Source organism: Macrotis lagotis, chromosome 6, assembly GCF_037893015.1.
Source record: "Macrotis lagotis isolate mMagLag1 chromosome 6, bilby.v1.9.chrom.fasta, whole genome shotgun sequence".
NCBI classification, from domain to species: domain Eukaryota; kingdom Metazoa; phylum Chordata; class Mammalia; order Peramelemorphia; family Peramelidae; genus Macrotis; species Macrotis lagotis.
Genome location: NC_133663.1, coordinates 27358362 through 27430450, shown reverse-complemented (window position 1 = coordinate 27430450; position 72089 = coordinate 27358362). Strand labels below are relative to the sequence as shown.

The 72089-nt window shown below is 36.5% G+C and overlaps 2 protein-coding genes across 2 annotated transcripts in view; both read left to right on the top strand.

Moving 5' to 3' along the window:
• WDR49 (WD repeat domain 49) overlaps positions 1-5626 on the top strand; it is a 231006-nt gene extending 225380 nt beyond the window's left edge. The window contains exon 17 of the mRNA XM_074192518.1: positions 5470-5626. Within this exon, the coding sequence (XP_074048619.1) occupies positions 5470-5615 (146 nt within the window). The 3' untranslated portion in view covers positions 5616-5626. The remainder of the gene's footprint in view (positions 1-5469) is intronic.
• Positions 5627-12044: 6418 nt separating this feature from the next.
• On the top strand, positions 12045-70429 carry SERPINI2 (serpin family I member 2). The gene is made up of 13 exons (XM_074192723.1): positions 12045-12099; positions 12718-12771; positions 13677-13825; positions 16761-16835; positions 21911-21987; positions 24254-24447; positions 29844-30074; positions 33013-33207; positions 33499-33691; positions 45655-45752; positions 60482-60568; positions 65131-65220; positions 70353-70429. The coding sequence occupies exons 1-13, from the start codon at positions 12045-12047 to the stop codon at positions 70427-70429; spliced, it is 1575 nt and encodes a 524-aa protein (XP_074048824.1).
• The last annotated feature ends 1660 nt before the right edge of the window (positions 70430-72089 follow it).

The following is a 72089-nucleotide window of genomic DNA, read 5'->3' as shown; positions in this document are numbered from 1 at the left end:
TTTGGATATTCTATCATCCCCCATCTCCCATCTCTCCCCCCCCCCCCATCCCTAACCACCTTGGGTGAGCTCTTTGGGAGTAGGGATGATTTTCTTCATCTTTGATTTTCTTTCCTTCCTCAGGGCCTCACATAGCATCTGGTAAATAGCAGTCCCTAACAATTGTTTATTGTATAGCATTGGCTTGTGACATCTCCCCGGCTCTTACCCATGCCTTTCTTGGTTCCTGTTTTTTTTTTTTTTTTTCTGGCATTTTCACTCAAATTGCTCTTTTCTTCCCAAGGAGTAATCCCCTGGATTAAAAATTCATTGCTAGAAAAGAAGATTAAAAATTACAATTATTCATCCACTCTCAGTACTCACTATCATTCTAGCCTACAGTTAATCCTTTACCTCCGATTGAACATTAACTCTTGCAATCTGAATGATTTTGGCAAGAGATTATTTGGCAGTTGTGCAGTCCAGAAGGGAGGGGCTTTGTCTGATTATTATTCAGTCTTTGAAACCATAACTTTTGGAACCTGAAACAACATTAAGATGCTTTAGGATCCCTCTGTGACTTTTTAGGTTTTTTCCCCAATTAGCTTTGAATGTCCTTTCTCTACTCCATTTCCTTCTTTTGATATTAAAAGGATCCTTCATACACTGACTATGGTTTCCCAGCTGTCCTTATTGGGTGCTTAAACAGTTTGAAGTTTCATGTGTTTTGTTCCCAAATCGTAAGACTACTGAAACCTAGCTGTTGGTCATGCTTTGTCACTAGATTTCTCAGAAACTTTTAAAAGTTTTTAGGAGACAGAAAATATTGTGTTTGAGGATATCTTAGAGGAATGCAGTTTTGTGACTGTAATACATTTGTCTTAAGTGATGTGATTTTCTTACATCAGCTAGGCAGTTTGAAGGGGTTGGTCTGCATCGGAGGTTCTAAGCATGATTGTATTTCTGGATATCTTTGATATTGGATGAGTTAAAAATATCTTTTATTTCAATATAATTCTATGCTTTTTATTGTATACCTTTAAAAACATTTTGTGAAGGGATTCATAAGATTCGTTGAATTGTCAATTCGTTGGTGTCAAAGGATTCCAAGACATAAAAATATTTTAGAAGTCCTAGACTAGATGGTCCCATCTGACTTTCAGTTCTGTAATTATGATGCTGTGTGATCTGAATGAGTAGCAGGGGCAAAGTAATTAGAGCTGACATTTATAGACCCCTTTATAAATATCAACTCATGTGATTCACAGAATGGTCCTGTGGGCACTAAAGTTGCTATACATTTTTTTTCAGATGAGGAAATAGAGGTGCTAACTACTTTAGCTCATGGGCACACAACTCCTAAATGTCAAGGATGGAATTTCAATCAAAATTTCATTTCATTTAATGCTCAATGCTTTTCTTACTTTTCTTTACAACTTCTCATACTGGTAATATTAGGGAAAGCACAAGAGGAGTCTGGAATCCTTAAAAGAACTGGTTTTATGTTTAGGCTTAAGCTGTTTATTCAGGGAAATTGTCATTCCTTTGGTGCTTACTATTCACTAGCCAATCAAGTTGCAAATAGGAAAGTCTAGAATAGTTGAGCAATGGACACATTTTTGTTGTCGTTTAGTGTATATATATCTATTATTTTGTGCTAGATACTATAATGGGTGCTAGAGAGGGGTGGCTAGGTGGCACAGTGGATAGGGCACTGGCCCTGGAGTCAGGAGTACCTGGGTTCAAATCTGGCCTCAGATACTTAAGAATGTGTGGCCTTGGGCAAACCACTTAGCCCCATTGCCTTGCAAAAACTAAAAAAAAAGTGCTAGAGAAACAAAGAAAAAAATATAATACTTGCCTTCAAAGAGATTACATGACATGTTATATGTATAATAAATATATAGAATAAATAGAAAGGTCTTTTCTCAGATTGATTTATTTTTGACTAGATAAAAGAAGTCATTCTTTGACTCATTTCTTACTTAACATTAATCACTGAATGGATTTTGCCTCAGTCAAATTTTAGAGGAAGACCTTTCCATAAAAAGGCCAGTCTCCCATTACATCCTGGGTCATTTCCAGTCATTCTAATCTACACCCAGAGGGCTTCAGAGGAGAGAGTGAGGCAGTTGATTTTGCACATTCCTCACTTAAATCCAATTCACTTGCAAATCACGACATCACCCTCCTTTCATGGTCATAGTCCTCTTCAGTTGGGGGAGGTCTTCTTGGAGGAAGTGAGGGCTTCTATAAGGCAGAGATAAGTAAGGTGTATTCTAGGCACAGCAAAGGACTAGTGAAAATATATAGAGAAAGAAAATTGAGCTTCCTTTAGTAACAACAAAGAGAAGGCCATTTTTACTGGAATATGGAGTGAAAGGAGAATAACTTATAAATTGTATAATGTTTTCATCTAAACCATTCCTTTTACCCAACAGTGTTGGGATGCTGAACTCATAAGAAGTCTTTATAAAAATATTGTGAGATGCTGTGTAATACATAAGAAAGAAAATTGCTTTAGAGTTAGAGGACATGGTTTTTGATCATGTCTCTGCTATTTTTCTTCAAATAATCTTGGGTAAACCAATTTACTTCTCTGGTCTCTGTTTCCCCACCTGTAAAATGAAATGGTTAAAGTAGATGACTTCTAGGTCCCTAATTCAAAACCAAATAAACAATCCTTTTATTCATCCCCTAGGAGCAAATGTTCTCTATATTTTTATTGATGTAATGCACCATAGGTAAGGCATTAATTTTACCATACAAAATTGCTTGGGGTTTTACTGTGCATCTAATAGCTGCTAATGTTGCAGAGAATGAGGAGAAATTTTAATTTATCATTCGGGATCATTTTGTGGGTCTTTGGTTATGATTGGCATTGGATGAGAAAGTAGTTGGGGATATGATCACTCCTGTCTTTTTGTATGTTAACTTTGGGAAATGTGAGTCTCTGGTAAGACAATATCTCTCATTTGTTCATTTGACTACCCATCCCTCACCAACTGTATTCTATTTTGGGTGAGGCCTTTCTTGCTAACTCAACCATCTAGCAGATGAGTGGCTAGGCCATATATTGTCTATGTGTTTTTAACCAAATCACCACCTCTTTAGGCATCTGTTTTCTAATCTGAAGTGGTTGGATTCTGAAGTCCCTTTTATTTCTTTATCTATGATATGATTCCTTTGAAATTCACATTTATTTGAGACCCAAAGGTGACAAGAACATTTATGAAAAAATTTCAGATACTATTCCATAGTTTGTGTCTTTGGACTACCCTTCTGGACTGAGAATTCCCTGTGATTTTACAGAGAACATTTTTAGTTTCGTAGGGGATGAATCCAAATCTTTACTAATTGAAGTCGTATCCCTTTAGTGATGTCTTTAGGCAAAGGGAAGCATGGTGATTATCTCTCTGAGTGATTCTATTTCATCTAGTAATGGTTCAAGGGTTTTATAGTGTGATATTTCATCTTACCATCTATCCTGCCCCTCTAAACTCTTTAGACTCCCCAATAATGTTATCTGACTTCTGATGTAACCTAAGGGTCTCTGCATCTCTGCTGATCCCTTAGGATTTCTAATATTTTCCATTTACCCTGTAACTGAACTTTCTTTTATGTGCTGTATCCAAATTAGAGTCTTAACTCATAGAGGCAGAGTGCCACTTAGGTCCCCAACTAGCCTTGGAGTCAGAGGATGGGAGTTTGAATCTCACCTTAGACACTTGACACTAGCTGTATAACCTTGTGCAAGACATTTAACTCTGATTGTCTCGCATCCAGGGCCATCTCCAATCATCCTGATGGACTCAGATGGCTCTGGAAGAGAAAGAGAGGCTGGTGGCTTACCATAACATGCCCTGACTCATATTCAATTCATGTACATGTCATGGCCTCACCTCTCCTCTTGTCATGGTCTTAGAGAATGAAGGAAAAAAACAGACACTGTTCTGTTAGTCAAGAGAACTTGTTCTTTTAATATTCCTAAGTGCTTGCTCATTTCCCCCCACCCTCCTTATATTTATTTAGATGGAACCCTCTCATGAAGTTTCATTTCAATCCTCATGAGGTGCTCTTGGATTTTTCCAAAGCTATGGCAATAAGAGGGTTAACACAGCAGTACAACTGATAGGGGGCAGGGCCTGAATAAGGAGGACCTGATTTCAGATATGACCTAAGCCTAGGTAGGTCACTTAACCTAATTTGTCTCAGTTTCCTCATCTATAAAATGAGCTGGAGAAGGAAAGACAAATCCCTAGTATCTTTGCCAAGAAAACCCCAAATAGGATCATGAAGAGTTGTCCATGACTGATAACATTGGGCATGCTAAAAGATTGCAGATTTGGGAATTAGAATAACTCCTGGTGGAAAGGCAGGGTGATAGAATAGAAGGCGTCCTAGGTCTGAAGTCAAAGGACCTGAATTCAAGTTATAGCTCTATCATGTACTGTGGTCTTTGCAACCTTGGTTTGGTGGTTTCTCCTTTTTAGTACTCACTTTCCTTATCTATAAAAGGAGAGTTGTTGATTCATAGTAGAGGACATTGGATGAAACATGTTGCCCATCTTGAGACAGAGAGGTGAGGGATTCAGGCTTCTAATTGAGACATGTTTGGACATAGCCAATGAGGAAATCTGAATTGCTTAGTTACATATATTTATCATAAGGTCTCCCTCTTTCCCTCTCCCTCTTCTTCTCTCACTTTCTTTTTTCCCTTTCTGTCTCCCCTTTTTTTTGGCAAGGCATTTCATAGAACCAATGGGGTAAATCTTGTGATTTATGTCAATAGTAGGAATTCTCACACTGAAGAAATCATGGATTTTTTTTTTTTTGCTATCAAAGAAGCTAATCAAAATAATCCACTCAACTGAGGTAAAGTGCATTAACTCATCTAATTATGAAGCAGAAGTAGAAATAGAATGAATGTATGCACATTTTCTACATCCTTCCAAGGCAACCCTGGTATACATCCCTGGGGATAATCTCAACATTTTATAAGAGAACACATATCCTTACAGATCAGAGTCTTTTCAATGACATGATTGCATTAGTTGCTCATTTGGCCGTGCAAACGTTCAAATCGTAGTTTGATTACTTTAATTGTTTTACTTCTATAAAGGATAATTTGGTTTTCGTTTTTTATGAGTCCTTGATAGCAGCAAGTAGATTAAAATGAATAAAGTTGGAATGGACTAACTCTTTTATTCCCCTACTCTTTAATAGCATTTCTTTGTATTATGATGAAGACAAATTCAAAATAAATAAAATAAAAATTAGTTGTGTGGAATTTAGAATGCAAATGAAAATTAAAGTACGAGCAGAAGTTTTGAGATAATATCCTTAAGGTCAGGCTTTCCCCTCAAATTATGTAAAAGCCAAAAGTTCTTTGTTTCAAATATGATTTGACGTTTTTGTTATCTCTGCTTAATTTTTCCCGTCTGTACCAGACTGTAATTTTCATGTGGATTTTTCTCCTTTCTTTTGTAGCACTGAGAGCAGCATTTGATGAAAAAAGTCTGTTCCCCAAAGAAATTCTGGATCGGGAACGAAAAGCCAAGCAATTATGCCAGCAAACATGCAGTAGAGGAAAGATAAAAAGAAATCAGAAGCAAATATCACTGAAAGAAAACTAAATCTTCTTTTGTTACAGAGGGTAAGAAGCTTATTTCACACATGTATAAGCATGCAAACATACACACAAAGAAAAAGAATCCAGAAGGTCAATGTGCTTTATTACCCGGATATTGGTAAAAGGTCTTTTCTTTTTTGTTCACTTCATTATTTTTGGTGGTGCTTTTCACCCCTCATCCTTTGTTCCTTCTAGATGCTCACTAAGAAATTTAATGATGGAAGAAGGAGGGAGTGGGGGATATTTCATTTGGGATATTCTAGCCTTAAGCATCAAGATATAAGCAAATACAAGGCTTCCCACTATAAATATCTATTTACCTTTTAACACATGTGGTACTCATTGCTTCTGTGACTTGAACATGCCACCAGAGTTAATTTTCATTATGAAAAAAGGATATAGTTCACAAAAAGCATAACTATTTTCATAGAATATGAAAGTTCACCAAACACTCAATATATATAGGGCATCCCAAAAGTTAATACAATTTTATGTTTTAATAGCTATTATAGTTTTAGTTATTATATGTTAATATATTATTTAAGTAGCATAATCTCATTTTATTATTTAATGATTATAAGCTTATTCTAGCATATCTATGCTGCAGTAACTTACAATTTAACTACATCTTCTGGGCCACCCAAAATTCTTTACTTGATCTTATAAATAACTATATGAGATAAGGAGGTTATGTATTTAGTATAATCAACTTGGAATGTGCATAGCTAGAGACTACCAGTAAACAATAGGGGTGTGAAGGTCTCTTGACTCCAAGTTCAGCATTCAAGTCACATGATCGGTTCCCTTCTACTGACTCAGCTTCCTACTTATTTTATTAACTCTGATCATAACATTTCTCTATTTTCTAGGAGCATACTTTTTTTTTATTAGTCCTTGAATCACTCTTAAGTCAACTTAAGATCCATATAATCCGCATAATGAAGATCCATAAATCCATATATTTAGAACTGGAAACAATCTTAGAACAAATGGATTCTTTTGATGAGATTATTGAGGCACAGAGACACTAAGGGACTTGTCTGGGGTCATCCATAACAATTATTTGGAGACAGACTTTTCACTTAGTTCCTCCTGACTGCATGTCTATGGCCCCATGCACTAAGCCATCTGTTTCTCAAATAAGCACTTAAAAGGGAGCTAGTAAACTCAGGACTACTTTTGGACTTCCCCATGCAACAACATGGAGCACCATGATAAAAATCTACTGTGAGGTTTCAGAGATCTCATCTCTCCTTGAACATGAATCTCACCCATACAAAAAATATCTCTGTGATCAAACTAGCAATGATCTTACTATGAGGTCTGTGACATAGATGACATTGGTTGTGTGCTTTATGAGTACCAAGCAAGAGAATATCCATCAATCAAAAATCTTTTATTATGAACTCATGACGTTCAATGCTAGGATCATAAAGAAAAAACAAAAACAGTCTCAAAGAGCTTATATTCTAATAGGGAAGACAAAACTGACACATATTTGTTTATGCAAGCTACATTTCAGAATTCAACCTCCAAATTTCTTTCTTAGGAATTCAAAAAGATTTTCATGCTATAAAGTATCATTGAATTTCCAAAGAAATTGGATTTAAAAGGTTTTCTAATGGGATTTTGAAAGATTTTGTTGGAACACATGTTCCTCTCACCAGAAGAAATTTTACTGTTTATTATTTAAAGTGAAAGGCAGCAAGGTCCAGTGGGATCTATGAGTTTTTAAAGTTTTTAAACTTTTGATAATTTCACTTTATTCTTGTTGGATTCTTAGGTATGCATGTATTTTATTTTATATATTTTAACACATCCTAAGAAGGGTCCATAGATTTCACCAGACTATGAAAGGGGCCCATGGCATCTAAAAAGTTTAAGAAACCTTGGTGTAGTATACAATTTTCTATGGAGTAAAGAAATCCTAGGTTCAGCTGAAATCCTAGGTACCTCTCAATTTATCTTTCATTGCCTATAGACAACTTTGGTTTTAGGTTTTTGCAAGGCAAATGGGGTTATAAGTGGCTTGCCCAAGGCCACACAGCTAGGTCATTATTAAGTGTCTGAGACCAGATTTGAACCCAGGTACTCCTGACTCCAGGGCCGGTGCTTTATCCACCATGCCACCTAGCCACCCCTCCTATAGACAACTCTTAAAGAAAGCAAGTAGGTGAAAATATAGCAACATGCCAATAAAGGTGACTTTCTCTATGAAAGTTATTTATGCCAATGAAATCCAAGATCTGGTCCCAAATCTAAATCCAATATTAATTACAGCATCTGTAAAAATAATGCTTATCTCTACAAGTCCAGGAAAATGATGAAAGAATCTTTCTTTCATAATCTATTCACTTAATAATTATTTATTAGGGCATAAATAAAAGAAGATCAGCCTCAGATTTTCATCTGATGCTCTTTTGTAGAATGAGGTAGATATTTACCTCCTTAATATATCGATATGAGTGATTTTAAAAGGCTAAGTTTCCCTCAGGAGATGATGTTTGTATTTGTACTTGGAAAACAAACCCCCCCCAAAAAAACCAAAGCACCCCAGGATGGGGAAAAATAACAGGTGACAGTGTTATGATCATTTGAGATTTTCCAAAGCATTTAAACACAATGTGTCAATGGAAGAACCATAGCACATGATGAGTGGAACAGGGGTTAGATCCAGGGAAAGTGAAATCCTGGGCCCTAATCCCGCCTCTTCCACTAAACAGGTGAATGACCATGGACACATTACCCAATCTCACTGCGCCCCAGGCTATTCATTTGTAAAAGATAGATAAGACAATACCTCATAGAGTTATTAGGAGATTCATCAATACAATGTATATAAATCACCTTACCAATTGTAAAGAACTATATGTCAAATATGATTCTATAAAATAATGGTAACTCCTGCTTGAATACCCCTTTAAATTCTACAAGACACTCCCCCCCCTTCACAATTTTATGATGTAGGGATGATGATTTCTAGCTTTATAGAGGAGGAAACAGTATTAAAAAAGATTGTGACCTTTCCATAGTGATATAGCTAGGAAGTAGAGGTCGAAGGGGGTTTATCCCTAGTCTCTTCAAATAGAGTAGCCACCCTCATCCATGATCATCCAATTTGTAAGTACCAAAGCTATTACCTGAAGCCTAGTTTTCTGATTCTAAACCTAGGGTTTTTGTCATCACCCCAATCAATGTTTTGAAGACTATCAGGAAGCACTTAGGAGTTCATAAGACTTACTAATTGAAAGAACCTTAGGAACAGATGAGGAGAATGACTTGCCCAATATCACACAGTTGACCCAAGAGAACCACAGATTGAACCTATGGTGTCAGGCTCTATACCCAGCTGTTTCTACTACTCTAATGAGACACCTCATATGTAAAGCATTGTGCAAATCAGAAAGCACTCTTCTTCCTCCTCCTCCTCCTCATCTTTTCTTCTTCTTCTTCTTCTTTTTCTTCTATTTATTCTTCCTTATGCGTTTCTTCCTCCTCCTCACCTTTCTTTTCCTTCTCCTCCTTGGTCTTCTTCTTTTATTTTCCTTTTCTTATTTTTCTTCTTCTTCCTCATCTTTCCCCTTCTTACAAGGACTAGATTTGTTGATTAAGGGGATTATAAAAACTCATCTCATTTGATGGGATGTTTATGTGTTTTATTTTTAGTATATACCAATAATTTGATCATAAGAAAATTTTATATTTAGAGTGGTAGAGGTCTAGGACATAGTCTTTTCCTCCTTTTCATTTTGCAAAAGAGGAAATCAACATCTAAGAAGGATAAATGTACTCCACAGGATCATATGGATAATTTAATGGCATAGCCAGAGTCAAAATATCACAATAGAAATCATTAAATTAAGTGTCCCTTTTATTTAACAAATGAGGTAACTGAGGCCTAGAGATCTTTTAATGACTTCAGATAACTTAAAAAGTGGTAGGATTGAGTCTTTGAATCTAGGTCCTCTGAATCCAAATCCAGGGATATTTCCACCATAGGGCTCCATATAGAATGATAGAAAATCATATATATTTATTTCTAGATTTATATCTATGTACACGCTACACTGTAATTTTAAAATAGTCCACGTAATTTTACACTATAATTACACATATAATTTACATTATATAGTTTCTTAAGGTACCTTTATTTTCTTTTCACAGTGAATTATTCATCCTTTGGGACAGACAAAACAAGTTTAAAGAGAACTGCTTAAAACCTATGTGACCTTAACCTGAAGAATAAATTTGAGCAACAAATACTTCATTGACAAGAATATTTGCTTTGCTTGTACTTTTTTTTAAGTTTGGAAGTAAACACAGTTTTTGGTCCTTTTTCAAGGAAGAAAACAACAACTTAGTTTAAAATGCTGACACTGGCCATCTGGACATAACACGAATTCACTGGGATTTCTTCAGTGCGTACCCAGGTTCCAATGAAACTAAATATCGAGATCAAGATGCCACAAAGCTTACATAGAACTAATGAATGATTTTCCTATTTATGATAGATGGGCTTGCTTCTTTCATTGCATCTTTATATACAGAGCTTTTCAGCAGCCATTTTATATGATAAAATTTGCATCAGATTTATTCAAAGTGAATTCAACTAACATGTATTAAAACCCTACTGTGTGCATCATTCTGGGCTGAGCAGAATGAAAATGGAGACAAAATTATAGTCCCTCCCTTTAAAGAACTTAGAGTCTCTTATGGACAGACAGGGGAGGAGACTGTGTATGAAACCATGTACCTAGAGGGATGATTACTAGATATCTGAGGTGAGAGAAGCACTCAAGGATAAACTGAGTCTTGAAGGAGATGATTATGGGACATAAAGTTAAAAATATATCAAAGGCCTACTATGTGTAAAGTAATAGGATTATAAGCCTAGAGAGAAGGTTTCCCTAAAGGTCATCTAATCCAAATTCTTCATTTTATAGATGAGAAAATTAAGGATCAATGAGGTGACAATCAAAATCACATAAGTCATAAGTGGATGAAGAATTAGTGCTAAGTCAACAATGTTCAGTGTTGGCAATGTATGGATAAATCTTGGCAATGCATATACTTAATTCATTAGAATGACGGCCTCTGTTTAGAGTATTTTTAAGAGTTGCATTTGTATTTTCTTATCTTCTTCTTATAACTTCCTGGTGCCATAAATGTAATTCCTATCATATACATTTTAGAGTTGAGGCAATTGAGTTTTAAAGTATTAAGGAATTTGTTCCTGGTTACAAACCAAGGATTCAACTATTAAACTCTATCCACTATACTAAGCAGATTATAAATTGGGGGCGGTGGAGATACCAGTCTGGATGGAAAAAATCATATGGTATGTATGATGGATGTTGATTGATCCACCAAGTGAGAATGAGGCATATTGATTAAATGATCACCTTCCAGATTCACCTTAATTATTTATGAATCAAATATGAGGGATTGTGGAGAGAAAAGTACTAGAAATAAGACTAGTAAAGAAAATGCAAGCCAGATTTTGCAAGTCCTGGAATGGGAGTCTGAGGAATTTGTATTGTATCTGGGATGGCATAGAGAAACAGGAAGATTGTTGAGATATGAAGTGATATCTAGCCCTATACTTAAGAATACTATTTTGTCTGACTGACCAAGTGGTTGGAGAAGGGAAACAATGGAAACAAGAAGACCAATTAAATGGCAATTAGTGATAAGGCAGGAAAGTGATGATGAAGACCTGCACTATAAAGGCTTTTTGAGTTAGCTCACTGGTGAAGTGGCGAGAGTGTTGGGCTTGTGGTCAGAAAGCTCTGACTTCCAATCCAGTCTTAGGCATTTACTAACTGTCCATGTCACTTAACATCTCTCCTAAACCTTAGGTTCCTGAACTATGAAATGAGAGTTAAATAGTGCCTATGTCACTGAGTTGTTATGAGAAACAGATAAGATAACCTATGTAAAATCATTTACAAAACTTAAAGTGCCATATAAAGGGTAGTGGTTATTATTGGGCAAGAACAATTGCCAAGCTTCAATGAATGATTGGATATAGACATGTGGGATGGCAAGGGATAGGGATGAGTCCAGGAGAATTTTGAAGTGCAGAGTTTGGGTGACCAGGAGCCTGGTAGCAACATGATAGAAAAAAGAGTGCAATGGAAAGTGTCCTGAATTTGAACTGAGAATAGAGACTCAGATCCTAACGCTGCCTTATTTGAAGTATTTATAATTAGCAGGGAAGAAAAAGTCATGGATGCTAAAAGGCTTCTTAAACAGTCCAGAAAAAAAGCATATTCTGCAGAAAGCTGTCCTATCCCACAGGTATTCGAAGATGCACTTCATCAAACAAATTTAAAAGGAAAGTGTAGCTTTTGTTTCACACTGAAAGGGGGAAAAGGCCATTTCCTGAATAAATCATCCTGTGACTTCACTAATGCATAGACATGATCTCATAATGGGGGCATGCATTGATGAATGTTGGCTGATGCCACCAAGCAAGAATGAGGCATGTTGGCTGAATGATCATCTTTCAGATTCAGATTAACTATTTATGATTCAAATATAGAAAAAATAGAGATCCTATTTTGAGTGCCACAAATTCTCTGTGTGTTACTGTGTACACTCACAGGCATGCACATATAATGATATGATATAAACACATAACATTATTTACATAATATATGCATATATGATATATAAAATAAATACAGAGAGAGAGGAGAAAGGGGAGGGATCAATGCAGGTCTCACTCTTTTTTGAAATCATATAAATTTATTCCATGCCAGGGTTGAAGAAAATTTAAAAATGTACTTAGAAGAAATGAGTAAATTAGTAAGGAAGAATTTTGTTCTGTGAAGGAAGATAAAAGTAGCATCCACAAATCCCTTCCTCTGCAAACATATTCAAGCTGTTTCTAAGAGCTTTGGATATTGCTATTTCTCAAGTTCCTCATTCTGACCCTAATTCAAAGGACTGCCTTTCATGTAATCTATGGTTTATTCCAACCAAAGTCCTAATGGAGGATTCTCCAAACTCCACATTCCATCTTCTGCTCTTGTGCTAAGTCTCTTCCATGTTTCCTTTCTAATGCAATAGTACACCTAACAGCCTCATTTTGGCTCCTATAGCATCAGTAACAGTTCAGGACCAAGGTCAGCAGATGAATTATTCCTCTGGCATTGGTAAGTGTGAAAAGGGTCTGTGAAAAGTTTTGCAGATAAATAAATGATTTTAAACATTATATAAAATGCTTTGCTCCACCATGGCTATTAATTAAACTGATGCTTTTTGTAGATGGGAAATGTTGCTTTTTTCCATCAGGTCTTGATTTCTATAAGCAAAGGGAACAAGACCTTCTGTCTGTCTTTGCTGGCTCTTTAACACTGGGCATACCAGCTTCCTGGGTCTTGTTTTGTACCATAAGTGGGGCCAAGAGATGTTTACTGCCTGCCTCCCACTCCAAATGGGCTTTGCCGGAGGACCTTCTCAATTTCCAGGTTGTCCCCTCTCAGGATCTTTTCTGAAGAAAGTATAACACTTTGACTTTCTGCGCAGGCTCTGACACATCTTCCTACTTCTGATAACTATGCAACTGACCTCTTTGGCTCTCAGACCACATCTCCATCTTTAAGAAGATCAAATGTTGAAGGAGGACCCACTTAACATTATGCCTTTTCCAGCAGCCTTATCTCCAGCCATTAATAACATCTGGACTGTTCAATGCTTAGCTCACTCCATGTAATCCTGAACCTAATCTCTTGTTGTTAATATATAAATCCCATTTCCAATACTCATATCCTTGCACCCTCCATCACACAGCAAACATATACCAGGGATATGACTTGAACACATGTTCAGGCCTTCTAAACATGATTATGCCTAGTATTCAGTATAATCTGTTTCTAGGGCAATTATTATCATTTTCAATGACAGTGATATTCTCTTTATTAGTTCATTTTTGAACTTCCTAACTTGCTCAGGTTGGAAATTCAGTGGTCACTGAGAGGCAAAATCTCACTGGTGATCGGCATAGAGTCTCTGACTTCCTTCTTTCATGATTTGAACTAGTTTAGTCCCCATTTTGCAGACTGGTGGCCCTATAATCCTGGGAGTTCACCATATTGGTACCCGATTGAGTGTGGACACCTGTTCAGAACTCCCAGACTCAAGCAATGCATCAACCTCATCCTCTCCAGAAGCAGATTCCAGGTGTATGCAACCATGCCTGGTTACACCGTGATATACCTATTGTATGGAAATTTGTCAGTTTGAAATTAGACCAAAATTTCTAATTATCTGTCTTCATTTTATTGATATGTAATCAATTGAGACTAATTGGTGTGTGTCATTTTGGTAAATACATTGAAGAAGGAGATAGAGATAAAAATTTTGATGCCATTAATTATATTTCTTTCTTAAGAAATTGTTTTGGGGAGAAAATGTTTGTTTTTAAATTCATTAAATTCTGTATCAAGCAGCAGAATGCAACAAAAGCATAGAGAAGATAAAAAAGTTTAATCAAGAACCTATTCTTACTCTCATGGAATTTACATTCTAACAAGTGATGGATTTTAAACTCCAGTAGTGATATATCACAATATATTTTAAGTGCGTTATTGCTGCTTAGTCAGGATCTATTATTTCATTGGAGGGGGCCTTCTTGGTGTAGAATTCCATCCATCTATGCATTCTGGCAGCTCTGTAAACTAAACTCTTATAAGACAGAAATAGAGTTGAAAATTTTGTGGAAGATAACTGGGGAATTCCTATCAATTGATCTTACATTCTCTGTGAAAAGGGAGACAAACTCACTGTAGAACTTGGGGGCAGGGATATGGTGAATTAAAAGGGGAGGGAAGATCAGGTTTGGAGCAGCTCCACTTTTGAATGAGATTGAGTCAATAAAGACACAGTAGGCAGGAGCAGTGTTCCAGTTGAAATTCTTCCTTTCAAAATTAGTGGGTGAAATTATTCCTATTTCCTCTCATCAACCAATAATTTTCATGAACCTGGGAGTGGGAGCATGGAAATTAAATGGTAGGACACTCAAGAATTAGAATTCAAAGTTTGAGAATGGTAGAAGGTCATGAATATTCTCTGGGATGAAAAAGTGAAAGACTAATGCAATAAGCACCAACCACCAAGGCTGGATTGGAAAGGCTGCTTTCCAGAGTGGAGGAGATGACTTTGGGGAATAGATATTAGTCATGATCTCAGTGAGGAGTAGACTTACCATATATGAGGAGGAGACAGTGGCAAAATGATTGTGATTGAAGAGTAGAATTCCAGAGCAGCAGATCTTGGAGATAGTATAATCTGAAAGAACAAGGCTAAGGCATTCCATTTCAGAACGGGGTAGACAGAGAAATTGCATGGCAAGATTATAAGAGTTATAAGTTTAAGAGCTGGAGCTTCCAGAGATTATGGTAAATATTAAGGGTGGTCAGGAAAACCCTGAGGGGAGTGTTAAAGTTATTGAAAAAATACAGTTAATGATGTGGGGGTCAGATGATAACACAAACAAGAATGGAGAAGGGGTAATTCAAGTGGTTCGAATGGATATTGAAAGAGGAAACATCTTTTAAGGACCTGGGTCGAGGAATAGTCTGTAAGTCACAATAAAAGTGAGAAGTATCTCAACTCTCCTTTTGAACAGATGATTCAAGGAGAGTTAGATAAATTATGATCATCTTAACCCTACATTTATTTTTATGGCTCTTCCACCTGCTAAAGAGGACTGATTGTAAAAAATACCTTCCATCAGAGCATGTCTTTAAGCTGGTATACAAAGCTTTGATTATGTTTTTTTTTTTTATGAAGAAGATGATAGTCAACTGCATGGCGTAATGGTTACTGAGTTCTAATGTGCAGTTAGGAAGACCTGGATTCACATCTTCCCTCTTATTCTTACTAACTGTATGAATCTCAGGAAGTGATATTCTGAGTCTATTTCCTTGTCTGTACAATGATGGCTATGACACAATTTGTAGCATGTATCTCACAAAGCTATTAAGAGGATCACATTAGGTAATGTCTCTAGAAAGGACTCTGCAAAAATGAGAGAACTATGTCAATTATTTTTATGATTACAATTATTTTCCTATCTGCACACTTCCTTTAGGATTTACTATGTAGGCTGATAAAAGACTTAAAGCTGCAAGGAAGTTTAAAGGTAATCTAATTCACATTCTTTTTTTTTTATAGATAAGAGAAATTAAGGTCCACAGAGTTTAAATGATTTGCTTCAGGTCAGCGAGGTAGAAAGAGGTAGAGAGTAGACATGTAGCCAGGTTAATCGTATAGAGGCATCTCATTTGCAGCACTCTTTCCTACCTTGAAATTGGATCCTCAGTGTTATGGGAGAGTCTCAATAGTTTCTCATACCCACATTTGTCACCCTGTTTGGGGAAAGAACATCACTTTGGTCTCTCAAAAAGAACAGTTGTAGGTGTTATAGTGCTAACGTGTCAAAATCAGTCTGTGACAGTGCTAAAGAAGGTATATTCTAGAAAACAAAGATGTTTGTTCACCTGTTTTGGCACTGGGACTGGTGCCCTATATCTTTCCATGTATTCTCTTTCATTGCCTTAATTGCAAGCTCACTGACACTGCCTCGTCACAGGATTAGAGTTCCATACAGAGAATAAGTATGTGGCAAGTCTATTATGGCTAAATATGAGAACCTTTCTTTGGATTGTTGACCCACAATTACATGAGTTGAAACTTCCCTTGCTTATATAATGGCATCCATCATCTTCTCAGTCTCGAGCTTGCTCTCTCAGTTTTCCAAATGGTCAGTTTACCTGAGTAGCTTACAAAGTCATCTAGAGAAGAATGTGCTCACAACTAATCTAGAATGCCTCATTTAATGTCACCTTAATAGCACTATTTGAGGAATTGACTCAGAACTGCGTTTTCTTGTTTGGTCAAGGCATTCTCTTTATTCCCATTACTCTATTCCAGGAATCACTGGGTTGGGTTTGAAGCAGATCATGCTGGTAAGGCTCTCCTTGTTTGACCCCTTTGCTTTGGTGCATGAGAGCTTCATGTGCTGTCCAGGCAGACTTAGGGGGGTAATAGGAGGGGCAGGAGAGAGAGAGAAAGGGGCTCCAAGATGTAACTGCTATGCACCACAATAAAGACTGCTTGCATACACTCTCCTTGTCTCCAGTGTTCTTTGACTCTTCACTCAAAACTGTTACTGGTCAACAGACCCAGGGACGCCCAGAAGGCAGATAAGTCACAGGTAAGCTCCTCCTTAGAGATCTGGGGTTGCAGGAACTCCAACAGAAACAGACTAAATAGTGTCACTGCCAATCCAATGATAAACCCTTCAACAAGGTGTCCAACTTGAACATTTTTAGTTTTTTGAATTAAACGGCAAAGATAAAAATGATGAGTGATATTAGTTCATAATTGAAAGACTTGTATCTCTTTACTTCAAAATCATCCTTCCCTAATTGGTTTTTTAAATTTCATTTCAGTTATGTCTAATCTTTGTGACTCCATTTGAAGTTTCTTTTCTTTTTCTTTTTTCTTTTGTTTTTTTGCAAGGCAATGGAGTCTAATGACTTGACCAAGAGCAACATAGCTAAGCAAGTATTAAGTATCTGAGACCAAATTTGAACTCAGGTTCTCCTGACTCCAAGGCTGGTCCTCTGTCCATTTCACCACATAGTTGTCCCTGGAGCTTCTTGACAATGGTACAAGGGTGATATGCCATTTCCTTCTCCAGCTCCTTCAACAGATGAGGAAACTGAGGCAAACACAGTTAAGTGAATTTCCTAGAATCACAAAACTAGTGAGTGTCTATGGTCAAATTTGAATTCAGATCTTCCTTGTCTTTAGGATCAAAGTTTTATCTACTTCACCATTTAGCTGCCCCATCTTTCTCTTAGCAGCAAAAGTGAAGGTCGGACCATTTACTCAGTAAATTACAGGACTCCCTCTAATCATCAAGATCAATATACAATCCTCTATCTGACATTTAAAGAACTTAATAATCTGGCCCCTTTTTAACTTTCCAGTTTTACAGCTTATTCCACTCTTCACACTTTGTGATCCAGCTACATTGATTATTACTTGCTCTTTTACATCTATTCTCCATCCCTCAACTCTGTGCCTATTAATTATTATTTAACCCCTGCCTCAAATGTTCTCTCATCTCTCTCTGATCTCCTCTTATCAGTGCCTTTATTTCAGATGTCAACCAAGTTACTTGTTTTTCTTCCCCATTAAAATGTGATCATCTTGAGAGAAAAGGCCATCCTTTTGTCTTTCGTTATATATTTCAGTGCCTTATATGGTAAGCACATAGTAAATTCTTGATGATTGACTGAGGGAGGAGGGTAAGTGGCATAGTAAGTAGAATTCCAGGTATGAAGTCAAAAAAGTATAAGTTCCTGAGCTCAAATAGGACCTCAGACACTTACTAGCTGGATGACCCTGGACAAGTCACTTGACCATGTTTGCCTCAGTTTTATCATCTGTAAAATAAGTTGGAGAAGGAAATGCCAAACTACTCCATTATCTTTGCCAAGAAAACTCCAAACAGGGCCAGGAAGAGTTGGATATGACTGAAATGACTGAACAACAAATACAAGACTGACTTTTTAACAAGCACCACATTAACAACGTATAATCACAGCAAACTGAACAGGCATAAAATTTCCCATGGGAGATAAAATTTCTCATGGTACTTCAGTTTCGCAATATTTACATTGCTCATAAACCTTTACAGCAATGTCAAGTTTCTAGAAACACCAAAATGAGAGAACAAGTCTAGAATCACTATTTTTTTTTGTAGAATCACTATTAATGCTACCTTGTCCCATACCCCCAAATGGTGTTTGAATGATGCACTCTTTGTCTTGATTAATGATAGTTTCCCAGTAATGTTAACTCTAAATCTCCAGGAACCTTATTAAATGAATTATTTGGTAGTAGGCTGAAGCTCTCCAATTAGTCAAGAATAGAGGTTGTCTTAAATGACTCTATAACAAGGGTTTGTGGTTTATTTTTGTCGTTCGGTTGTTTTTTCAATAGTGTCTAACTTTTCATGACCACATTGGGTTTTTTTTTTTTGGGGGGTCACATAGATACTAGAGTGATATGCCATTTCCTTCTGTAGTTCATTTTACAGATGATGAAACTGAGGCAAACAAGGTTAAGTGACTTGTCCAGAATTACAAAGCTAGCTAGTGTCTGACCAGATTTAAACTCAGAATGATGAGTCTTCCTAATTCCTGGCCTAGCACTCTATTTGCTGTATCATCTAGATACTTTGAGTGTTTGTGATAGGTTTTATGAAATATCATACTGACTTAGGAAGGTCAACGTGTGCTCTCCCTACCTCATAACAGGAGCAGAGAGACTATGGCAAGTATAACAATTCCCAGGGTTATCACAATTAGGGATACTAATTGAACTGCTATGGCTTTCTATGTGCTATCACTATGTTACAAGCAAGAAGCATCTATCATTGTTCACCTAAACCATACCATATCATACCATACCATAGGATATACCTTCCATCAAATTTTCTAATGTTACTTAAGGGTTAAGGAAAGAGCAGGAAGATTTATTAATACAGATCTTAGTTCCAGGTTTCCAAGAATGACTTAGAAGCTACTACCAAGTCCATAAATGTCATTGAAATTGCGACTGTGTCACCATCAACCTATCATTGTGCCAAAGACCTTGATCATCTATGAATGACTCAATAGACTCCCTTGGGATCAATAGAATGTGAGTTTTGGAGAACTGAGGCTATTTTGTTTTTGTCTTTGTGTCCCCCCTACTGATGCCTAACAGTATCTAACAGCACACAGAAAATACTAAACAAATGCTTTGTTCATGAATAAATCACACATGGTTCAAGTAAACAAAGAAATACAGATACTAAAAAGAGCAAGGAGAAATTGGATAGAGGAATAAAAAATACATAGGAAAGAAGGGTAGCTAAGTGATAAGGTGATTAGAGGTCCCGACTTGAAGTTAAGGAGATCTGAGTTTAAATCCATTCTTAGAGTTTACATTTACTAACTCATTGATCCTGGGCAAGTCACTTAATCCTATTTGTCACAGTTTCCTACTCAGGAAAATGAGCTGAGAAGGAAATGGTCACAGTTTCCTCAGTTAAATGAGCCTGAGCAGGAAATGGTATCTTTGTCACGAAAACCTCAAACAGAGTCACACACAACTGAAATGACTGAACAACAAAAAGGGAAATAGTAAGAGAATACATAGGGGTTCTTGTTTCTCACTTAAACTACATCCCAGCTTGAACGCATCCCTGACTCTCCAAATCCTAAGCTTCTTTCAAAGTCAGCTCGGTTACCCTCTTCTAAGTTAAACCTTTTCTCATCTGCCCCAACTCATTTCTCTTCAAATTATCCTGTGGTAACTCAATCTGTGGTGTCGCATGCTCCTACTATAGTTGGTCAGCTAGCTGACACTGGATAGAGCACTAGGTCTGGAGTCAGGGAAGTTCATCTTCCTGAGTTCAAATCTGCCTCTGTGACCTTGGGTAAGTCGCTTAAACCTGTTTGCCTCAGTTTCCTCATATGGAAAGTCAACCGGAGAAGGAAATGATAAACTATTCTGGAATTTTTGCTAAGAAACCCCCCAAATGGTGTCATGAAGACTTGAACATGACTGAAAAATGACAAAACAAGAATAATATAAACTCCCTGAGGGGAAGCAATGTTTCATTTTTGTTTTCATGTCCTCAGTGTCTAACATGGTCCTTTGCACATAGTAGAAAATTCATCAGTTGAACGTCCTTGACATGTGTCTTTGACTCTGTGCTCATTAATGACTTTGACTGGAAGCAGTCTATTCTTATTTTTCAAATAAGGAAATCAAAGCTCAGAGCTTAAGTGATTTTTCTGAAGATACATAAACGGTAAACAGCAGACAAAGGATCTGAACTCGGGTCCTCTGTCTCCAGGGCCACTGTTCTTTTCATCCTCCCACACTATTTCCTCAATATCCTCATCAATGATTTGGACAATGCATGGGTAACATGCTGATAAAATTGGAAGATGATAAGTCAGTCAATAAACATTTATTAAACCCACATGCTCTAAGAATTGTATGAAGGGCTAGAGATGCACAGAAAGGAAAAAAACCCCCACATCCTTGCCCTCAAGGAGCTCACAGTCTAATGGGGAGACCATATGAATAACTGTACTAGAGATTCAATGCTAGAGATTCAAATTTCAAATAGAAGGTAATCTGAGAGGGAAAAGAAGGAGGTTTGGAAAAAGCATCCTGTAGGAGATGGGATTTGAAGTGGACTTAAAAGAAGCCAGGGAAGTCAAGAGGTATAAATGGTGGAGGAGAAAATTATAGACATGGGAACAGTCAGTGAAGAGATAAGGAACCATGATATAAGGTGATGTATGAGATGAATAGCAAGAAGAAGACAGGTACTATTAGATCATTGAGAATGTGCAGAAGAAGCAAGCGTAAGGAGACAGTTAAGAGATATAGATAATATGTCAGATGGCAGATTTAAGTTCTCAAAAACTCAGGAGAGAAAAGATAACATGATATTAATAAATTGGGCATACAACTATATATCTCAATTAAAATGAATAAGTACACTATATTGGAGTGATGGCTATATAATAATTTATCTGAAAAATAGATGTGTTAATGAATAAATGAATGGATTAAAAAATAGATGACTACCATGTGCAAAAATATAGTGACTAGCAAGTTTGACATGAATCAATAATATAATAGGATCATTAGAAAGATAAGGTGGCAAAATTCTCAGGGTCATTGTTCACACTCTCTTTACCTGTAGTCCAACTATAGTTGGACTTTCAATTAATGGTAGAATTTCTTTTCTTTTAAACACAGTCATACTGTATCCCCTGTTAGACTCAGTTCTACCCTATTAATTTCCTCATGGGTGTTGTTAAATATTGATGATGGCATCCATGTGGAATGTGTTAAATTCCTATATGGAACCACAAGAATAAGCTACTCATTTGATTCAGAACTAACTGCATAGTCTTCCAAATTCAATTTCCAATCATGCTATAATTTAAACAGAATGAAGAATAATGGTATCATTTGTTCAATGGATTCTGAGTCTTGAGGGTTTTTTTTTCCTTTTTTTAATACTATTCCTTTTATTGCCTAATGAAATGATTTTCTCTATCAGTTCTTCCACCTCTTAAGGGTAATCAGTTAATGTTATCATTTACTGCTCTCATAACAGAATTCTTGAACACCTGCTGTGAGTTTGGGAAAAAAATTAATCAAGTAACCTTCGAGATAAATGTATTTGCTCTTGCCCTTTTACAGAACCAGGCTCTGAACAGTTCCCAGGAAGCTCATTCTAACCGTGACATCCAGTGGGAAACCATCAGACATTTTTTAAGGTAAGTAGATGGAGCTTATACCTGAAATATCTTGGGTATGGCATATGGATATGATAACACCGCATGGGTTGATTCATCAGGATTGAGAAAAGTTGGAATTCCAGTGGGTATAGAGAGCATTATTGTAATTTTGACATTTAATGGATTACCTTTTCATTGTAATGAATTTCACTATGGAAATTAGAGAGCAAAGTTGGATTCAAGGCTGTTGAATCAAGACCTTTCACCAAATTATACAGTATGAAAATAAAGATATCTTCAGTTGCCACCCTCAACTTCAGTGGTAAGTAAAGATTGTTTTAGAAGGGAACAATTTGTTGATTCCTAGAAGTATCTGAAACAGAAGTAGTAAATAAGAGTCCTAACTTGGAGTCAGAAGATCTGGGTTCAAATATTGCTTCAGAATTGCTTCAGTTACAAAACAGTAGATTTGATCTCCATGGCATCTAAGGTCTCTTCTAAGGATGTATCTTATAATAAGTACCCTATTCATACAAGTATTATTTTGTTAGGGGTTATAATTTGTATTTACTTCTGTTCTCAGCAAAGATTGCATGGTTCTTGAAAGTGGGGATTATTTCCATTGTGTCTTGGGTCTCTTCTGACTAGAGGTCTGGCACATAGTAGGAGTATAAGAAATGCTAATGCATTGGAAGCAACTAGGTGGCCCAGTGGATAGAGCACCAGCCCTGAAATCAGGAGAGCATGATTTCAAATCTGACCTCAGACACTTAATTAATGCCTTACTGTGTGACCTTGGGCAAGTCACTTAACCCCATTGCCTTGCAAAAACCAAAGGGAAAAAAAGAAATGCTTGTGAATTTATTTTCAGAATATAATACAAGCAAGAAAAATATGTACTTGAAATACATTGTTTGTAATTCTAATTTGTACTTGGATGCAAAATAGATCCCTAATGGGGTTGATATTGGATGAATTATAAGCATTTTTATCATTTTTAGGTATTTGCATAATAGCAAGCAGATGTTTTGTTCAGAAATCTCACAAGAAGCCTCTTTCTCATTATGTCAAAACAGACTTTTTTTTACAGAAAATGCTACATGTGAAACTTCTCCTCTGACCAATTTAGTTTTCTCATTAAGACAGTAATATTGACAACCATATGTATCAATTTATTCTTAATAAAATATTTGTTTGGTGTTTTAGCATCTTTTCTCAGTGTTCCAACAAAATTCCTTTTGACATGGGCTTGAGATTTCTCCTCCCCACATGAGATATCAATAACCAAAATAAAAACATTTTTAAATGAGTATATAAAAAATGTTCTGGATAATCCAGACATTGTAAGCACTTGTATCATTTTCTAAAATAATTTGAGTTCTAATACTGCAACTTCCTGTATATGCAAGCTGTCTTAGTCCAATGAACTGTCTAACTGCAGCTACATAATGTTGGTAGTATATAGAATCCACTCACTTTGTACCCATTTGAAGACACTTCTCTCCTTAGACATAGCCCAGGAAACTAATCCAAATGAAGGTGTTTCAGGAATTTGATGTTAAAACACCTCACAAATGTGGTGGGAAGATGACAAGGCATCATTCTGAGTGGAAGTCTACTGACAAAATTCCAGAATTGTGGACTCTCCTTGTGAAATATTACATTTCAAAGTTATCAAGAAATTTACTAGTAAAGTCTAACATGTACTCAGTCATCACCAGAAACTTCTCTAAGAATATAGGTGAGTGACTGATCTGCAGTAGAAGGATCTTCCCTAAACAGAAGTGTCTTACATGCATGAAGTCATAGATTGAACCTTCCAATACAATCTAATCCAATAAACATTTATTAATCACCTGTTATGTCCAGGCACTGTGCTATCTGGAAGACAATTAATAAAAAAGACAGTCCCTGCCCTCAAGAAGCTTACAATCAAAGGAGGTAGGAAAATGGATCATGAGCATCTGGTTGTTAAGAGTTGAAACTAAGTAGAGTGGTAGAAAAAAGAAACTTCCAAAAATGTGGTTATAAGGAAAACAATATTAAAATATCAGTCTTGTTCTTCCTAAAAATTAAGATGTATGCTGAGAAAATCCCCAATTACGGGGCCTTTTTTTGTTCCACATCACTGATTATCAATTACAAATGGAAGGTTCTCCTTGAGACTTAAATGAAGTGACTTTTTGGTATTTTGTTGTCCATTTAATTTATTTTATTCTATCTGTACAGGCATGAGTATAATGCAGAATTGGGTTTGGAGAGTCTTATTGACCCTTTGTGGGCCATTCCTCATGTTCATTCACAGTTCAAGTCTCTTGACTGACAGCAATACCAGATTTGCTCTGGATCTTTATCAAGCCATCTGTTCCTCTCATGAAGAGAACATGATATTTTCCCCACTTGGTGCAAGATTGATTTTGGGAATGGTACAAATGGGAGCCAAAGGAAAGGCCCATAACCAGATAAGAAAAGCTCTAAGACTTCAGGAAGATTCAATTGGTAAGATTTCCTTAGAGAGAATCATTTCCCATTTCCTCATTTCTTAGAAAGTGATTCATTCAATAACATGGCCTTAAAATCTTTATTAAATACAGTTCATTTATCTGCAACTCAAGAATCAGTGACATAAAAAGGTTATAGGATCTTCCAAAGAGATCACTTTGAGACAGTGTTCAACAGAGAAAAGAGCTTGGTTTAGATACAAAGGATCTGGGTTTGTAGCCTTGAAGATACCTGGAGAATATTTGATTTTAAGAAAATCATTTCAGCTCTCAGTTTCTCATTTTTGACAAGAAGGGGTGGACTCTGTTATCTAAGATAACTGAGAGATTTTTTAAAAAAGAGATCCAGATTTCAGATGTTATTTTGCTGTGATCAGAAATGGCAAAGATAAGAAGATATCTATTAGGTCTGGTCTTTTATCAAATCATCTATTTATCTCATGAGGAGAACATAATATTTTCCTCATTTGGTGCAAAGGCAGATGTTTATCTTTCATTCTCAAAGAAACTTGGTGAAAAATTGATTTGGGGAATGTTACAGAAGGTGGATAGTAAAATAAAAAGCTGAAAGAAAGAGAAGGAAGTATGCACAGAATCAGTATGATGAGAGGATCTGATGCTAGAAGAGCCTGATTTTACAGATAAAGGAACTGGGGTCTTCAGAGGTTCTGAAAACATTAGTCTTATGATTCTAGAGATGAGGCAGTTAAGTGTCAGAGACAGGGTTCAGACCCCAGTACTCCTATTCCTCATTCATTTCATTTCCCCCATGCTTCTTGCTGCAGAGTAGCCCTCTTTCCTAGACAATCAAATATATAGACTTTCATTTCTTTAGAATGTGATTCATGCAATAGCATTCCATTAAAATCTTTATTAAATACTGGTCATTTATCTGCAAATTAAATTAAGTCTATAAAGCTGATTATTAAGACATACAAATATATACTTTCAATTTCTATTATTTGGTGACATTTCCCTACTACCAAGAATTGTGATTTATCAAAGGCCTGCTTACCATCACACATTCTGAAGCCCTAAGTACAAGACATAAATTCATTTGTTCAGACAAGTAATTATGAACTGCATTTTTTTCACTTTAACAAAAGCTATTGAATTAAAAAAAATAGCTGGAAATCAGTTTCAAACTCTACCAAATGCTTCTTGAGTGTTAATTAATTCTTTGGAACTATTCTGTCACCCCATCTCCTTTCCAGAAAGTTTTAAGACTGATCTAGAGTTTCAAAGAGTTGTAGCGGAGTCTTCCAGCTACTGTGTTATGTAGTCTGGTCACTCTCGCCCTTTATATAGCCTACAAGCAATAAGGAGAGTAAAACAAAAGATGCTATTAACTAACTAACATAAGGATGGTTGAGCAGAGACTGCTGTAATTCACTAGGAAAGGGGAATGATTTTTCTCCATGGTAGGAAAGTGGAATCAGAGTAGGAAGGACTTTATTTTTTTCTCATCTGTAGAATGGATCCAAGAGTATTTGTCCTACACACTTTGAGAGTTTATTTCTCAGCATGAAATGAAATCTAAAAAATGTTTTGTTTTTCTAAAGTATTACCTCAATGAAAGTCACTTCTAGTAATACTGCTCTCAGGATTCTTCATTTTACACTCTACAGAAGAATGATGATGATGAAGTCACACGGCACGTGGGAGATTCTACTTAAAAAGAGAGCTTGTCAGGAGGTTCCAACTCTGCCCAAGGCAATGATTTAGTTGTATGATGCTGAGCAAGTTACCTTTCTCAGCATGTTTCCTTATCTATAAAGTGGGGATGACGGTAGTTACATCACAGGTTTGTTATGAGGATCAAATTCGACTTCATAAGCTATAATATAAATACCAGTTGTTGGCACTATTTAGGCTTTAATTCTCAGTTTCCTTTTTCGGGATCCTCATCCAGTTTCTACCTGATTACTTATGTTGGTAATCCTTTAAGTTTCTCTTCTGGGTCCTCTTCTGGCTTTATATTATCTTGCCACTGGACCCAGATGACTCTGGAGGAGATTTAGCACAGCCCCTCCCCCACTCAAATCCAATTCACATGCTTAACGTGGCACCACCTCCCTGATGTCACGGTCTTCTTCAAGAATGAAGGACGGGGGGCAGCTAGGTGGTCCAGTGGATGGAGCACTGGCCCTAGAGTCAGGAGGATCTGAGTTCAAATTTGACCTCAGAAAAATCATATCATCTTGCTCAATGATCTCATTGGTTCTGTACATACATAGGTCTCAATGTAATGACTCCCAGGTCTATTTATCTAGCCCTGTAATTTCTCCCCTGACCTCCAATCTATAAACTCCACCTGCCTAATAGTCAATTTGAATTAAATTTCCTATAGACATCTTTATTCAGTTCCCCTTAGCCAATCTGATGTCAAGTCTTTTTGATTTTACCTTTGTAACATGTCTCCAACACACCCTCTTCCCTCTTCTCATACTACTACCATCTTGATATAAGCCATCATTACCTCAAGATAAGACTATTTCAATAGTCTACTGGTTAGCCTACCTCAAATCTTTCTCCATTCCCTTTCTTCCATTAAACTGTCAAATGAGCTTTGTAAAGCACAGGTGTTTTGACGAAATCAACAACCTCCATCTAAATAAACTGCTATGATTCCCTATTACCTCTAGGATGAAATATAAAATCTGATTTTGACTTTTAAAGTCTTTTATAACATGACTTCTTCCTACCTTTCCAAATTACTTATACATTATTCCCTCCCATGTACTTTGTTATTATTGTTCAGTCATTTTTATTCATGCCCTACTTTTTTTGATCCCATTTGGGTTTCCTTGGCAGAGATATTGCCATTTTGTTCTCCAGCTCATTTGACTTAAGAGGAAACTGAAGCCACAAGGGTCAAGTCACTTATCCAGGGTCAAATAGCAAGTAAGTGTCTGAGACCATGTTTGAACTCATGAAGATGGGTCTTCCTGACTCCAGGCATTCTATCCATTATTCCACCGAGCTGCCCTCATGTACCCTATGATCTAGTTAAAATAACTTCTTTACCATTTCTCACACAAAATATTCCATTTCCAAAAATTTGTTCATTTTCAATGACTGTTCACCATCTTGAATTCTTTCTCAAACCTCCTGACTTCCCTAGCTTTCTTCAATGTTCAGCTAAAATTATACTTCTCTAAGAAGTTTCTCCTAGTCCTCCCCATTCTCCTCTCTCAAAAATCTCATTTTCTAGTTTATTCCTTTTGAAATTACAACTCAATCCAATGAACTTTCAACTCTACTGTCTTTCTTTGAGATTTTTTTTATTATCTCTTAAATGGGCATATTAGTATTAATTTTACCTGCTTCTCAAAGATATTGTAAAGAAAGCACTTTGTAATTAATTAAATAAATGTATATATATATATATATATATATATATACATATATATGTATACATATATGTCTGTCATGGACTAAGGGTTCTTCACCATCTTGTGTAATTTCTTTGCATGTCCCCTATCTTAAAAATATCCTTCTAAAATGAACAAAATATTTTTGATGTTGTCTAACCTAGGTAAAGTTCACATCTAATATACCTCTAGTCTTGAAATCCATGTTTCTCTCAATGAAATTCTGGCTCATATTAGTGTTCAGTCCTGCCAATTATAGCATTGACCTCTATTGTATTTTCATCTATTCAATTTTCAGAACTTTGTTCAGACTAATTGCTCTTCAACTATATTCCATTTATATTGTGCTTAAGTTGATTTTTTGAACCTAGATGTAATAGTTTACATTTATTTATAGTAAATTTCATCTTTATTTGGATTAATAGTCTAGCCTGTCAAGGCATTTTTTAAAAAATACTGATTCTACAATCTAGTGTCTACTGTTCCACCCAACTTTGGATCATTCAGAAATTTGATTAAGCTTGTCAGTCATGTTTTCATTCAAGTTAATGATATAAATGTTAAAAAGCAGGGACCCAAATACAGATCTATGACCTCATTCCAAGTTGACATATATACCTATGACCAAATTTTTGTCTCCCTATTCCAACAATATTTTTGAATAGATGAATTAATTATGATCATGGCACACAAATCAGACCACAAAAAATTTCCTAAATGATAAGGAATTATGTTGAGTGCATATATTCAATATATATATATTGAATATATATATGTTGAATATATATATAATATATATACACAAATATATATACACAAAAAATATATACACAAAAGGATGATGTAGGCAATTTTTCTATGGTAGTTCAGTTTTGGTGCCATGCTGTAATTCTCAGAAAATTAGAAATGGCAGTGACTCAGATAAAAAACAAACAAGTTCCTTGCAAAGTCTAAAAAGTCAGAATTTTAAAAAAAGATCCTTCTGGAATCACTTAATTTTTTAAAAATAAATTACCCCAATATATTTTGTAGTTATAAAATACTAATTTATGGATATAACATTTTCCCCTTCTTTCCCATATGAGCTCTTCATTTTTGTCTAGAAAATGAATGAAGCAAAAACAATGACAGTTTTAGTATCTTTCAATACTGTATACACCACTCATTACCTGTAGTTCCCCACACACTTCTCTACCAGCGTCAAAGTAACTCTTTCTTAATTCTTCTTTTATTCCCAGATCAATGTCTAGTTTTATTTTAGTTTGACATAATTGCAATCTTTGCATATATATATTCTCACCGGTTTTTTTGCTATACATTTTAATTTCTCCATGTTTGTCTGAATTACTCATAGTCATCAATGTTTATTTTGCAATGTTCCATTATATTTATATAACACAATTTGCTCAACCATTCCCCAACCGATGAGCAGACACTTTATGACTTTGAAAAGTATTCATTGGCCTAACAGTTTGGTGATGATCCTAACTTCATGTTATGTATAAATAGTTCCTCAAAGACTAATTCCTAATACTGTTGGAGCAAAATTGACTTGTGAATTAAACAGTTTCTTTTGGACTGATGTAAATGATAATAGTCATACTGCACTGTAAAACTTATGAAATGCTTTGCAAAGCAGATCGTCTTTCCTTCTAGAAATGAGAATTTGACACATATGGTTCATGTGTCAGAAATGGAATTCTAATCTAGTTTCTCCTGAGTATAGGCCCAGAACTACATTCTCTCTGCCATATTTTTGTTGTACACTGGGCTTATTTTGATAAAGTTTGAAACCACAAACACACTTTCTTCTCCCTCAACATAAACTGTTTTCTGTAAAAACTCATTTTCTGCAGCAAAGAAGCATTTAAAATATTTATAGTAACTTAAAATGCAGTATTAGTTATAACTAAGGGTCTAAGGAATTATGGTATATATCAAATTGCTTAGATAGCTGGGCTGAAAATCTGTTGTTTTTATGTTGTTCAAGATGTCAGTAAATGTTATAATTATTTTTTAGGGGAAGAATTTTCGGCTCTGAAGTCATTTCTCTCTGCCATACTTCCAAAAAGGCAAGAATTTACATTTAATCTTGCCAATGCCCTCTACCTTCAGGAAGGATTCCTGGTGAAAGAACAGTATCTCCATAGCAACAAGGCTTTTTTACAGAGCTCTATAAAACTGGTGGATTTCCAAGATGCAAAGTCCTGCGCAGAGGCAATCAGTACCTGGGTGGAAAACAAAACAGATGGTAAAGCTGTCCATTTTCCCAGAATCCTTATTTGCTATTCATATTTGTGGTTCTCTACGCCCTCAAGCTGGGAATGACTGGCTGTTTTCTTACTAATAGTCAGAGCAGAAACATAGGCACAAAGGAATTAAGAAGTTGGAAACTCGACTTCCTTACCTTCTTATTGTTACTCAGTTACTCTATAATGGCAAGGCATTGAAAGCACCTTGAGAAGAGAAATGATGGGTTGAATGACATAGGTTTGTTTTTAATAGCTCACCAGAGAATGGTGAACTGCAATTTTTGCTCCAGTCCCAGTTTTGTGGAGTCATTTGGCTTTTTGTCAAAAGAAGGCAGCTGATGATGAACTCACTCCATTAATGGCAAGCACTTTATTTCCCACATTTACTGTAAATCATTAATACCCCTTTGGTTAAGTGTTAAGCTTAGCAACATGGCCTGCTAAACACTCCTGGCAACATGCCACTCAAGAAACTTAATCTTTCCATGAAATAAATGAAAGAAGTTGCAATTTGGAATTTCTCAAATCTTTATTGAAGGATGTCCTATCCTTCACATGATACCTTAATTCAAAATTATATAGTAATAATGCTTGTAAAGTATTTTACACTCACTATTTTAACAAACCTATGAGGCAGGTATTATGATTCTCATTGTATTAATGAGGAGTGATGTTAACTGACTTGAATAGGGTTATATAACTTGGATCTAAGGGGAAATTCTGTCTTATGTCTTTCTGACCTCAGGTCTAATGTTTTATCCACCATGACATGGTAACTCTTCATAACTCTTCAACTGGATGAGTAGATTCCTCATAAGTCCTCAGATTTAGACACAAAGGAACTCACTGTGTTTGTTTTTGGTAAAATTCCAAGTCATAAAAGAGCAGAGACCTCTTAACATGCTACATTTAGAGTTGAAAGTGACTCACCATGCTAGTTTTGATAAAGTTCCTTTCTAAATGCACTTTTCCCTTTAAATTTTTTTTTTTAAAATGTAGCTCAAAATGAAAACATGTCATATTTGGCCTCAGAAGAGCTAGGCTTTCATCCTTTGTCAACCATTTATAGCAAGGGTCATTTTCAGCATGTCATCTTTTCCTTTTGAACCTCTCTTTCATTGTTTCTCAAACTCTGTCTCTTCTTTCTTCTCTCCTCTGTTTGCCTTCCCTCTCTCCTTTATAAAATGAAATGAGGAGATTCAACTGGATAATCATTATGGGCCTTGAATATTGGGAATAAAATGTCCAAGTAACTCACTTAATCCTAAAAACAGGACACATTTTTATAGGGTATGTTTGAAAGAAACCCACAAACCCAAACATACACTCCTTAGGTGAGTCTACTAGGGGATGCAGAGCCCACAAAGAAAGTATATAGAAGTAGGAGTATTCACTGCTCGAGCTAGGGCAGCAACTGATGCTGCCACTCTAGGAAGGTCTATGTGGCATCTACAACTGTGCTGGATGGCCTTTCAAAGGGAGACAGGATAAAGGAAGCAAAAGAATAGAACCAGGGATCTCATCAAATTGAAAGAGTATAGATTTTATTGGGCCAGGTGTTTTAGGAAGAAGGGTATAGACCTTCTCAGGACTACTTATTGTCCTTTCCTCTGATGTAACAAATGGGATTATGAAGGTACCAGTTAGCGGGGTAGATGGAAGTTTCTGGAAACCAAGAAGTAGGAGGGGCATGCATACAATCCCTTCCCAACAAAACTAGTTTATCAGGACTACAAAGCCTCTCATTTTATTGAAGAGGAAACTGAGTTTCAGAGTTGAAGTAATTTATCCAAGGTTATTGAGGTAAGGTCTACAAAAGTGGAATTTGAACTTTGTCTTCTGATTCCATATCCAGAACTCTTGTCTAACTTTATTACTCCCCAAACTTGAATCATTTGGGTATACAATAATGCTCTTTCCTTCTTTCTTCTCTGTCTGTGGGACCCAATATCTCAATTCTTAATTAGAAAGTAGAATTCCATGGTAAGAGTACTAGGTAATGCAAGCCAATGGAGATGCATTAAATTGGGGTGATGTGAGAGGGATATTGCTTTTGGGCTATCTGGCCTAGGCTGCAAGGAAGGACTAGATTAGGCCCTGTCATGGTTCTTACCACACTGCCTACTCCTACTCTCAAGTCTGAATCATGTAATGACTTTATCTTAGAATGGGAAGGGACAATTGAGGCTATTTATCATATGCTATAGGAGAACAAGAATGCCCCCTTACATCAGAATTTTCTAGTGGCTATTTAACTTTACTCTAAGTCTTTTCTAAGTAGGAGCCAATTATCTCCTGGGGTATCCTGATCCATTTAGTGAAATCTTTGCTGCTAAGTTTGTTTTTCTGACATAAGCCTAAATTTGTATCTGCTATCTTCACCCATTATGTCTAGTTATATCTTCTGCCGAACAGAAAAGACCTAATCTTTCTTCCACATAAAAAGCCCAGTGGGGAACAGGGAGAGGGAGTATTCGGTAACCTTTGGCCTTACCCTATCTTTCCACTTTTTGCTAACATTCAAACTGGAAGGACATTTCCGATTTCCATATCTCTTATCCATAGTGAGAAAGATATAGCTAGATCATGACTCTGAAATAAATCAATCATTAGGAATTGAAGATTGATTAGCCAATCATACTGCTCCATCCACCCATTAGAAGCCTTTGATTTAAAGACTGACATCCTACCCATGATGCATATGGCAGTGACACATTTTAGTACTATAACTTCATTCAATCAGAAAGATGATTGCAAATTTACACAGAATGAAATAGAAAAAAGTTATTTGCTTCCTCCTTCTCCCTTCCCCTTCCCTCAAACACAAAAAAGCTTACTAAATTTGGCAATCCTGATAGCTACACAGACAAAAGATATTTCTATTTTAAGTTATTTTTGGAGGAATTATACTATTTTTCTTTTTTTCATACTCCAAAGGAAAAATAAAAAACATGTTTTCAATGGAAGACTTTGGCCCTCTAACAAGACTTGTGCTGGTGAATGCCCTTTATTTCAAGGGAGACTGGAAACAGAAATTCAGAGAAGAAGAGACACAGCCAATGGATTTTACCATTAAAGATGGCTCTCTGGTCAAAGTGCCAATGATGAAGATGCAACTGAGGACCAAGTTAGGTAATTTTGAGATTTACTATATGGGGCAAGGAAACCCTTTGATCTCTCCAAGTCCAGAAGCAGGAGCCAACTATCTGCATTTGTGTAGGAAGTTTCCATACAAGGCCTATGAATCAAATCCTAAATGTGAAAAATAGTAAGAAATTATTGCCTTAGTACATTTCCTTAGTAATGTCTAATGTGTCAGGCTTAAATCCCTGCCTTCCCCCAGGGGTATATCAACCTTATATAGTCTAGGCATTTAAATGCTTCATTGATTGATTGATCTGTGTTCTCCTTCCTTGATTATAGGTTCCTTCAATCATTCACAAATGAACTACCAGGTGGTGGAATTGCCTTATGAAGGGAATGAGTTTAGTTTAATTCTCCTGCTTCCAGCGGAAGATGTAGCCATTGAGGAAGTAGAAAAAATTATCTCTGTAGATGAAATTCAAGGTTGGCTTAGTGCAATGCAGGAGGAGCATGTGGAAATAAGCCTTCCAAGGTTTGTAATACATTTATTCTTCTGGTCTTTCCCCCCAATCTCCACCCTATTTCTTTCCCCCAGAGCAGATTCAGAAGAGTAGGCTGAAAGGTAACAAATGTTTGAAGTTGCTGATATAAATGAAAAAGGAAAAGAAATCCCAACTTTCTGAGGTTGTATTCTCCTCTGTTGGAACAAAGATGGGCCTAAGCTGATGTGGCATAAACACATTTGAAGGGGGAGCTATAATCAAGAGTCCAGTTTCCTCTGGGAGGAATGTAAGGATAAAGTAATAGGATTAAATGGAATTATCATAATCCTTTTAAGGTTCCACCTTAGATTTCTCTATTTTCCCTCCAATGGAGCTTAGAGTATTTTCTTTGGCCCAAAGTAAGGATATTGATGGCAAGTATAAGAAGTCATCCTTGCCCCCCCCCCCCCAAAAAAAAAGAACTGCAGTCTGAAAACACGAATTCTAACACTTACAGCTGGTTAGGGAATTTTCCCTATGGCAGAAATGGTGAGGAGGGAGTGAATAAAAGGAGAAATATGGAGGATCTCCTCAATGGAACTGGTTTAAATGGAATTCAAATAAAATATACATATCATCCAACTGTTCTGAATGAAATTATGGCTTGATGTTGAGCCCTTTGTCCATTTACTTCTTGTGGTTGCTGCTTTTGTTTTCATATAGATTTGAGAGGCAGCACAACATGGTGCCTAGCTTTGGAGTCTGAAAGATCTAATTTCAAATCTGAGTTGACATTTCCTAGCTTTGTGATCTGCAAGTCAGCTAATCTCTGTCCACTTTAGGGAACTTCACTGGGCATACCTTTTGATAACTTCTAAGGTCCTATCTAGTTTTTAATCTCCAATGCTTCAATACTCTTAATTCATAGATGCCTTCTAATCAGTACTGGTGAAAGGAATTCCCATCTTGATATTTCTGATACTGACTCAATTCCACATTTATTCACTGTGGATTTGTATCTATCCTATAAGATATTCTGGAACTGGTTTCCAATTTATGACAAATACAAGTTGTTTTTTTAAAGTAAAATAGGATCGTAGGAATGGGTTCATGGGAATAATGTCTTCTTCCTACATAACACATTTCTATAATAAGTCATTGTCTACATTTATGATCTCAGTATTACAGACATACAAATCTACCCATAGAACCAAGTATACCATTTCTATCTATTCTGCTTGTCACATTTGAGTTCTTACCATATGATCTTAAGTTTAGAACTGGAAAGGACTTTAATGGTCATCTAGTCCTCCTCCTCCCCCTTACCCAAGGTCCTACAGTTAATGTGTCAAAGTTGGGATTTGTGCTCTAATTCCAAATCCAGTGTTCTCCCATTGCAGCATGTTGCCTCTCCTTTTCTCTCACCCTAGTAAAAACTTAGCAAGAAGGAAATTGGAATATCAGTTAGCTATTTTTTTCAGGTTTTTGCAAGGCAAATGGGGTTAAGTGGCTTGCCCAAGGCCACACAGCTAGGTAATTATGAAGTGTCTGAGGTCGGATTTGAACTCAGGTCCTCTTGACTCCAGGGCTGGTGAGCTAACCACTGCCCCACCTAGCAGTCCCAAATCAGTTATCTATTGTCAAATAACTTTTACTCAGAAAGCTAGGTTGCTTAATGGATAGAACATAGTCTTGGAATCAGGAGGACCTGAGTTCAAATCCAGACTTGAATACTAGACACTAGCTATGTGACCTTGAACAAGTTACTTAGCCTTGATTGCATCACATGCAGGTCCATCTCTACTCATTCTGACAACTGGCCACAGGACCCAAATGAGGGGAAAGTGAGTCTGGTGAACCAGAACCCCCTCACTCAAATCTAATTCACTTGCATGTCCTGGCATCACCTCCCTGATATCACGATCTCCTTCAAGAATAAAGGACAAACAACAGAAACAACTGGGAAGAAAAAAATGATACTTTATTTTTATGATTCAAAATGTAGTTATTAACTCAACCATTTGAGAATCAGATTGACCCGAAGGAAGGCACACTGGCTTGAATTAAGGAAGATCTGGATTCAAAACTTGCCTCGGTATTCATTAGTTGTGTAACCCAAGGCAAGTTCCTTCATTTTCCTTATCTTTAAAATGTAGGATAATAATAGAACTTTTTCCCTAGGTTTGTCATAAGCATCAAATGAGATAACTCTATAAAATCTCCATAAATTTTTAAGTATTGTTTAGATATCTGTTGTCATAATTATAATAGAATATATTTTTTAAAATGCTTTTATTGTAATCTTTTGTTTTTATATCATATAAGTTACCAAATATATCCTTTCCTAACCCCTAATGAAGAAAATTAATCTTTATACCTAAAGGGAAAAAAAGAGTGAGTGTATCAACAGTCCACACCCATAGTCTCCCATATCTGCAAAGAGGGAAGGGAAAGCATTTCTTCATTTCTTCTCTGAGACCACATGTGATCATTCAGATTGTGCAGCATTCACTTTTGTTTTTTTGTATCAGAGCATTTTAAGCTCCTTCCTTTTTTTTAAAAAAAACATATGTGCACATTCATAATTTCAGATCACGAAGACAAAGAACATAATTTAAATGATTTAGAGCAAGAAGGGACCTTAGAGACCATTTGTCCAAGTGTTTCATTTTATAGAGATGAAGTGATGGAGAGAAACAAAGTGATATGACTCAAGATTGCACAGGTGGTCACTGACAGTAAAGAGATTTGAATCTGTGTTCTTGGATGCCATGTGCAATACTCTTTGTAATACTTTGTATTACAACATCAGATGATTTCTTTCAGTCCATTCAAACAGTGTTGCAACTTTTAAAAAAAAATCTCTGAAAAACCCCTCCAATTTCCTTCTCTCTCACTGGTAAAATGAGGCAGATTTTGGTTATTTGGTTGTTGCTGCAAATCCTATCAAAAGTTTTACAAAGATGAAGAGTAAGCAAAATCTGGGCATGATTTCAACATGGTAGTGTACCCTCTAGCCTCTAAGGTAGGAAACATCTAGCCTGCTAGCTGTATAAGACCCGGGGTCTTGTACTGCCATGGCAATCTTAGGCAAGACTGGAAATTCAATAAATTTAGAAGTATTTTAGGGGTGAATTTATTAAATATCTGATCAAATATAGTAGGTGAATGATATTTATAAATATCCAAATGGCCCTTTGTAGGAAACAAGTTGCCTTACCCCTGTTCTAAATAGTTATTTATGCCAGCTTTCACATAGGAACATCTGGATTTGTAAAAGGATAGCCATGTGAAAAGAGAACTGTCTTCTCAATCAGATTCAACTAGATCCTGCTTCAGGTTGGAGTCATCCAATTAACAGCCACTTTCTGCAGCAAAGGCATACAGAATTCTTTTTTTCATTTAAATATAGGGAAACATGACTCCTAACAAAGAAGAGAGATTCTAGAAGGAATTTCTAAAGAAATAATAAAAGATTTATAGATACCTTTTATTTTGAAATCACCATTATTCCTAGCTAACACCAATAACATATTAATGCATTGTCTTCCAAAAACTCCTTTACTGTGCTTGCCAATTTAGTGAGTATGAGAGTGAAACTCTGGACATTTTTAAATTATTAGTAACAAGGAACATGATTTTACATGGTCATGGATAGTTTGTCATTCTCTCTCTCTCTCTCTCTCTCTCTTTGTATTACTTGACCACTTAGAAATTGAGATATGGCTTGGATTTTGGGATTTTTGACACTTTCCTACATATTCTAATATCATGGCATCATTGATGATATTTTGTGAAAAATATTTATCTACCTTCAATTGTTTTTTTCTTATTCTATCTGTATGAATATTATTCATGTAAAAGATTTTTATTTTCAGGTGGATAGGTGGAACAGTGGATAAAGCACCGGCCCTGGAGTCAGGAGTACCTGGGTTCAAATCCGGTCTCAGACACTTAATAATTACCCAGCTGTGTGGCCTTGGGCAAGCCACTTAACCCCATTTGCCTTGCAAAAACCTAAAAAAAAAGATTTTTTTTCATGAACCAAATGTTTTATTTTGTCATATAGCTAGAGATACAGAGGTGTATATGTGTAGGCAGGCATGAGTGAAAATGACAGAGGGAGAGAGAGAGAGAGAGAGAGAGAGAGAGAGAGAGAGACAGAGAGACAGAGAGACAGAGAGACAGAGAGACAGAGACAAGACAGAGATAGACACAGTCACAGAGAAACAGAGAGAGAATTATAGAGAAGGTTCCAGGTCTTGGACTAAGTACTGGTAATGCAAAAAACAAAAACCAAAACCCCAGTCTCTCTCTTCTCTATTACATTCTTAAGAGAGGGAAACAAATAAATGGGAGCTATAAGCAGGGACAATAAGGGGACTACAACAGCAAGTATAGTAGTGGAAACAACCCCCACAATCAGTATTGTGGTGGAAGAGAAGACATTACTTGAAACAGAGATAGAGAGTGATTGGCATTGGTGGACCTCTGAGTGAATGATGTAACAGTTCTAGGCAGGGCTTCCCAGGTCCCTGAGATACCTTCAGGCAAGAAAGAATTATTTTCTAGGGGCCAGACAGGTAATGTAGAAATGGAACTGGTGGGAGAGTGAGGTAGAAGTAAAGATCACCTTTATAATCACCTCTATCCTTTTTTAAAGAATTCTTCCCTTAACCATATATTTGAAAGATACCTCCTTCCATTTCCATTAATTGATTAATTTTTATATGACTTTTTTATATTTAAATCACATTCCCATTTAGAGGGTAGTATGGTATATAGTACAAGATGCAGTTCCACCTGTTTTTTTTTTTACCAAACTGCTTTTCATCTTTTTCAGTAGTTCTTGTCAAATATTCATTTCCCCAGGAATCTTAGTTCTTGCATTTCAACTGAAACTCTTTTTTAGCTAGCCCATTCCACTATTAATAGGGACTATTAGAGAGTCAGAATGATTCTAGGGACAGAGAGGCTATAGGAAGATGAAAATTCAAAGCTCACTTTTGACATGTGTTGGATCTGTGACCTTTTGTACCTTTTCTAATCTTTCATGACTAGACTTGAGGTTTAGCAGCCCCAAATCCCTTGATCCCATTGATTGGGCAACAATAGGTTAGAGGAGAGCAGCTAAATGGTGCATTGGATAGAGCATCAGCCTTGCAGTCAGGAGGACCTGAGCCCAAATCCAGCCTCAGACACAATAATTGCTTAGCTGTGTGACCTTGGGTGAGTCACTCTTAACCTCATTGCCTTAAATAACAAATAAAATTTAAAAAGTAGAGCTGCTATCTGCATTTGTGGTGAGAATTTATTCATTGAAGGGACGGCTAGGTGGCGTAGTGGATAAAGCACCGGCCTTGGAGTCAGGAGCACCTGGGTTCAAATCCAGTCTCAGACACTTAATAATTACCTAGTCGTGTGGCCTTGGGCAAGCCACTTAACCCCCATTTGATTGCAAAAAAAACAAAAAACAACAACAAAAAAAGAATTTATTCATTGAGTTTCCTATTTCAATGAAATCAGATGATTACCAGATTATTAGATTATTAGATTATTATTAAATTATGATAGTGATAGGTTCCCATGAAATACTAGACCTTCAAATGGAATTTAAAAAGAATTTTATCTAGTTCTATAAAGTATCCTTTGACTTTTTGATTGATTCTAGCACTAAAAATGTACTTCAGTTTTGGTACTATCATTGGTTTTGGTATGTTATCAAATTTCAGCCATGATGAGAAATGTCTTTCTAATTTTTAAGTATTTCTGTAAAGAAAAACATATTTTTAAATTTATATCTTTTGCATGTCTTCATATCTACTTTTATTCATATATTATAACTAATACTTATGACCACCTTTCCCCCAACCCATTTGCAAACAGCTTACTTTTAGAAGTCAGAACATAACAGTGTAAAATGCAGAATATGTTCACATCATAAGATGTTTTCTGGTGTTTTACTTAGGTCAGATTTATTTCAAACACTGGGTATGTTGCAGGAAAAATATGGTTTCAGGGGTTCAAGTGAATGTGAATAAATTCACTGAATAGATTGACTCTTGATTCAGAAGAATTTAGAGATAAAAGAAATTTTCTATGCATTACTGTGAATATTAAAGTCACAAGGGAACCGAGCAGCAATATAGGCCAGGTTTCATAGGGAAATTATTAGGGCTCCTTAAGAAGGGAGCAAAACTAAGAGGAAGAAGACTAAGGTTATGTAGGGTAAATACTGGGAAAGGGTTGGGGTAGAATTATGGCAGTGCAGTGAGGGATTAAGAAAGGGACAGCACAAACTGTGCAGGGCAAATAGATCGCACAGGTCCTGAGGAGTCAACTTAGTGTCTAAAGTGGTATCTGTCAGGGAAACAATGAGATGGGAGTAGGTTCAGTAGCTTGTTGAGAAGGACTGGCAAAAATCTTAGTAGCAATGACTAAAAGAGAAATACCTCTGTGATTGTCACAGGACAATCTATTCTCTTTACCTTTATAGAGATGGACATGGAAAACAACCTTGAATTCTTGGGGGATAACCTCTCCATGCCATATAAGCTGGAAAATTTCAGTCAGTTTTCAGGAAGATGGTCACCTCCCTGAGAGCCAGTGTGACTTCAGAAAAGGTTGAGGAATAGTTGACACTGCCCAATAATACCTGGGAAAATGCCAGGAACAAAAGAGAGCTCTATATACAACATCAACCAAGGCCTTTGATACTGTCAGTCATGTGGATTTTGGGAAAATTATGTCAAAATCTGGTTACCCAGAGAAGTTCATCACTATTAATACATCAACTTCATGATGGTGTACATGCCCAGGTTCTTGATAGTAGCCAATTTTCTCAAGATTTCCCAGTCACCAAGGGAGTGAAACAAGGAGGTGTCCTCACTCCAATATTTTTTAACATGCTGTTTTCAGCCATGTCATCAAAAGCGTTCAATGAGGATGAACCTCAAGGTCAACCACTGCACTGATGGCAAATTCCTCAATTTAAAAAGACTACAAGCCAAGACCAAAGTAGAAGGAGTATTGGTGCATGGTCTTTTGTTTACAAATGATTGTGCATCAGTGTAGCCTCTGAAGTTGAGTCGCAACAAGGTATGGATTGATTCTTTGCTGCTTTTACTGCTTTTGGTCTAACAATTAACTCCAAGACAACCCAGGTGCTCCATCAGCCAGCACCACTCCATCCATATGTGGAACTATTGCTTGCAGCAAATGGAGAAGTTTTGAGGACTGTGGACAAGTTGACTTACGAGTATCCTGCTCAAGAAGGTTCACAATGACAATGAGGTGGACACAAGCATTGCCAGAGCTAGCTCAGTATTTGGGAGGCTCTGAAAGAAAGTGTGGGAGAGAAAAGGTATTAGACTGACTACCAAATTGGAGATCTATAGAACCATTGTGCTGACCTCATAGCTATATGTCTGTGAAATCTGGACAGTCTACCAGGGCCATGTCAGAAAACTGAATCACTTCCATTTAAATTGTTTTAGGAAGATTCTGAAGATCACCTGGCAGGAGAAGATCCCAGACAATAAGGTCCTTTTTCTAAACTACCAAGCATTCCACCATTTCTACAAAGTGCAGCTAGGATAGGCTGGTCATGTTGTTAGAATGCTAGATGTACAGTTGCTGAAAAAACCTATTTTTGGGAGATCTCATGCAGGGCAAGCACTCACAAGGGGATCAGAAGAAGTGATACTGAGACACCCTGAAGGTCTCATGGAAGAACTTTAGAATTGACTGTACAACTTGGGAGAACCTGGAGCAGGACCCCACAGCATGGCATGCCCTTATCAGTGAGGGGGCTGCACTCTTTGAGGAAGGCGGAATTGGAGTAGGTCAAAGGAAATGTGACATTGGTAAGTTTGGAGTACCCATCTAGGTGTTCAGGTGGATTATTTGTGCCCAACTTGTGGCAGAGCCTTCCAAGCTCCTATTGGTCTGATCAAATACAATCAGACACTGCCATTTATCTCAAAGATGGTGATGACAAGAACCAACCAACCAGGTTCAGTTACTCAAAGATTTAATCCTTTCATTTTAGGGCAGGGATTTATTGCTTTGTTGATTGAAGCTTGTTTTGTGCCTGGGGGGCAGAGATTTGCCTCTGAATCTTTGCTTGGGGGAAGGGGGCACAGCAAGATATTTCAAAGAAGAAGTTCATTTACCTCAAGCACAACTAGGTGGCATAATGGATAGAGCATTGACCTTGGAGTAAGAAGGTTCAGAGTTTGAATTCAAACACTTGAAATTTACTAACCGTGCGACCTTGGGCAAGTCTTTTGACCCTGATTGCCTTGCATCCAGGGTCATCTCCAGTTATTTTGTTCCATATCCAGCCATTGGATACAGATGACTCTGGAGGAGAAAGTGAGGCTGATCACTTAGCACAGCCCCCCCCCCCCCCCCACTCAAATCCAATGCATGTGCTTGTTGTGGCATCACCTTCCTGATGTCATGGTCTTCTTTGAGAATGAAGGACAAAAAAAGGCAAGCATTAACATCCTCAGCTGGGTGCTTCACTTAATTTCACTGACCTCCTCAGCTAGGTACTGCACTGAAGTTCTTTGATCTCAGTTCATTGTCATAATTTTCCCAATCAAGGAATAGGAACCAAACTCATTTGAGGAAAGAAATGAAGACTGTCTTCTGAAGGTATTTCCTGATGAAAAGGGGCATTGAACTGTTCAAACCTAGTGAGTCCCATTTGAGGGGGAATTGAGGCATGTTCAGAACTTGACTAAGGTAGCAGCTAAGGGGTACTGACTCCTAGGCTAGGGTTAGGGAGTCAGCCTGCTTGGGGAACATGATCCCCAAATAAGCTCTCATGCCCCATATCTTTCCTTATTATTTATTCCCTGTTGGCAGTTACTGTGGTTGCTGCTGCCAAACTCTCTCCCTTAGCTTCTATTAATCACAACAATAGAAAAAACAAACCAAAACCCAAAAAACCTAAATTGTTTGCATCAGAGTGAATTCTTTCATGTTCTTCTTGAACCCCTGAAGCCGTTTAGTGGTAATGCATTTTCTAATAACAGGGGATTAATTGAGCCCATTATTCTATACAACTTTTTAGCAAGTATATTATAACAAGGTTCTTAGAATGCTTATTTACTTATTGCTCTGGTTAAGTTCTGGGGATTCAAGGCCAAAAAAAAAAATAGTTCCTGTCCTCACACAGCTTTTGTTTCTAACAAAAGAAGACAACACATAAAGGAACAGACAAGGAGCAGTATGGAGAACATGCTGGAACAGGGGCATGGAGTAAGGTGACCAGAGAGAGAGAGAGAGAGAGAGAGAGAGAGAGAGTCAGGAGTAGAGCAGCATGGGTTTGTCATAATCAAAAAATGATTTTGATGAGAGAAATGAGAGAAATAGGTTACAGATACAGAGAAAGAGGGCAGTTGAGTCATGATAGCAAAGTCTGGAGAATTAAGGTGAATGTTCAGTCATTGCAGATTTATATGCATGTGTGTAGATATGTATATAAGATATATTATTTGTGAATATATTGTTTGAAAAGGACAATTAATAATAACTCATATCCTTTTAGCTTTGCAAAAGGATTAGAGAAAACTGAGATGGATCAGAAAATGGGTAGTTAAGATGAATTTGATTTGAATATTGCCCTAAGGCAATACTAGCTCTACCTACCTTTGCAAGTTTCTTAAGGTGTCTGAACTTCTTGCTTTACCAGTAAAATAGAGATGATAATAATAGCACTTATCTCAGAAGTGATGTGAGAATCCATTGAAATATAAGTAATGTGTTTTGCAAAACTTAAAATATTTTAGAAATAAGAATTTTTATCAATATTATTAATAATATAACCATTATATCTTTTCTTTTTGTTGATATTTATGATAACCTGAAATTGAAGATATTTACCCTGAGTGATAGGAAAACTAAGTCAAAGAAAAATTTAATAAATTGCCCAAAGTCATATACATAATTATCACTATAACCCTTGAATTGAGATCTAGATCTGGGAAAATGTAAGCTCCTTGAGGGCAGGCATTGTTTCCAAGTTTCTCTCTCTCTCTCTCTCTCTCTCTCTCTCTCTCTCTCTCTCTCTCTTTCTCTCTCTCTCTCTCTCCCTGCCTCTATCCCTCATCCATCCCTCCCTCCCTCCCTCCCTCCCTCCTTCCTTTCCTTCCTTCCTTCCTTCCTTCCTTCCTTCCTTCCTTCCTTCCTGCCTTCCTGCCTTCCTGCCTTCCTTCTTCTTTTCTTTCTTTTTCTTTCTTTCTTTCTTTCTTTCTTTCTTTCTTTCTTTCTTTCTTTCTTTCTTTCTTTCTTTCTTTCTTTCTTTCTTTCTCTTCCTTCCTTCCTTCCTTTTTTCTTTCTTCCTTTTTTCTTCCTTCCTTCTTTCCTTCCTTCCTTCCTTTCTTTCTTCCTTCCTTCTTTCCTATAAGTTTGCTGGAATGGAATATTCTCTTTGTATAACCTCATATGAGAACTACTCTGAATATTATATCAGAGATGGATAGAGGTTTAATGACATGTCCAGGGTCACATAGCTATTGCGTGTGGGATTTGGATCAGATCTTGATTTTCAGGAAGACTCAATCTAGTCTACCATGTTACATCTCAAAGTACAAAATATAGATATCCTAATTCTCAATATACATATCAGGAAATTGAGGTCCAGAGAAGTTAAATAATTTGCTTGGGATGAGATAATTAGTTGAGATGTGTCAAAGGTCAGTTTTGAAGGATGGTTTTCCTATGTCCATAGGTGGCACTCTAGTCATCACAAATTGCTCCCTATCCGTGACAAGTCTATTTGAAGTGGGCGTTTAATAAATGCTTGTTGCTTGTGGATTGGAATAGTTTAGAACTTTCTTGTCTGTCTCCAAGCCCAAATATCCCAGGTTCTAAGTACAATCTTTAATGATTAAAGACCTCTTCCCCTGTAGGCAAATTTAAAGAATAAATCATTTAGCTGCCTTCTTGGTATCAGTTTTGTTACCCCATCTAGGAGACAAAACTACAAGTATATTTTCATGCTGTGATAAGAAGATTCTCAGGACCTTAGATCTAGAAATGGAAAAGACCTTCATTTAATTCACCTATAGGCACAGACAATGAAACAGAGTCTTGTCCAAGGTAATACAGGCAAGTAAGTGACATAGCATGTAGCAGCAGTGGGGAAAACCTGTGTTTGAGTTTTGCCTTGGATACTTCCTAGCTGTGTGGCTCTGGACAAGTCACTTAAGTTCTGTCAGCTTCAATTTCCTTACCTATAAAATGAGGAACTTGGCTTCTTAAGGATGTTGGTTCCTTCTCAGTAACTTCTAAGGTTTCTCCCAACTCTTAATCCATCATCTCTGATTACATGGCAATGTAAGTGATAGAGATGGGGATTGAACCAAGGTTATCTCACTCTAAAACTCAAATCTCCTTGCATTTTTAGCTCTGCTTCTTGAGGGTCTATGGAAGCCATACATAGTAGCCACCTAGTAAAAATGGGAAAAATTGTTGCACATGAAGTCAAAAAGACCTGAGCTCAAATCAATCTCAGACACTAGTTGTTCAAATTAGAGCAAGTCATTTGATCTCTGCCTGCCTCAATTTTCTCATATATAAAAATGGGACTAATAATATTAATAACTCCCTCATGTGGTTGTTGTTTTAAAGGTAAAAAGACTTGTTATCTGTAAATGTTTTGTAAAGTTGAAAGTACCATACAAGATATTAGTTATAATGCTGCTCATCTCTAAAGTAGTGACACTACACAAAAAAAAACTTGTTCGAGTGTTCTTTTCATGGTTAATTTAATAAAAACCCAACACTGGGAATATTTTTCCAGCTGTTTCTGAAAAAATTAATGAAAGTTAGAAGATTGAACTTATGTGGGGTCCAGAAAAGAGAACAAATTTTGATTAAATAAAAAATGTGATGATTGCAAAAAGAAAGTATTTCATTTCACAGTCAATTGTGGCTAAAAAAAATTAATCTGGTTAAAGTCATGGAGAATGTTTCATATATTTCTTTTTTCCTCCCATAGGTTTCAAATAGAACAAAAATTAGATTTCAAGGAAATTTTCAAGACTCTGAATATAACGGAGATATTTAGTGGTGGCTGTGACCTTTCTGGAATAACAGGTAGTGTGATGGATGATTGTAATATTATTCCAGATATTTTAAAGTATATTTTCAGTTTTTTTCTTCCCCTAGTTATACCTCATAACTGTTTGATTTTCCAACTTAAAACAATAGACCCCATAAAACACAAGCCTGGACTTCATAAATGTCATTTTTGTACATTCAGACTGCCAACAAGCTCCCAATATGCTATCTGTTTAAACAGTTCCCTTCATACAGCTCACAAAACATTTTGGAACTGTTACTTAAACCTGATATCTATAATTTTTAGTGGATTTATGGAGTTAAAATGGAACCGTGAGTCCTTATTTCAGACATTTTCATTTCTAGATCTCTAAAATGGGAATACTAACTTCACAGCCCTTCTCTAAGGGAAGCTAATAAAAACTCTCATAAACCATTTAGCAAATGCTAATGTGGGAATATTAAAGTCCTTGAAACAGTCATCTGCAAGCTGCTACTCCTCTCAAATGTCAAATAAAGAGAACTTCACTATTGTTAGTCTCATCTAAGACTTCAGAATATTTTAGTATCGGGATACTATGGGTCAATTCTGGGCAGGACACCAGTCTTTTCATGGGAAGATATAAAGACAAAGATAGCACTATATTGTTACTAGATAAAGATTTTCCACGGAAAATCTATGGCACAAAGCAAATCACTGAATGTCTTTGCTGAGATTATATCTTGATGCATGATTGTTAGTTGACATAGAAATAGAATATAGCACCTAGAAGGCCTGTTTCTCCTTTGGATGAATGAGCAGAAAACAATGCAGTATACTGGTGTCATTGAGCTTCAGATCTAATCAAAGGCTTATCCCTGGGATAGGTAATGTATAATGGGTGGCCCACACATGACATTTTAGAAGTTCATGATGCATCTTTACTTGAAGGGAAAATCAAAATTGTCCTTACAGATGCATTGATAATGTTATTTTGATAAATTGCAAAGGAATGATGAAACATGTTCTGTGAAAGATCCAACATAGAATCTGCCATGGACATACCTCAGAGACCTGTAACAAGGATGATCTATATAGCATAATATTACAATTACTAATGTATTTTATGATTATATCTGAGAAGGTCCTAAAAGATAACTAGATGTGTATTGGGTGATGTGCTGGATGTTCAGTCAGAAATATCTCATTTTAAATCCTGCCTCTGCTTTGCACTACAGTTAGTCTTTATTCAGCATGACTTTCTCCACTGTAGTGGCTCATTATAAAAAAAATTAAATTTTGGGGAAGTTTTATGGAAACTGCAAGCTACAAACAAAGGCCAGCAGATGCCACGTGAAATATTTAGAAACTCAGAAATGCATAAAATGCAAATATTATATAATATCAACACATTTTATCTTTTAATACCATCATAATTTAGATGTCTTATTTGGTATGAAGTAAGGGGAAAAAAATTTTACATGGAATTTCCAGAATGTGGAAGGTGCCAGCCTACTAACCTCCATGATAATTATAATCTTGGGTAATTTAATTTCCATTTAATTTCCATCAACTTCAGTTCCTTCATCTAAAATGGGGATAAGTATATCCTTATTTTACCTTGAGATAATAACACCTTCTTCACTGGGTTGCTTTTAGATTCAAATAACATATCTATCTATCTATCTATCTATCTATCTATCTATCTATCTATCTATCTATAATATTTCATGAACATTTAAACATTGTATATGTCAGTTATTATAGCTATTAGTTTGGAATCATCTAAGCCAATCCTCTCATTTTCAAGTGTGGAAATTCAAGTCCAGAGAGGTTAGAAGTCTTAAAAATAGGAAACAGCAAAACTGAGATTCAAACCCAGATTCTTCGATAACTAATAACAGTCCATTTCCCCCTGAATCACATAGCATTTAAGGGGAAAATATTGGAGCTTATCAGTGAGACTGGTCAGGCTAGTCACTCTTCTTCTACCGAAGGTAATAGTCAACTGAAGTAAGAATTTGACATTTTCAGATCTTACTTCTATATTAGTCTCATCAGTGTTAAGCATTTGAAATACTGTGGTTGGTACAGGTTGTAGAATCAGAAGAAATCAGGACTTAAAAGCTCTCTGTGCTTCAGTTTCCTTATCTGGATACTTAGAATAATACAGCATCTACCTCATAGGATAACAGACTACAGAATCTGTTACAGCGTCTATCTCTCCTTGCTTTATAAATTATCTATAAATATGATTGAGATACCTCCCATATCTTCAGGCCAGTCACTGATAATAGAGGCTACAGGATCCAGTGCAGGTACAGGATCCAGTACAGAGGGTACAGGATTCTTCCACAACGTTCTTTTCAGATTAACAGAAGGTCATTAATCAACACTCAGTCTTCTGTGAAGCTCTCTGCAAGTTTTATTAATTAGCCACTCTTCCACCACTAAGCATAGCAAACAAGATTTTGCCAAGTCTGCTGAAATCAAGACATTTTCATTCAATCAACCCTGCTATACAAACCCAGCAGTTCCTTCATATTAAAAAAATAATTATTAGCTTGATGTGAGTGGTCCTTTGTTGATTTATTAGTGAACTACTTTCTCCTTTCAAAAGACTTGCAAAGTAACACTTCATTCTCTAGAATTTCGTTGTTGACCAATATAAAGATCAATAATCTGGAATTTTCCAAAGTCACCTTTTTTTGGATTTTTATAATATAATTTTTTATTACTAAAAAGTTGCATTATGGAAAGTAAGAAATAAAAAGACTAAAGCATGGGAATTTAGACTAATCTCTTCTTTATATTAGCAGAATATACAAAGAAACAGCATGTACTTCACCCCAGTTGAGAAGACTCTGCATGGCAGGGGATTTGTAGATCTGAACAGGAAAATTTTCTGAAATATTAAGAGGAAAGTGGTGGGGGAGAGAGAATGATAGAAAATGGAAAAGATATTTTTTCTGTTTTCATAGTGATATTGTTTTATTTTTCCTCTTGTTATCTTTATCTCCTCTATTATTTTTCTATTCCGGAGTTTCTATATAAGGGCATCCTTTCTTTGTATGGAGTGCTATTTCCCCTTTATCTCAATTTTATCTGATTCCTTTCAAAAACCAAGATAACACACCTTCAATTTTCTATCATTTCTCCCTGACACTTCTTACATATCACCAACAGAGCTCTTAGAAAGGTATTAATATATTCTATTAGTATCCTTGGAGGTAATTATTTTTAAGCCTGGAGACTTGAACATATCAAAAACAGTTAGGTAATCTCTTACTATCTTTTTACCTGATGTGACATTTCATTTTTTTTTGTTTGTTAGTTTGAAGGCCAGTCAGTCTTCTGGAGGAGAGAGAAGTAAAACAAATTAAATGGTTCTTTCTCTCTCTCTCTCTCTCTCTCTCTCTCTCTCTCTCTCTCTCTCTCTCTCTCCCATTCCTTCCTTCCTTCCCTCTCTGTCTTTGTCTGTCTCTATCTCTGTCTCTCTTTGTTTCTCTCTGTCTCTGAAATATGTCTCTATTCTCTGTTTCTCTCTCTCTTTTTCTGTGTGTCTGTCTGTCTGTATGTTTCTTTCTCTCTCCTTCCTTCCTTCCTTCCTTCCTTCCTTCCTTCCTTCCTTCCTTCCTTCCTTCCTTCCTTCCTTCCTTCCTTCCTTCCTTCCTTCCTTCCTTCCTTCCTTCCTTCCTTCCTTCCTTCCCCCTCTGTCTCTGTTTCTGTCTCTGTCTCTCTCTGTGTGTGTCTCTCTGTCTTTGTCTCTCTCTTTCTGTCTCTGAACAATGTCACTATCCTCAGACAGTAGTTCCTAATATCTTCTTAGATTTATGCTCCTTCCAAATGGAGGGGAAGTTTAGAGGACATCTATTGCATTAGCCTACAAGCTTCTTGAGAGTAGACCTTGTTTCATTGTTTATACTTGCATTTCTAGTGCCTGACATGGTAGGAACTTGATTGTGCCTTGATGGATGATTTGTGGACTGTGTTATGTCACCTATTCTCTTCTTCCTCCTCCCTCCTACATTTTTTGTTTTTTTTAAAATTTTATATTATTACAATAATCTTGTTGTGAAAGTAAACATAACCTCCCCCTCCCCCAAAAGATGAGAAACCTCAAGAATTATGTGAGGGAGAAAAAATATACTTCAGTCTGTGTTCAGATTCCAAAGATTCTGTCTCTGGGGTGAGTTGCCTTCTTTATCATAAGTCCACCAGAGAAGTTGCTTCAATTTTTTTTCCACAGTTGCTATTACTAGCCGTATTTCCCTCCATTCTTTCCCTCCCCACTCTCATTTATTCTATTCTCTCTCTCTCTCTCTCTCTCTCTCCTTTCATCCTGTCCCTGTTCAGAAGTGTGTTGTATCTGAATATCCTCTCCCAATATCTTCCCTCTCTTCTATCACCTACTCCCCCCCATTCCCTCTTATCCCATCCCTTTCCTCTCATTTTTCTCTAGGGTGAGATTGATTTCTATACCCTATTAAATGTGCATGTTATTTCCTTCTGAGCCATTCTTGATGAGAATGAAGGCTTACTCATTCTTCCTCGCCTTCCCCCATTCCACTTTATTGTAAAACCTTTTTCTTGACTCTTATGTGAAATATCTTAGTCCCTTCTTCCTCTCCTTTCTCTTCCTCTCTGTACTTTCCTTTATCACCCATTGACTCCATCTTTTTACTATATTATACCATTATATTCCGCTCCTTCCTATGTCCTGTCTATATTTGCTCCTTCTAACAGCTCTTATAAATGAGAAAGTTTATATGAGTTATCAATATCTTCTTCCCATACAGTAATACAAACAGTTCAATATCATTAAGTTTCTCATAATTAGTCCTTCGTTTCCACCCCCTCTATGGGTCACCAGAGTCCTATACTGGGAGATCAAACTTTCTGTTCAGCTCTGGTTGTTTCAATAGAAAAGTTTGAAAGTCCCCTGTTTCATTGAAACTCCCTCTTTTTCCCTGAAAGAGGATGTTCAGTTTTGCTGGATAGTTGATTCTGGGTTGTAAAGCAAAATCTTTTGCCTTCCTGAATATCATATTCCAAGCTCTACGAGTCCTCAATGTAAACATTGCCAGATCCTGTGTAATCCTGACTATAGAACCCCAGTAGTTATAGAACCCCAGTAGTTTTGCATCCTTGATTATGTGGCTGGTTTCCCTCTTTTTGTCTTCATGCTTTTCTTTTTAATCTAAAATCATCAGAGAGCTCCTTGTGTAGCAACATTGTTTTTTTTAAGACATAAATTTATTGTCTTACTGACATGAACCTCAACTACAAATATACAAAAAATCTTCCATCTACAGATGGTTTTACTTTTTTATAGTTTCAGGCTATGGAATCAGGTCATATTTCCCTATAATTTTCTAAAATTCCATCTCCTAAAATTTAAGGTACATTTATGATTTATACTAGTGTGCAATTTCCTTTCTGTGACAAACTAAAAGGTAATTTGATTGCTTTTCTTCTGAGTCCTGTTAGTTTTTACAACTACCATATTTTCTTGTAAGATAGATTTAGTCAGATTATTTCTCTTTATTCCTTCCTGTTTTTCTTAGAGATTTGCAAGTTACCCGAACAGGTTCTCAGATGCCCTACTTTGAGCAGATTTAGACTTGTAGTTTTGGTAGACCTGATATTTAAATATAGTTATTCCATCATTAACTTGATACTTTGTCTCTGAGCAGGTTGTGTTATCTGTATTAGAAAAGCATAGTCTACTCACTCTGACTCGTCAAGTGGTCTGCTATGTTTTCCCCAATAACATTGCTTTGTTTTGCATTTCTTCTTCCTTCAAATGCTCTCCCCTATACTTCCATTCTCATATAGTGCTATTCTTCCTCCCTTTCCGCATTATCTGATTCCTTTTGAATAAACTGTTCTACTGGCATCATCCAATCAGACTCTGATACCACCAAGTCTCAGTGATATCTATTGGATTGTTCTTTATACATGTGAAAATTTCAAGTCCACTTCATTTTTATATTGTTGATATATACTTTGAAACTTCCTGCCTCAGTACTTTTCTATTTTCATTTGAGAATTACTGTGACCTATTTGTTTATTTTCCATGCATATTTAATATTGCTACTTCATAATATGTAATTTTGCAGTTTTCTGGGTTTTATCTCTCACCTAGTTCCATTGAAAATCTTGATTAGATAACTAGGGAACCTGACATGTAAAATATATTCCAACTCTTTATAAAATCTTATCATTTTGTTAGTATAGCTATAGTATAGATTAGCATACTTTTTGAATATTCACAAAATAATTCTTTTTTGTTTATTTCTATTTCATTTTTACAATTACATGTAAAGAAAATTTTTGAAATTAAAAAAATTTTCATTCATTTTTATAAAATTTTGAGTGTCAAATAATTCTTCTCCCTCTCTGTCTTCCCTAAGGCAGCAAACAATTTAATCGTGTATGTGTAACCATATAAAACATATTTCCATACATAACTTTTAAATAATAAAAACCCAGGATGACCAAAGTGAGTTGAAAGTTATTATAAAATACTGAGAAAGATTTTACAGAAATAAAAATGAGGCATAATTTGATATTTTTTCTCACAAACCTATAATTTAGGTCTATCAAATTTCCCAATTTATGTTTAGGACTAAACTGATATTTTATTGTATAATCCATGATACTTATTTCAGTGTAGAATCTGGACTCTTCTTGGGTTTCTTCATGGTTGGGGTATTAATCCAGTTAAGAGTCAAAAGCAGCACCAACTTCTCATGGAGGTTGGTGATTCCTAGGTTTTGTTTATTTGCTTTGTTTGATTAGCTAATGATTTTTTAGTTTTTCACTATCTTCCCAATTTTCTCTCTCTTCTATGTGATAAAAGTCTCACAGGAAAAAACATTTTTTTTATCTTTATGACAGAAGAAAGGTATAAAACTATTGTAGTCCTGTAGTTTCCCCTCCCTTGACAGTAAGAAAGCTTCTTGCTATCTTTTTTCCATCAAAAAGAAATAATTTTTCACTTTGCTCCCAAAGAAGATGGCTAATTTCTTGCATGCTTATTACTATTATTTGTCAAAATCTCTTTCTGATGATTCTCTTTTATACCTGCCTAGGAAGAATTACTTCAGATCTGGGTTCCTTTATTGAGAATGATTACTTAATTCATTCCAATTTAGCAAACATTTGGCTCCTTGTCTCTTAAACAGCTTCTTCTGAACATAAAAACAAGTTAAGGTCAGGTGTATAACAAAAATATCTTTCCGTGACCCTATTACTTCATTTAGTCATTATTCCATGTTTTTCTATTCTTTATTCTCTAACTTCCAATGAATAGCACACAATTACTGTCTCCAAGGTCTGCTCCCTGATCACTCCTGAATACCTTTCAATCTGCTGTCTGCCTCACAAGTTTTACTAAAATTGCTTTTCCGATCAGCAAATCTACTTATGTTGAGTTCTAAACCACACTGTCTATGCTTAGCATTTGCCATTATTGCCTGTCTCTTTTTCATGATTCTATCTCCATCTTTTACTTGCATGGCTCTATACTTGAATTGGTGGTTTTCCTTCTTTAATTGGTCCTTCTTTGTCTCTTTTATTAACTCTAAGTCCTTGAGCCATCTTTCCCTTAAATAAGAATGTATATTAAGAATATGCTTTTGGATCTTTTCTATTTCTCCTTTTTCTTTTAGTCATCTCAAGTCACTCTCAAGGCTTCGCTCTAAGCAGATTGCTCCATACCTCCCCATTCCAAATATAAAGCTCAAGGTTTGATATCTCCCACAGCTATACTTGTGCGATATCTCCAACCAAATATCCTCCTAGAATCTCAAAGCCATGATGCTTAAAGTGGAACTCTTCATCTTTTCCCTTAAACCTCTATTCTACTCTTAATTTTCCTGTAATTATTAGGATACAATTATTCTTCATCACATGGGTTGCAGCCTCAGAGTGTTCCTGATATTTTGTATGGCCTTAATCCTTACACATATTATATTCTATCTTATATCATCATTTATGTGGTTTACTCTATCCACCTCTTTCATTAGAATGCAAATCCTTTGAAGGTAGATTTATATTTGGGAATGGGGAGGTATGGGGCCACTGCTTAGAGATAATCAGTGACACCTTGTGAGTGAATGAGATAACTAAAAGAAAAATTAGAAACAGAAGGAATCCAAGGCCATATTCTTAGATTCTTTTAGATGTTTTTTCCTTTTGCAAGACAAATAGGGTTAAGTGGCTTGCCCAAGGCCACGTTAGGTAATTATTAAGTGTCTGAGACTGAATTTGAACACAGGTACTCCTGACTCCAGGGCTGGCATTCTATCCACTGTGCCACTTAGCCACCCCATCCACTGTGCCACCTAGCCGCCCTGAAGGCCATATTCTTAATGAACATTCTTATTTAAGGGAGAAAGGGGTAAAGAATTTAGAGTTAATGACTCTGGTTCATATCTCATCTTTGATACTTCCTATGTTATTTTCACCAAGTCATTGACCTTCACAGGACCTCAGTTATGTTTGTAAAATGAGAAACATTGACTATATGATGACTTAGGCATTTTCTAGTGCTATAAACCTTTGACTCCATCATATTAAGAAGGGCCTATATAAATAATTATAGAAGCATAACCAGCTCCCCAGCCGGAAAAGGATCAGTGTCCATAACTGTCACAAGCAGTTTTAGTTCTAGATTTCTATTTTCTGCCCCAGTCCTAGTGGAGCTCTGATTTCTGGGCATGGGCAGTGCCAGTTTGACAGCTGACCAGATATATTTGAATGAAAAGCATTTATAAAGTGTTTGCCAGGAGCTGAGCATTGGGTGAAATGCTAGGAATACAATTACCTAAATAGGAGCTTAAAGATGAGTTAAAGGATAAGAGAGTCCCCAAGCCTTGCTAAAGACATGCAGGAAGCCCTGAAGTCCTTTCCCTCAGTAATTCGAGACAAAGTCAGTTAAATAGGTATTCTTGGACTTCAATTCAGGAGATTTATCTTTTGGATATCACCTTTTTAATCATGTCTGCTTATGGACAAATCACTTAACCTCTTATATATTACCTTTTTATTCCATCACCAAATGTTAATGGAGAATTAGAGATAGGAACTGTGATTCATGAATTCAAGGAATTCCCAGAGGAGGAAACTTCCTCTCCTAATGCAGATTGGCATCCCGTCTTCAAAGCATTTAAAATCTTAGGGAGTTGCCTAAAACACTGAGAAATTGAAGAATTACTCAACCAGTACACAACAGAAGTGAGTCTTGAACTCTGTCTGGTCTTCTAGACTTTGAGATCAATTCTCTATTCACTCTGCCTCAGTTGACCTATAACCCCTCTAATTGTCTCCAAAATTGGAGATAACATCTCCATGACAGGGCTGTTGTGCGGAAAGTGTATTGCAAACCTTAAAACACCATATGAATGGAAATCATTCTATTTTTGCCCAGCAGATGTCCTTACGGAGGGCAAGCAGCATGAGCACCCTTTGTCATTCCCCTCCCTTTAGGAGAGGAAGAAGAAATAATTCTCCCTGACCATACCTACTTTAATGTTCAGGGGGCCAGGCAAAGATCATGACTAATTTTTGACATCTTAGCTCCATTTCCTTTCTCCTTTCTCTGGCCTCCAGGGTAGAGAATACTCAAAGTTCACTGGTACAAAGAAAAATATCAGCTTGGTGATAATGAGATTATCTTTGAAAGGTTTTAGTCTGGGGCAAAGGTCTCAGGCTTCTTTCCTCAATAAACTAGAAAGCTTTCCAGCTTAATATTTATTATACATTAAAATTCATTAAATGTTTTGAACCCTCAAGGAGCATATTAATTGGCAAAGAGGAGGGTGGTCTCCTGGTAAGCTGAACTTAGTATGATCAATAATTCATATGTTTCACCTCCTCACCTATCATACTTTATAAAATAAAATTACCAACTCATGAGAAAATTTAAATTATCTTGATCCAGAAAATGATGGCTAAAAATGCAAAAGACCAGTGAGCAGTCCATGAGACTAAAAGTATTACAGGCACTTTTATTGAGTGCCTACTATGTACAAAGAATAATATTAAGTGTTGGGGATAAGAAGAAAGTAGAAGAAACAATCCCTCCTCTCAAGGAGTTTACACTCCAATGGAAAAGATGACTTGCACAAAACTAAATGAAAACCAGATGTATATGGGAAAAATTGGGGGTAATTGCAGAAGAAAGGTACTAAGATTAAGGAAGACAAGGAGGGAGCAGGACTTAAGATGAGTTAAAGGATAAGAGAAGCCCCAAGCCCTGCTAAAGACATGCAGGAAGGAAGGACTTAAGCTGAGACATGAAAGAAAATAAGAAAGCTAGGAGGAGGAGATGAAGAGTAAGATTTCACACATGAAGGACAGTCAGTGAACATTCATAGAGATGAGAAATGAAAGATCTTGTGCAAGTTGCAGTAGGGAAGCAAATGTGACTAGACAGCAGAGTCTAAAGAGGACAGCATGGTCTAAGATGACTCAAAAGTAGAAAGAGGCAAGTTATGAAAGATTTTGAAAAATCCAAATCAGAGTTTGCATTTGATCCTCTAGGCAGTACGGAGCTAGTGCAGTTTATTGAATGGAGGGATGATGCGGTCAGATGATGTGTCAGATCAGTTTGAAAGTTGAGTGAATGAAGGACTAGAGTGGGAAGAGATTTGAGTCAAGGAGACAACAATAGCCTTAGAATGAGGTGATGAGGACCTGTACTGGGATGGTGGCAGTCCGAGGAGAGAAATTGAAATATTGTGAAAATAGAAATTTCTGGACTTGACTAGGGACTGTATAAACAAAATGAGAGAGAAGAGAGAATTGAGAGGATGGCATCTAAGATGTGATTCCTCATGGCTGGGAAGAAAGTCTTTACGACCATGGGCAAGGTGAGAGGAGGAGAGGGATTTCCTGGGAGGGGGTAAAACTGAGTTCATTTAATTTTGGTCATGTTGAGTTTAAAATATCTGTGAGACATCTGGTTTGAAATATCTAACAGGCAGTGGATAAAAGACTGGAAGTTAGAGAGAACAGAAGCAAATTTGATGGTGAGAGTCAACCAGGGTAAGACATAAAATGTCAAGGTCTTTGATAGGGTAGAAAGGAAAGATAAGGAGACATTGTAGAGTTGAACCAAAGGGGTCAAGATAGAGAAAGGAAAAGAATAAAACCATGCAGGATTTATTGTGTGGGAAAGAAATGAGAGATGGGTTGCTTGAAGGTAAAGCTGGAGAACCGGGTTTTTGGTGTTGCAAGACAGTGGGAGAGAAGGAATGCAACAGATTATGATCAAAGAAATTTCAGAGTTCAAGAATATGGATATAGAATGCTTGTGGGTAAGACCAAAATCAGTGATCTGTCCATCACTGAGTATATCTGTGATGAGATAGAAGAGAAGGCCATTGGAAATGAATAAACTGAGTAATAGCCTTGATTATTTGAGGAAATTTTTTATTGCAGGGTGGGAGTTGGGAAGGAGAGAAGGACTGTAAGCAAGCAAAGAACCAAAGCCAATGAGGAATGAAGGAGAATGATCTAGATAATTATAGATATCAATTAAAAGAATCTTGATTGGCTTATAAATATCAGTTAAGGAGGCAGCTGAGTATTGGCCCTGGAGTCAGGAGGACCTGAGTTCAACTTCAGACATTTAGTAATTACCTAGCTGTGTGACCTTGGGCAAGTCACTTAACCCCATTGCCTTGCCAAAAAACTCCATCAAAACAAAAAAGAAATAAATAACAATTAAATGAACCTCAAAGAGCCACTGAATCACAGTGGAAGAGGAAGAGTTAGGAAGTGGCCCTGGGCAAATAAGGAGCAATCCAACTATTATTCCACCTTGATGAGTGATTTGGAAGGTATGAGTGAAAATACGTCAAGTCCTGGAGAGTATAGTCAGGAAAACTATGTCAGCAGAAAAATATGAAAATGGAAAGGATAAAAAAGAAAATGTTTCGGGTAAAATCCTATTTGTTACCTATGTATGGTGCAGGCATTCCTAGGATCACAGCAAGAGTGTACTGGTGATGGCAGTAGGGTGGAGGTGGAGGCTTATGCAGAGGGATGAGAATAAAGGAGCCACAAATAAGGAATAGAGAAAGGGCAAGAGGAGGTTAAGAATATTTGATTTGGAGTGAATATGACAGAATTATGTTAATTATTGTGGAATTCATTCAAGCATTTCAGGATCATTGCCCCCAAGGGGTCCGTATGATGTGGCATATTCTTAGAGTGTTGGATAGTTCTTTGTGTCTAAAAAGCAATGGAGATAGAGTTCCATGAATGATAGAGAGCTGGGTGGCTGAAGTAGGTACCTGCTTTGAGAGTGAAGGAGAAGCTCTTTTCTACTAATATGTGCTGTTCACTATGTGAGACTACCAAAATACAATGAAAAACAAAAAACAATGTTTGTACCCTCAAGGAACTTCTATTCTAATGAGATAGAATATAAATAGCTGTACATGGAAGATGAAAAGAAGTAGAAAAATAATTTCATAGCAAGAATAGAAACTGGGGGGAATGGGAAAGGTCTCCCAAAGAAGGTATAAACTAAACTGAATCTGAAGAGAAGCTTGGAAATGAGAAATCAGAAGTGAGAAGAACATTCCAGGCCTGAGGGATAGCAAATACAATTATCTGAGACACACCATGGAGTTTGGGATACAGGGAAGGGCATGAAAGCCAGGTTACCTGGATATCACTGGTTGTAGATGAGAATAAAGTAGAGGAAAGTTGGAAATATAGGAAGGGGTCAAGTAATCAAGAGCTCTAAATTATAGTTAAAACATTTTCTATTAGATTGTGGGAGCCAACATAGTTTGTAGAGTAATGGGATGATTTAACTGGACTTAAACTTGAGAAAGACCACTTTAGCGACTGAATGGAGGAAGAATTGGAAAAGGGAGAGACTTGGGACACAGAGACTCATTCAGAGGCTTTTATATATATAAATCTTTCTATATATGTATGAGCATTCATATGATTATATTCATTTATGAATATTTAATTTTAAATTCTTTATGGCTTATTTCAATAGTCTTATCAAGAGATAATAAGGGCATAAATTGGAGTAATTGGAGTTCATGAGTAGAGAAAATTGGATTATACAAAAGATGTACTAAAGTTCTAGAAATAATAAGATTTTGTAATAGATTTGCTAGAGGGGGGTAGAAAAATGAATCGAGGATATCAAAATTGTGAGTGTTAGTCACTGGAAGATGGAAGTTTCCTTGATATAGAGGCAAATTTGGAGAAAAGAAAATGAGATTGATTTAAGATTTCTTTGGGAAATCCAATTTGAAATATTCAATTAAGAGAAGAGAGAAGAGAGGGCTAGATATGACAATCTCAGAAAATATCTGGAATTTTCTTGCTGAATTATGAAGTAAAAACCTCAGCACAGAAGGTGGGGGCAAGTGCCACAGGAGACTTGAGAAGAGATGAAGAGGTTGGAATAGGTGCTATGGAGATGAATAGTGATTCATTTCGAAAAGACTGACAGTTTGGTTATGGGGAGATAATATAAATTTATGGCAGATCCAGTTACTTGTTTTGGAGAAACACTTCATAATGAACCATGCCACTCATTGTTTCTTGAAGATGAACAGGGAGTGGAGTGATTCTCATTGTTCCAGCAGTTTCAAGTACACAAAACCCCTATTGGATTCTCTTAATGATTTGACTGGCAGGACATTTCAAGGTCTAGTGCCAATCTCTCCAGTCTCCTAAAAAATGACATCCATTCATATTTTTTTTTCCTTTTTCTTTTCCTCCTTTTCCTTCTGCCCCTTCTCTCTCTCTCTCTCTCTCTCTCTCTCTCTCTCTCTCTCTCTCTCTCTCTCTCTCTCTCTCTCTCTCTGTCTTCTCTCTCTCCCACTTTTCTCCCACACCTGTCTCTCATATAACTCCCCATATCTTTAATGAAAGAATTTAGCCTGCTTACAAAATGCAGATTTCTATACAAACTTAGTTGGTCTGACCTTAGATCAGTTTGCCTGGCATGGCTTGAGGAATAGGAAGACCTGTTCCTTTTACTTGCTTCAGCCTTGACTGAAATGAGATAAGTTCTACATCCATTCAATTGGACTGAGGTAGATTTGTGGTTTTCTTGATCTTATTTGCAGGTCCTCTTAAAACCTGCTTCCTAGTCTTCTCTCTAGAAGTTACTTTTGTCTTGCCAACCTTCCTTTATCCCATTCTAAGCTTTCCTTCCTCTGAAGTCACTGAACTACAACTTCTCTCTGGCCCATGAACCACCTGATGCCGGAAAGCATTTCCTTAGTGTTTCTACTGGGGCCTTCAAAGGCTACACCTAACAATCTTTCAGTCATTCCATTATCTGACTTCTGGAGATTTCCATGAACCTTCACTGCAGGAAGGCCCCTCATTTCAGAGTTTTTTCCTTTTTCAGTTTTTTGAGTTGCTGGAAGCATATTCAATCAAGAGAAATTAGAAGTATCAGTCAAATAGTGAAAACCAAGTCAGATTGATTTGACAGTCTAAAAAGAAACATTAAAAATTAAATCAAGAAAATACAACTATCATTAGACTTAAGTCGGGGTGTCAAAACAAATGTATTCCTTTCATCAAATTTTCCAATAATAGAACTAGGTGTATAATAAGCCTCCTCTTTCAAGATCTATAGTCTTAAAAATGAATGAAAAATAAAAACATGGTTTTTCTATTTTTTTCATTGATCATTGAAAAGAAAAAGGAAATAGTTTTGGATGGAATTGTTCTACCTGGAATTGTCCCTTTCATAATTGAAAGTGTTCTTTATTTTTTCCTTTAGATTCAGCTGACTTGTATGTCTCTCAAATCACTCAAAAAATTGCCTTTATGATAAAGGAAGATGGCAGTGAAGCAGCAGCATCAACTGGTAAGACAGACATTTGCTTTACAAATAAATGGCAGGAAGAGTTGGGAGAATTGACTCCCCTGAGGTTCAGTCCTTGCCAATGGACCTCATTCCTTCTTTTTCTTCTACCTATTCTATTCACTCTACAAGGTAATGAAATTATTGTAATAAGTTGAATATTCCATACTCAGGAAATAGATCTCTTGGTGTCTTAAGGCTCAGATGGGACAACTAAGTAGCACAATGGAATGAGCCCTGAGTCATGTGCACGCAAATTCAGTTGCAGATACTAGCTATGTGATCCTTAGCTCCTGTCTGCCTCATTCTCCTCATATGTGAAATAGGATGATAATAATATTTTATTCCAGGGCTGTTTTAAGAATCAAATGAAATAATAATTGTAAAACATCAATGCTGCTGTTATTGGTGTTGCTGCTTTATGTATAATTCAGGCAAATATGGAAATTGGCTTATATGGGCTGCCCAGATGCAGAGAAAATAAAATAAATCCATTAAGGAATTAAAAAGTGAAATCAACCAAAAATTATAACTTTTATTGGATATCTAGGAATATGTTTTAGGCCAATTTTTATCAATACTAACCAATGATATAGTCAGGTGGAGCAGTAGAAAGAATACTGGGCTTGGAGTTAGGAAGACCTATATTTGAAACCATCCTCAGATACTTCCTAGCTGTGTTACCCTGGGAAAAATCATTGAACCTTTTTTTTTCCCTCAGTTTCTTCATCTTTAAAATGGGGACAATAATACCACTTACCTTTCAAGGTTTCAGTGAGAATGAAATGAGATCATGTTGTAAAGTGCCTTGTAAACAAAGCGCTGCATAAAAATGGTAATTTTCACCATTAATTATTCTTATTATTTCCCAGCTTTTCTCTTTGGTGACTGTTGCCTTTGACTAATATCAGAATGATGCTTTCATGCTCCGCTTCTCCTAATTAATGATAGTTTATGTAACTTCTAAACTTCATATAATTCTGTAACATAGAGAATATTTTGAACTTTTCTTTAAACCTAAAATTAGGAGAACTAATTGGAAACTGAAAACAAACTAGCTCTAATGAGTCTCTCAGTGGTTTATCTTAATGTCTAATCATACAATATTTCAGTTTCAAACCATATTTTTAAGTCCATGTCTTTTTTAAAAATATATTTTTAAACTGTCTTTCTGATAAATGTTCATAAATTAATAGTCACATGGAGAATAATGTTTCATTAAAATAGGTCATTCAGATTAATTTTCTAATGGCATGCAATGTTAAGGAAATTTGTAGTTTAAATGGATAGACCTTAAATCTATCATTGCCACATTGGTATCAGCTAAGGAGCCAATCACTTCTCTGTATGGGGAGTCTTAAACAATCTATAAGGCTAAGGAGGACCACTATTGCCTAGCATCTTAGTATTATAACATTGTAAGGAAATTGAGACACAGAATGTAAATTTTTCACAAAATGGGGCCTTGTCCTTTGGGTGAGAATATGCAATAAGGGTCAGATTGCATTTCCTTCCCAAATGTGTGTGTGTGTGTGTGTGTGTGTGTGTGTGCGCGTGCGTGTGCATGAATGTAAATCAATAGACATAGATATGTAGATGCATGTGCACACAAACACACATTATGTTAATATACAAATGTGCACCATGACACACATACGATCACATACATCTACATGCATATACATGTATATATTCACATATGCATGCATGTGTGTGTGTGTGTATACACACACACACACACACAGATATAGAAAGAAATTTGCTTAGAACTTTCTGGGATAGTGAGGTCTTACCATAGTGAATAGAGCAATGGGTTTGGAATCAGGAAGACTCATCCTCAAGAGCTCAAATCTCTTCTCAGATACTTGGTAGTTGTGGGACTCTGGGCAAGTCACTCCACCTATTTGCCTCATTTTCCTACTCTGTAAAATGTGCTGATGAAAGAAATGGCAATCCATTCTAGTGCTTTTGCCAAGAAAATCCCAAATGGCATCATAGAGAGTTGAACATGACTGAAAAGTCTCAACCACAAAAAAAGAGCTTCCTCAAAGGATACGGAGGCCACAAATGAAGTGATGGCAGAATAACTGGCATGTTGTCAATCTAAGATTCTGTGATTGTGCCCAGTCCCCCATCAAAGGTTAACTCTAAGGTCAAACTCTACAATTTGAAGAGAGTTCACTTGCCTATGGTTTTTTTATTGGAACAGTTCATATGATAGAGGACAGCAGGTGGAGCCCAGGATAGTCAGAAAATAGAAAAAAACACCAGAGGGAAGCTTCCAGGAAATTCAGGGGATTCTCCAGGGGGTTTATGGAAAATGTGAATGTGAATTGCAAAGGACAAGAAGGGACTTCTTCATGCTGAAGGAGAAAAATCACTGATCATCTTCAATCAAGAACCATTTGAGTGATTCAGAAAAAAACCCAAACACCTTTCAGTTAGTAATGGGGTGGTGAAAGCCTAATGCTTTCCATAGCAGAATAATATGACTGTTACAAATCCTGACTGAGTGTACATTTTCTTATCATTTTATGCTGCTAATCAAATATTTACAAAGAGAGAGATATTTTATGAGTCTTTAAAAAATCATTAAAAATTTTCCCTATTTCAAGTCTTCAAGGATAAACAATTTATAGCCAATGATAATATAAATTGTATGAGACTGGCGTGGTCTAGAAGGAAGTAATCAACTTTTCCCCTCAAACAATGACAATCACTAATAAAATAATCATAATAGCCAGTATTTGCAAAGAACTTTAAGACTTGCAAAGGAATTTATACAGATGATCTCCTATGATTTTTAGAACAGTTCTGTGAAGGAGGAGTTGCTATTGTCTCCATTTTAGATGAGGAGACTTGAGATTTGAGATCATCCTCGGGATGCCATAGCTGGTGTCCAAGGTTCCACGTCATCTTGACTCAAGGTCCAACACTCATCACCCAACCACTCAGCTGCGAAAAGAAGGGAAGGGGACAATGCACAGTCTGTAAAGTGCTAATCCAGAATCAATCCTAGCAATAATCACAACAGCTAATACTTACCAGGCATTTACTAGCTGTTAGGGACTATGCTAAGCATTCTATGATTGTTATCTCATTTGATCCTCACAATAACCTTGTAAGATAGTTGCTATTGCTCCATTGTTTCACTTCTTGATCCCATTTGGGCGTTTTGCCAATTCCTCCTTCAATTTATTTTAAAGATGAGGAAACAGAGACAAATAGGGTTAAGTGACTTTCTCAGGGTCATACTGCTAGCAAGAGTCTAGATTTTAACTCACGAAGATGAATTTTCCTAACTTTAGGCTCAGTACTCTATCCACTGTGCCATCTAGCTATCTAAATTTGGAAATTATTTCAGGAACCCCTTGGCCAAATCCCTATTGGAATAGTAAATTTCCTTACCACGTAGCCAACAAATGGTTATTCCTCCTTTTCCTGAAGACCTCTCTTAACAAGGGAAACATTCCCTCTGCCTCTCAAAATAGCCTATTTCACACCTGGGTGGTGCTAACTGTAAGGAATTTTTTTTAGTTTTTTTTTTTTTTTGCAAGGCAATGGGTTTAAGTGACTTGACCAAGGTCACATAGCTAGGCAATTATTAAGTGTCTGAGGCTGGATTTGAATTCAGGGACTCCTGACTCCAGGGCCAGTGCTCTATTCCCTGTGCCACCTAGCTGCCCCTAGGAAATGTTTTCTTTCCTTTTTCTTAATTCTCTTCTTTGTAACTTCTTTCTCTAGATACTAGTTCTTCTCTCTATAGCTAAACAGAAAAAAATTCCATTCGTCTCCCATGAGAGCCCTTCAAATTCTTGAAGACAGCTGTCATGTCTTCCCTTTCCAGGTTATGTATTCACTATTCCTTCAACTACTCTCCCTATGGCATGAACTGAAGACCTTTCACCATGGTGATTGTCTTCCATGACAACCTGGATTGTACTGCGGATATACTTTCACTGTTTAAATCCTACAAAACATTGGGGAATTTTAAGTTTTGCACTTTGTGAAGACATATTAGAGTAACCATAGCAGCGACTAGAAAAATTAAAAAAAAATATAAAACTTTCATACAAAATTTGTTGAATTTGACTGTTTCAAGATATTGAGAGATGCTTACTCCTTTCCCCAAAGCCGAAGAATGTGTAGGATGTAGTTCAGATATGTGTGTTGAGACAGTCATAGAATAACAAAAACAGCAAGACAGCATCATGCATCAAGAGAGAATGGTTGGATGCTTAGCCTCGATAGAATACTAATTTTCTCTAGCTTCAATGTAAACTAATATAGTATTAAAGAGTACAATATAATTGCTGGCATTCTTTGCCAGCAGAAATGTATAGAGAAAATTTCTTTAGAAATCATACACTAGCTTTTTCTCTTTATCATTTAAATTTATTTCACATTTCTCTGTTTTTAGAGAATGTATCATTTCTTTCACACGTGAAATGTCCAAACAATGTAGCCTTTCCTGCCTATTCAAAAACCCCATGTAGGTATTTTCCCTCCAAACCTTTCCATCTCAATGGGCCTATTGACAATATATTTTGTTGTTTGTTTTGTAGGTGGACAGGTGCCTGCAATCATGAGTCTGACTGCAAACCATTTTGTAGCTAATCGGCCTTTCTTATTTATTTTGAAGAATAACCCAACAGGTAAATTTTCTGGGACCCCACACCCCATGCTAAAGGGTTTACTGATCATGGTAGCAAAAACCAGACTTCTAGGGGAATTTTTTTTTTGTGAGGATGTAGGTAATATGAAAAGGTCATCTCCACATCTTCCCTTGTTTGGGGAAGAGGCAAGATAGAGTGGGAACATATATTGCAGTGGAAACTGATACAAAAGGAAGAATGTCATAGGACACCACGAAAAAAGAGAATACTGCTTACATCAGCCAATTAATATGTATTTATTTTTCATTGTTTTTTGATTTTACAATTTTTCCTCCAATCTTACTCCCCCCACAGAAGGCGGTCTGATAGTCTTTACGTTGTTTCCATGCTATACATTGATCAAAATTGCATGTACTGAGAGAGAAATCATATCCTTAAGAAAAAAAATATGATAGCAAAATTATATAATAAGATACTTTTTAAAAAAATTAAAAGTAACAGTCTTTAGTCTTTGTTTAAACTCTACAATTCTTTCTTTAGATACAAATGGTATTCTCCAATGCAGATACCCTAAAATTTGTCCCTGATTGTTGCACTGATGGAATGAGCAAGTCCATCAAGGTTGATAATCACCCCCATGTTGCTGTTAGGATGTACAATGTTCTTCTGGTTCTGCTCATCTCCCTCAGCTTCAGTTCATGGAAATCCCTCTAGGCTTCTTTGAATTCCCATCCCTCCTGGTTTCTAATGAAACAATTGTTCCATAACATACATATAGTGCAATTTGTTCAACCATTCTCCAATTGATGGACATTCACTCAATTTCCAGTTCTTTGCTACCACAAACAAAGCTGCTACAAATATTTTTGTACAAGTGATGTTTTACCCTTTTTTCATGATATCTTCAGGGTATAGACCCAGCAGTGGTATTGCTGGATCAAAGGGCATGCACATTTTTATTGACCTTTGGGTGTAATTCCAAATAGCTCTCCAGAAAGATTGGATGAGTTCACAGCTCCACCAATAAAATATTAGTGTCCCAGATTTCCCACATCCCTTTCAACATTGATCATTGTCGTTTCTGGGCATATTGCTAGTCTGAGAGGTGTGAGGTCCCACCTCACATCAGCCAATTAACAAGTATTTTTTAATTGATTTTTTTAATTTTATAATCCCCCCAATCTTGCTTGTCGCTGTTTTTTTCCCCCATTAAATCCCTGGAAATTCTTGACAGGTCGTTTCTCCATATGAATTAACTCACAATTTTTTTGTAACTCATTAAAGTAATTGTTTTGGATTTTGATTGGGAGGGCACTCAATAAGGGGTTTAATTTAGGTAGAATTGTCATTTTTATTATATTAGTTTGGCCTATCTATGAGCAGTTGGTATTTCCCAAATTTTTTTAAATCTGATTTTATTTGTGAGAGAAGTGTTTTGTAGTTGTTTTCATGAAGTTTCTGGGTCCGCCCTGGCAGCATCCCAAGTATTTTATATTGTCTGAAGTTGCTTTGCATGGGATTTCCCTTTCTAAAAGCTCTTTCCGCTGTATCTTGCTAGTCATATATAGAAATGCTGAGGATTTATGTGGGTTTATTTTATATCCTGCGACTTTGCTAAAGTTGCTAGTTGTTTCTAGTAGTTCTTTAGATGATGTTTTAGGATTCTCTAGGTATACCATCATGTCATCTGCAAAGAGTGAGAGTTTTGTTTCTTCCTTTCCTTCCCAATTCAACTTGTATTGAAATACTTCCTATACATCAGCCACTGTGCTGAGACAAGTATAAGTAAAAAAAAAAAGAGACAGTTCTTGTCTTCAGAGAACTTATATTCTAAGAGGGGCAGCCAACACATCCAAGAGGAGCTGAGAGGTAGGTGGATGGACCATGGTGGCTAATTCCAGAGATTTGAGAATGGTAGGTCTGGAACCCTTCCTCAGAATTGAACTTCACCAATAGGAGAAGACATCTATAAGAGCAGAGTTACAGAGCAAGTGAGGCAATCAATCAACAATAATTTAGACTTTTCAAAAATATCAGTGTGATAGGATAAAAAGAAAGATAAAGAGGAAAATATGAAGCAACCCCTGCCTCAAAGGACCTTACGTTTTAACAGAGGAGATGTCATGTACTTATATAAGTATGCACGTATGAAATAAAAACTTAATAAGCAGGGGGCACTAGAATCTGAATTGAGAGACTCAGCAGAGGCTTCCCATTGAGGGGACATATGAGATGAGTTTTGGAGACTGGAGACAGGGATTAGAAAAGTTTCTCCAGGCAAACTAGGTTTCACAGGAAAGAATTTTGATTAAATCCATTAGGTTAAATAAACTAGCTTCAACTATGTTTAGAGAGGCAGCATGGTACATTAAAAAAGCAAATGAATATATAGATCAGGACTCATGTGAGGGCAAATGACTTACTCAGGGACAAACAACCAGTATTTAATAGATGTGGCACTTGGAATGCCATTTCCTCTTTTTTATAAATGGTGGCAAGTCATAAAAATGGCAATTAATATGAAACTGTTTTGCTTTTTTCCTACCAGATGAAGCCTAAGAGGATACCTACCTCTTTCACAGCAAGTTGCTGACTGATTCAGGGGAAGTGCTGCATCTTGAAAGAAATAGATAGTCTTAGAACTTTCTTCACTCATCATAAATGCTTTGGTGGATAAGCCTGTGTGCTGAGAATAGGTCATTTGAGCTACACAACTTTGACCTTTAGATAGCTATTATTCTCTAAAATGAGTGCATAATCACTGAATCTCACGAACAGAGAGAAATAAAGCATCGGGGGGCACTGATGGGCAAGAGAATAATAGCAGTTGGTGTGATTATGTTTGCCTCCTTAATTTCCTAAGTTCTATGGGGGTACGGGTGACCTGCTTATAGTTTCAGGTCAAATACCAACAATCAGCAAAACCATGGTGCTGCTCTGCACTGTACAAATCATACTTATTAATTCATTTGTGATTATGCTTAACCATCAAGCCTTAATGAAAATTTTTCACTTTATGGTTAGTGTTGAGATGAGATCTGAAAAGAGGGGGTGTCCTTGTATTTGTGTGAAGCTCATTTACTGATAAATTAATGACTGCTGTAAGGAGAGGAGAAATAACCTATAACCTGGGACAGCATGCTGGCCTCATTTTTAGTTCTCCTTTCGCACAATTGCTTACAAGATGCCGCTTAAAGGAGGAAGACAACTATCAAAACCATTGCATAAACCAAGTAATCTTATCCTTGACCCTGAGAGTAAGAGCATGTGGGTGTGAATTTTGGCTAAGTCCATTTTTTCAAGTAATGCCATAGCCTTGCCCCCCCAAAATTCATTTTTTCTTCTTCTAATTTATCCATCAAGTAACTTGGAATGTAAGTAATAAATATTTTAGGAAAACTTTCTTTAACACTCTCTCTCTCTCTCTCTCTCTCTCTCTCTCTCTCTCTCCTCTTTTTCCTCTTTTCTTTCTCCTTTCCGCCCCTTCCCTTCTTCCTCACTTTCCCTTTCTTCTTTCCTATCTAAATTCTTTGTCCTCCCTTCCCCCCTCCATTTCTTTATTTTTCTTTTTTCTTTCTTCCATTTTTTCTTCCTCCCTTCTTTTCTTCCTCCCTCCCTTTTTCCTTCCTTTCTTCTTTCTTTCTTTTTCTTTCTTTCTTTCTTTCTTTCTTTCTTTCTTTCTTTCTTTCTTTCTTTCTTTCTTTCTTTCTTTCTTTCTTCTTCCTTCTTTCCTTCTCTTTCTTTCTTTCTTTCTTTCTTTCTTTCTTTCTTTCTTTCTTTCTTTCCTTTTTCTTTCTTTCCTTCTCTCTCTTTCTTTCTTCTTTCTCTTTCTCTTTCTCTTTTCTTCTCTCTCTCCTTCCTTCCTTCTTTCCTTCCTTTACAAATCTAACCTTTGTCAGTTCAAATCTGGCCTCACATGCTGTGTTACCCTGAGGAAGTCACATAGCCCTGTTTGCCTAAGTTTCTTCATCTGTAAAATTAGCTGGAGAAGAAAATGCTAGCTACTCTAGTATCATTGCTAATAAATCCCTAAATGAAATCCCCTAAAGTCGAACACAACTGAAATGGATCAGCAACATTAGAATATATGTTCCTTGAGGACAGGAATGATTTTAATTTTTAATTTGCATACCCAGGTATAGTTTATTAAGGCTGCACATGTCATGTATTAGCTGTTGCATAAATATTTGATGACTAATTGATAAAGGATCACAATTGACCAATGATTTATGCATTTTCTAAGACTCTGACCTTCTTTGGTCCAATGAGAAAGCACAGCACAGTCATATTGAATGTCAAGTATTTTTATTTTAATTATCTGTTTTTAAAAAATTGCATGAGAGTTCACATTGCAATTTTCAAAGTGTCATGCCTTTATTTTAGGAAGAAATACATTACCTTAAAGCACTAAGACAGTTTTGAATACACTTAACCTATTTGAGTCAGTTCCCTTAAGTTATTTTAGCGGAAAAAAGTGAATCAATTTTGACACAATATTTATTTGTGGATGTTTTGTACTTAATTCTTTAGTTTTTATTAACTAGCAAGTAAAGGGATGGGTAGAAACAGTTGTTTGCTTTTATATCCTTTCTTCTATCTAGTTCTCATGAAGGCCTGAAAGCATTAATGATGAAAAATATCTCCTTGAGTATTAAATATTGATTTGGAGAAGAATAAAGAGTGCTGGGAAGTGGTATCTCTAACCTCCAGGGCTCATATTACATGCATTAAAATGGCTACTAAGCTTTGGATGAAGCCTCTACCATTCTGAAGACCATGCTATTATACCTTGATTATGTCTCTATCTGTCTATTATTAGACTATAATTTCCACAGTTGCTTTATTTGTTTTACTGTTTCAAAGAAGGATTTCCAATGTAATTTGGTTATTTCATAAATGCTTTATATTTTTCCATGTGACATGATTAATAATAAATAACATGAATAATGATGGTTAGTAATAATGTGAATAAATGAAGTCAGTTGAACAATGGAGCAATGAAAGGAAAAGATGCCACATTACATGCTGCTTATTTCAACACAGGAAAAAGGCATTTAAAAATTGGGGGGAAGGGAGTATTTTAAAAATAAATTTGTGGTTGGTTTTCCTTTCACCTCCAATCTATATATTCCTTCCAAAATGCTAAAATATTTTTTCTTTTCTTTTCCTAGAATCAATTTTGTTTATGGGAAGGGTGACAAACCCGGAGGCACAAAAGATGAGGGGAAGAGATATGGATTCACTGTAAATGAAGGCCTAGACTCTGAAGAGAAATGAATTTTTAGAAAAATGAAAGATTGGCCAAACACTATTACTAGGAAAATGCCATTTCTGTTTTTTTAGGTGGAAAAATTGGAGACCCTGTATAATGAATAAATTGAATGTTATATGTTGGTTATTTGTGTATTTATAGTAACTATTCTCTGGATAAAGGGTCTTGTTACTTTATTGCACATATATAAACATGGAAATAGTCAAATTCTTTCAAGTCTTGTTATAAAAACATTCATACTGGGACATGGCCAAATGAGTTATTAAATTCTCTGTGTTCTCAGCTGGAGAGTCATTTACCTGAACAAGTCACTTGAGCTCTCTAGACCTTTGTTTCTTCATCAGTAAAATGAGGATCTTGTACTAGACAGCCTCTAAGGAGGGGTCTATCTCTCCTATAAAAGTTCCAATGATAGCTGTTGTTAGAAATCTGAGTTATAACTAGGGTAGGACAATGGAGCTTTGCCTAGGGTCCATAATTTTAGAGTACAAGCAACATTTAAACTGTTTATTCAATATTAAAGCAGGAATCTATCAAATAACACATGATCTCCTTCTTTCCCCTAATGAACCCCCAGGTGAACCCTCCTAATCTTAATTGTGCTCTACACTCCATCCCTGGGCTTATTCTAAGTTATAGATTTGTTATTTAAGCTCAATTTGAAAAAAAAATCTTCTCAGAAATAGATTTCTTCATATTTTCCATGTTCAGAAAACTTTCAGGAACTTACAAACAAGATTTATATGTTTACAGATTAGTAAATATCATGAGTTACTTAAACTCACCTTCACTATCCATAGGGACATATATTTAGAGCTGTAAGAAGGCTTTAGAGGCTATTGAACCCAAGTCACATTACAGATAAGGAAACTGAGGTTCCATGGGGTGAAATGACTTAACCAGGTTTTCACAGATATGAAGTATTGCTGGTGTGATCTGAACAAATTTGTTCCTGATTCTAGTCCAAAGCTTTACCTTCAATGCCATGCCAGCCAAAGGTGCTTTGAGTGGGCAGAATGTGTGAGTCTCTGGCTTTCATCATTCAGGATCTAGTAAAAAATACCTCAATTTTGCAGAATAGAGTGACTGGTGTTGAGATTGTCAAGGAGGAAAGAGAGAAATGCATTCTGCCTTGGTCTAGCCGATTGTCAGCATTGCTGTTCTGAGGATCACCTAAGGTTGCTGTATGACAGACGCTTACTTTGTTCTTATTTCATTGGTTCTTTTAGCCTCCTCTAAATAGTTAGGTAGTGCAATGGATAGAGTACTGGACCTGAAATCAGGAAGCCTCACCTTGGTCAGTTCAAATCTAACCTCAGACATTTACTGGCTAGGTGACCCTGGACACGTCACTTCATCCTTTTTGCCTCAGCTTTCTCATCTGTAAAATGAGCTGGAGAAGGAAATGGTAAACAATTCTAGTATTTTTGCCAAAAAAATCTTAAATGGATCATAAAAATTCAGACACAACTGAAAAACACTGAATCCCCCCACCTATTGCAGAAGGAGGTGCTATGGTGGGTAAGATGCTATCCCAGAAATGACAGAGACTAGAGCAGATCACTTTGCTCTACCAGCCTGCTTTTTGTGGTGTCTGCCTTGCCTTAGCAAGGTTGCAAGCTGTTTCAGAGCTACT

What these genes read in the sequence shown, in the direction of transcription:
- SERPINI2 (XM_074192723.1), top strand. Translation starts at nt 12,045, where the DNA reads ATGGGGGCATGCATTGATGAATGTTGGCTGATGCCACCAAGCAAGAAT. An exon ending in CAACCATGCCTGGTTACACC is followed by an intron (nt 13,826 to 16,760) that starts GTGATATACCTA and finishes CCTTGTCTCCAG; the next exon opens with TGTTCTTTGACTCTTCACTC. An exon ending in ACCATCAGACATTTTTTAAG is followed by an intron (nt 21,988 to 24,253) that starts GTAAGTAGATGG and finishes GTTCATTCACAG; the next exon opens with TTCAAGTCTCTTGACTGACA.